General features: G+C 31.7%; 3 protein-coding genes and 1 non-coding gene across 9 annotated transcripts; 1 reads left to right on the forward strand and 3 right to left on the reverse strand.

Annotated features, from left to right (window-relative positions):
• Positions 1 to 4,122: 4,122 nt before the first annotated feature.
• LOC143083537 (caspase-3-like) lies at positions 4,123 to 11,436 on the reverse strand. 3 transcript variants are annotated; one of them, XM_076259782.1, is made up of 6 exons: positions 11,197 to 11,434; positions 10,294 to 10,362; positions 8,092 to 8,310; positions 6,467 to 6,669; positions 5,620 to 5,743; positions 4,123 to 4,500 (listed from the first exon to the last, which is right to left on the reverse strand). In XM_076259782.1, the coding sequence occupies exons 2-6, from the start codon at positions 10,298 to 10,300 to the stop codon at positions 4,280 to 4,282; spliced, it is 774 nt and encodes a 257-aa protein (XP_076115897.1). In that variant the 5' UTR covers positions 10,301 to 10,362; positions 11,197 to 11,434; the 3' UTR covers positions 4,123 to 4,279. The 3 variants fall into 3 exon arrangements, with proteins under 3 accessions (XP_076115897.1, XP_076115895.1, XP_076115896.1); XM_076259780.1 differs by having other exon boundaries at positions 8,092 to 8,381; positions 11,197 to 11,433; XM_076259781.1 differs by lacking the exon at positions 10,294 to 10,362 and having other exon boundaries at positions 8,092 to 8,381; positions 11,197 to 11,436.
• A 1,126-nt stretch (positions 11,437 to 12,562) lies between these two features.
• On the reverse strand, positions 12,563 to 12,681 carry LOC143084467 (5S ribosomal RNA). The gene has a single exon (XR_012981090.1). It is a non-coding gene; the product is annotated as a 5S ribosomal RNA (ribosomal RNA).
• A 4,841-nt stretch (positions 12,682 to 17,522) lies between these two features.
• Positions 17,523 to 34,016, reverse strand: LOC143083538 (neuroglian-like). 3 transcript variants are annotated; one of them, XM_076259783.1, is made up of 10 exons: positions 33,895 to 34,016; positions 28,549 to 28,604; positions 27,974 to 28,082; positions 26,359 to 26,735; positions 25,102 to 25,248; positions 22,376 to 22,478; positions 20,777 to 21,943; positions 19,923 to 20,081; positions 19,238 to 19,279; positions 17,523 to 18,550 (listed from the first exon to the last, which is right to left on the reverse strand). In XM_076259783.1, the coding sequence occupies exons 7-10, from the start codon at positions 20,949 to 20,951 to the stop codon at positions 17,766 to 17,768; spliced, it is 1,161 nt and encodes a 386-aa protein (XP_076115898.1). In that variant the 5' UTR covers positions 20,952 to 21,943; positions 22,376 to 22,478; positions 25,102 to 25,248; positions 26,359 to 26,735; positions 27,974 to 28,082; positions 28,549 to 28,604; positions 33,895 to 34,016; the 3' UTR covers positions 17,523 to 17,765. The 3 variants fall into 3 exon arrangements, with proteins under 3 accessions (XP_076115898.1, XP_076115899.1, XP_076115900.1); XM_076259784.1 differs by lacking the exon at positions 33,895 to 34,016 and adding an exon at positions 31,019 to 31,270; XM_076259785.1 differs by having other exon boundaries at positions 17,766 to 18,550; positions 33,895 to 34,010.
• Positions 34,017 to 35,697: 1,681 nt separating this feature from the next.
• LOC143083540 (uncharacterized) lies at positions 35,698 to 43,946 on the forward strand. Of its 2 annotated transcripts, none has more exons than XM_076259786.1 (7): positions 35,698 to 35,888; positions 38,044 to 38,236; positions 38,910 to 39,128; positions 39,620 to 39,747; positions 40,237 to 40,521; positions 41,369 to 41,428; positions 43,137 to 43,946. In XM_076259786.1, the coding sequence occupies exons 1-7, from the start codon at positions 35,825 to 35,827 to the stop codon at positions 43,766 to 43,768; spliced, it is 1,581 nt and encodes a 526-aa protein (XP_076115901.1). In that variant the 5' UTR covers positions 35,698 to 35,824; the 3' UTR covers positions 43,769 to 43,946. The 2 variants fall into 2 exon arrangements, with proteins under 2 accessions (XP_076115901.1, XP_076115902.1); XM_076259787.1 differs by having other exon boundaries at positions 39,635 to 39,747.
• Positions 43,947 to 51,307: the final 7,361 nt, after the last annotated feature.

The raw sequence follows: 51,307 nt of genomic DNA on the forward strand, positions 1-51,307 counted from the left end.
TGATTTTAAACATATACTAAAATTTAAATACGTCGGATATCTTTTTTTAAAGATAGTTCTTGTTATCCTTGTATTATGTATACAAATAAAGAGATATGGTGGGTCTCCCAATATTTTTCATCCACTGTGTAAAACGATATTCATATGGTTTCGCCTTATTCTACAGGTTGGTGGCCTTGGGCTGTTTTCTGCTCTTTGGTCGGGTTGTCGTCTCTTTGATACATTCCTTTTTCCATTATAAATTGAATTTTCAACTATAGACTTTACCGTACAGTGTGTTGTTGTGATATTTACACCTCTGAAAGAATGGTTGGTCTCACAACATATAGACAAAACGTAAACTTTTACGTCTAACACTTGCAAATTAAGTTTGCTTGTTCACAATCTAAAGGACTATAGGCCTTTTTATTACAAAATAATGAATTAAAACAAAACTGGTATACAGCAAAAAACAAACAACGACTGATTTATAGGCTACTGACTTGAGAAAGGCACATAAATAAGTTGGCGGGGTTAAACTCGTTTGAAGGCGCCAACCCTTATTCCCCTTACCTGGAACAGTGCAACATTAGAGCAAACTATCAAAATCAGTTAATAAAAGTCTTAGCTAATAAGATGGCAACAAATAGAAATAAATCTAGCAAAAATACAGCGTAGACGTGGACTGGTACTTATACATCCAAACAACAAAAGCATTTGTACAGATATGAGAGTTACTCAGTAGTTTAAATGACACCTAGTAATAAGCATACCAAGCTGACTGAAATGCCAAATGATCATTAAATGATATATATTCTGGTTGAACATATGTAAACTGCTGTACCTGTGTTATTTCGTGTACGATAAAATGAAAAAAGAAGAAGAGAAGGCAATAGAAAGATAGAAAACACAAGAAGTTCACTCATTTATTAAAACTAAACCTTGCTTTTCTGCTAGTAATCGATTATCCTCAAATATAAGTCCTCACTTTTTATGTATGTAATACATTATTGTGTCTTTTCGTACGAATTATATATTGCTAAAAATTGTATGTTACATTTTTGCCGTCATAGTGAAGCATATCTCGATGTTTACATATCATGGTGACATTGTGCAACTTCCAAAATGTCTATGTTGAAATTGTACGAGGGTAAACTGTAAAAAAGATCTCAACATAGACATTATGTCTATTTTAGGATCTGTCCTTTCTTTGCAACAAAAACAAATAGTTCTAGAAATTCCTAGATTGGTTAAAAAAGTTCAACTTTCCTCAAGTGACTATTAAAAATGACTTCATCGTATGTCTGCACGCAGTAAATGTGAAGATGTACTCCAGATTGCATTCTTTTTTTCCTTCTGCAAACTTTGTTTGTTAATAGTGTGTACGTGAAAAATAAAAATAAAGTCTTCACTGGGAACTCTAGAGCTAAAACCGACTTAAGGTTAGTAAGGGCGTAACTCTAAAGCTGTTTTTGTCGTATTTGCAAATAACATCTTAAGTCTCTGTCATTGTAGAAACATTGTGTTTACCAAGAAAGACTAAAAGATGCATCCGCATAGTGACTAGGCGGAACATAACAGGTATTTGGCAACTATTGAACAAAGAAAACACCATTTTCATATAGAAATGAATATCCTAAATACTAATGGGTCGTGGTAAAGGTTTAACAGCAAACTTATCATATAACCGTTGCATAATATTACAAATTGAAATGGCTGAAGTAAATGGTAAATCTACACACAAAACATTCGTACCTACAAACGCAAGCCCCATCCAATCTGTTTTAATCGCTTTAATCCCTTGTTAACCTTATCATTATGTAAATAGACTTCCCTCCTTGTGGATAGGTAGATAGATATATAAATTCGATTATTCTGTTACAACTACAGTAATTTAGATCGATAAAGATGCACCATGTGCGGCGGCAAATATTACAACACTATCACAAATAACTGGATATTACATCAACAAACCAACATTATTGGAAACAAAAAATGTTATTGTTACATGTATTTGCAAAATTTCATTCAGTTATCATTCGTTCAAGACCTCAGAACTAGCAGTCAAATTCTTCGAAAGAATTAAAAAAAATTATTGGGGAAAAAAAGCAACCGTCTACCATTTGTTGTCACGGAAAAATGACAGACACAAACTATTATTGCATATCTTTGCTTCAATAAAGAGAATTGTATCATGTAAAAACTTATTAGAAAAAAAGCTGGATTTTGGGGAATATTGTTTCCTTTCCAGACCGTATAGTAGAGCTTTATACTTTAGTGTACAAAGTGTCGGCAATTATTTCTGTGGCTCAGCTGTATGATGATAACAAAATGATGCCTTGCTCGCGACTCACTGCCGGAAGTAAAACTAGAGACTCTAAAGAGCCTGTGTCGCTCACCTTGGTAAATGTGCATATAAAACAAAGGACACAGATGGATTCATGACAAAATTGTGTTTTGCTGATGGTGATGTGTTTGTAGATTTTACTTTACTGAACATTCTTGGTACTTACAATTTTCTCTATCTATATTAAACTTGGCCCTTTAGGTTTAAAAATTTACAAAAATTTACCAAATTAGTGAAACTTGTTAAAAATTGACTATAATGGGCAATAACTCCTTAAGGGGTCAACTGACCATTTTGGTCATGTTGCCTTATTTGTAGATCTTATTTTGCTGAACATTATTGCTGTTTACAGTTTATCTCTATCTATAATAGTATTTAAGATAATAACCAAAAACGACAAAATTTCTTTAAAAATTACCAATTTGGGGACAGCAACCCAACAAGCAGTTGTCCAATTCATCTGAAAATTTCAGGGCAGATAGATATTGACTTGATAAACAATTTAATCTCGTGTCAGATTTGCTCTAAATGCTTTGGTTTCAGAATTATAAGCCAAAATCTACATTTTACCCCTATGTTCTATTTTTGGCCATCGCAGCCATCTTGGTTGGTTGGCGGGGTCACCGGACACATTTTTCAAACTAGATACCCTAGTGATGATTGTGGCCGAGTTTGGTTAAATTTGGTCAAGTAGTTTCAGAGAAGATTTTTTTGTAAAAGTTAACGACGACGGACAACGGACGCCAAGTGATGGAAAAAGCTCACTTGGCCCTTTTGGCCAGGTGAGCTAAAACGGTTTTACCATATTCAATGTAACTTAACTTAACGGATTTAATTTCAATTTCTGAAAGGTAACTTCATGTGAATGACTGCAAGTACAACAATATAGATACATGTATATGTCTGTGCATAACGGCACTACTGTTTTGTAACCTTACCGTCAAACGTGAATATAGAATTCCTTTGTAGATTTTTGATGGTGGATTGCTGTCACTTTGACTTAAATCTTATTTATCATCTTACTGTACAACTTGTACATACAATTTTTAGCTATTTTGTTTCTCTGATAGTTGTCTAATTGACGTTTACCCTATATGCCCTATAAAGTCTTTTATTGTAAAACATGATAATGCACGTCTTGTTGTGATTTCTGTCACTAGGTTGATGTTTTATATTGACGGAAACCCCACATCATTTTTCAGATGCATGTAAGCACATTCATGCCTTTTAAAGATTAATATGCTCATCACGGTGACTTATAGTTTAATTTATGTGCCATTTGGTCTCTTGTGGAGAAATGTCTAATTGGCAATCATACCTCATCATCTTTTTTTATATGAATCCCTTCTTTTATTCAAATAGCTTAGCTTGGAAAACTTTTTAAAACATAATTGTGTCTTTGATGACGTAGATTATAAAAGGCTTTGTTTGCATTCATGTACTATCATAAAATATGAATGCCTACTTGTCACTACCTTCTGTTTGAAATACTATTTTGCTAAAATAATACTGTATACCATTGTACTATTGAATAATTTATGACGTTTTAAATAAAATTATGTCATTTCTAGTTCCTTGTTCATGTAAAATTTCTAGTTCCTTGTTCATGTAAAATCCAATCAAGCCAAGCAGAGTTGTTTGGCTTGGTATCTTTTACAATGATACATGACTTGTCTCTTGCATATTTTAGGTTGCAACATATGGACATATTATGAGGTTCCTCGCGCATTCAACAGAAATGGTATTCTAGTCGTAATATAAGAGTCTTTAAAGTGACGAAGTAAAAAAAAAGTAGGCACCATATAACGTTTTCAATTAACAAAAATATATATTATGTATAAATAATACGAATACATAGCATTGCAAATAACTTGTCCGACTATATTTGTTTTCAGGAATCGTAAAGTCGATAAGAAAATGTACAGAATAGCAGTTAATTCATGATAGTCACACCTAAAACGTTCTCTTTTGTAGATACATTTTCCTAGTCAATGACGATGTTGTATATGCCACTTTTGAACCTGTCTCCTTAAGCTTTCTATTGATCTTGATCAGAAGACTCTGGATTTCAGTAACTGGTATCGGATTGATACCACGGTTTGTGTACCATGTGTTTTGATCTTCTTCTAATGTTTTCACTAATGAATTTAGGAATTTATTGTCCGATAAATAACCTGCAAGAAACACAAAATTAATAATAAAAACAAGCATGATGTTAATCATTATGAATTTTGATTGATTATTTGGTGTATGCTTTACAGAATAAAAATTATATTTTAAGGCAAAAATATATTCGTACGCTTTGATTTCACATGCAACTAACGGAACTTTGATATTAAATGTATCAAAGTTGATGAATTTGTTTAGAACAAAACTTACAACAGAGGGACGAAAGATACCAAAGGGACAGTCAACTTTCTTACCTTCGCTAACAGGCTAGAGCCCACTTTACTTCTTTATCAATGTCTACTGCCATCTTTGTTTTGCAAAGATAGATTTTCTAGTTATTAAGGATAGATAATTTTTATCACAGATTGCAAAATTTTCTATAACACCATTACCCGTGGGTCGTCTTTGACTTTTGTCCAAATTTTAGTATTGACCTTTACAAGGATGAGTTGTACTTATCACAGCAACGTCCATCGTAAAACACAAGCTCGAGTAAGGAGAGAGAAACCAACTTTCACCTAAATCAAAACCATTGCAATAACGTTAACTCTCTGCGGGGTCGAAGGCAAAACAATTCTCCTATCAAACATGCATTCATTTCTCGCACTCCATTACAATCTACGAAGCAAGAGTCTGCCTGTTGTTTAAATAATTGGTTTGTTCTTGTTTAGAATATGCAAGAATTGCAAAACGTTAAGATTGAGTGGTAGGTCAAATTGAATACTATCCATACTTCATTATCGCAATTGAAATATATTTTACCGCATATGAAGTATGAAAATATCGTAATAGGTTAACTAGCATACTACTTATTGACTTATTTTTGCAATCGGTCTTCGTACTTTCATTGGCCTTTTTAAGGCAGCAACCATTTGATTTTCTGGGGGGGGGGGGGGGGGGGGGGGGCTATGGTTTTTTTTTCTGGACAAAAACTGGAAACAAACTTTTTTTTCCAAAAAAACTTAGAGTCCCCCCCCCCCCCCCCCAGAAAATCAAATGGTTGCTGCCTAACTTTTCTGGATTCGAGCGTCACTGATGAGTCTTTTGTGACGATACGCGCGTCTGTCGTAAATACAAAATTTTATCCTGGTATCTGTGATGAGTTTATTCAGAACGAGACTCACATGGTTCGTCAGAAGTATACGTAAGGAAATCACTTTCCCGTGGTATTCTCTGCTGTTTTCTCTCTTTAACGTCATCGGGCATCCCGCTAGCGTCTGCTTGATTCGGATCCTTGGGTTCCATTGTCTATAAAATTGTTAAAGAAAACTGTAAAACGAATCAATGCAACACATACATAAATTATTATCAACAATGTATTGCTTTGCGTTTGTTTTTTAAATTGACCAGAGATATAAAGGGAGGGTCGAGATCTCACAAAACATTTTTTTTTTTAATCGAGGTTTTACGTTTGACTGTGTTGCATTTATAAATGTGGAGGCTTGTGTCTTAGAGCATCGCGCTCTCTCCGTTTTAAATGAAATTTTAACAGCCACTCGTTGATGAGTTCGTATGTAGCATGATTCAATGTTAAATGTCTGTGCCGTACTTCTTGTCTAGCCGTCTTTTTTCTAGTAGAAGTCTCACACAGTCAAAGTACTGTAGTCTGTTTCTTTTTTTTTTTCTCGGCCTGGTAATGCATGAAAAAGTGCCAGGTGATATTTAGCAACAAGCATTAATTAATTGGAGAATGACAAAAAAAGTGTGAGCAATTGTTTTTTTGCGCATTTTTTTTTTTTTATACCATTTGGCCAAACAATTACATGTCATGAATATCATGGACGAGTGTGTAAATGCCGATTTATAAAAAAAAAAGGAAAAATGGGTCCTGAGTTTTGATACTAAAATCTTCTTTTTGAATTCTAAATTGCAACAGTGATTTTTACATGTAGATAAGATATTTTTGCGAAAAAGTAACATCATATCCATTGCAGAATAAAAGATTTACAAGCCTATTATTCAATACTAAACCTGCACTATGAAGACCTTTGGTTTCAATGCCAATGCCGCACAGTTCTGAGGCTGAAACAACTCCGTGATCTTTGATAGTTCAGCATACTCTGTGTTTCCTGTATCTGTCTTGCACCTAATAATTCCAGTTGACCCATGACCAAGGATAACAAATAACAGACAGTAATAATAGTTGTACTCATTCTTGTCAATTTCTTTAGCAACTGTAAAATGTACAAAGCGTACTGTTATTGCTTTGTTATCTAATTTCATTGCTATTTATTAGGTTTTTGTTTGTTTGTGATTGGTTCCTTCAAATACACACCACTTTACTGGTTAATGGAACGTTGGTAACTTCAAAACATTTACAAATTAAAGTAAGTGCCTGTCCTAGGTCAGGAACCTGTAACTCAGTGGTTTTTGTTTGTTGCTGTTATATCATGTGTGTTAATTTTTGACAATTGTTCTGTTCATATATCAGGTCTATAGTTTTATCGTTTCAATTGTTTTAAATTTGTCATTTTCTACCTAACTATGAGGTATAGGTTTTGCTCAATGATGATGGTGACCTATAATAGCTGTTAATTTCTGTTTGATTTGGCCTATGGTGGACAATATTTTGGTGATATATTTTAGATAGACTCATCTAATTTTTCGAATGAATGCTTGTCCGGAAATTAAAAGATTACACCTTTTTAATAGGTTAGATCGATAACAAACTTCCGCACAATTTACTACAGTTATTGTAAGCAAGGTCTATGGTTGAACACAATGTCTACTTATCTAAATGTGTGTTTGTCATGTGTAAAAGTTGAAACAGATAGCAGATATAAAATAAAAAAAATATGCATTGTAGAAAAATAAAAACAAAATGCACTTGTACTTTAATATGCACCCACCATGCCATATAGCACCGTCCCTAGGTGCCTCTTGCAGTTCAGCTAGATATATTTAGCCTACTCACAGTATTCTTTTTTGTTACTTTTCAGAGGTGTGCCTGAGACAAAGGTTTTATATGTATACTAATATGTGATAACTGTTGTTTCTTATTTGTGTTTGTAACTTGTGTTGTTTATTATATTTGTAAAAGAATATTATATTACAATGATATAATATTATGCTCCTTGTGAGCCCATTTTATGGAAATAAAGCATCTTCTTCTTCTTCTTCTTGTACAAGATTTAGAAACTGAGAGTAATGAAAAATGCATTTTACATTAACCTACAATGTATTGATACTTTTTTTTATCCTGCGTTGAAATATTTACGCTTCAAAGTACAGTTATTTTACTTTCAAATCATCGGCTTTGTGTCACAGTGAAATCAACAGGACTTAACCACGGACGGAGATTAGGGACCTAAATTAAACTGGGATGCAAACAGTAATTTCAACAGAAGTGGAAAACCATGCGATTTTTAAAGTTTACTATACATGTATCGCATCATGTTATATATATGTCAACATGTATTTGTATAGTAGAAAGGTCAAGTGTATGATTAAATCATTTTTTTTATATATCGAACACAGTACCCTTTTTTTCTCTGGTAGATAGAAAAAAAGGTCTGACCTATTCTGATAATGCATGGAATGATAACTACTGGACGATAACGAAGCAACAACCAATCTTAATTCCCATATGTACTCACCGCTAGAACACAAGGTGTATAGATCATCTTTTGACAAATTTTTATGAATTTGTTTTCCGTCTTTTTCGAAAACTTCAAAACCATATTCATAACTTTCAAGAAGCTCCATTAGTTTGTTAAACTGGCCATTTAACTTTAAATTTTCTATGTCTGCGCATTGTTGATCAAAGTTCTGTACGAGAACTGCCAATCCTCTTTTCGTGCAATTTTCGTCGTAATCTGGAGACAAAAATGCAGATTCTGAAACTTCAATAGTCTTCTTCCCTGATCTTGTTTCTTTTATGTTGTGACTATAATATATATTAAATAAGATACAACTTATAATCAATGTAAAACAATGTATTCTAATATGATATACAATATTTCGATATGAAATTCTGATAATCTATAGTATTCATTTGTATATTTGTACATAAGGCTTTCATAAAATGATATGCTATTCAGTGGCACAATTCAACAACATATAGAGCAGAAACTAATATAGAAGGCAGAGTATTTATACGGTCAACAACACATAGAATGGAAACGTTCCCTATAAAACAGAGTACTGCATGTAGACCAACTTTTCTTCGCGGATACTTAATTTCGCGTTTTACCCTTTTAACGGTTCACTTTGCGGCTATTCAATTTCGCGATTTACTAATTTACTTGATGTATTCTTATAAAGTATGAGCCACGATTTACATATTCGCGACGATTATTCGCATATTCGCGTTTATTTTCTACTTGCGAAAGACACGAAAATAAGTAATTTGTTTTACAGTATAGATATCGTAATCAACACATAGAAGTATGAACGTCTAAAACTCAATGAATACAAATGATATACGTACGGTCAACAACACATTGAGTTTAAAGTATATCCTAAACTAAACGTATACGTACGATCAACAACACATTGCGTTGAAAATATATCCTAAACTAAACGTATACGTACGGTCAACAACACATTGCGTTGAAAATATATCCTAAACTAAACGTATACGTACGGTCAACAACACATTGAGTTTAAAATATATACTAAACTAAACGTATACGTACGTACAGTCAACAAAGAAATCTAAAAGTATATTTATACGTTCGTTCAACAACATAAAGAGTAGACTAAACATATAGATATGCATATACGTGTACGCAAAGTCATCAACTCTATTCATGATATAGTATAAGTGGAACCCAACATACAAGAGCAGATGCAGGGAGGCCAAACTATTCAAAAATGAAAATGTTGAATAATTTTAACTCGAAAAAGGCATTATATCTGTTACCAAATGTGAATAAGGAATCAGAGATATTCATTCATGAATGCTAAATGATCTCCAAAATGTCGTAACAGCAACAACTGAATTCCAAAACGTTATATATAAATAACAGGTAGGTACACTTACACAATATTGTTTAGTCGTGCCACGTGTTCAAACAATAATAATTATATTTTTTTTTGTATTTTCATCTATTTTATTTCGTTTTCTTTTGAGTTTCCCCCCCCCTTTTTTTTCCTTAAACTACAATAATATAGTTATAGCATACTCCTCTGAAACTGAAAAAAGCAACGTGCTCGTTGCTTGATTCCATTTGTTTTTAATGTATTATCTTATATAGTACTTAACTTTGTATTGGATACATTATTGTTTTCTTCAAACCAAATATTATTTAAAATATTCAGTTCTACGATGAAAATTGCGTGAAGTAATATACATCCTGAAGGAGTTCGCATAAACTACATTACATATTTTTTATTTTCATTAAATATCTTACAGCTTGCCTACAACAATGTATTTAGGCGTCAAAAATGTTGTTTATTTTTCTTTTTTGTATACTGAACAAACAAAGCCCTTAGGGTCGATGTACGTCCGGCACAAAACAATATATACTATTTATTTTTACTATATACATGTAGGTCCCCGACGGTACTCCCAGGGGCGGATCCAGTCGTTTAAAAAAAGGTGGTTGGTCCTTACTCCAGGATAAAGAGGGGGGTTCCAACTACATGTCCCCTTTCAAGAGCATTGATCGTCCGAAAAAAAGGGGTTCAAACCCCTGGAACCAACCCCTGGAACCCCCCCCCCCCCCTGAATCCGCGCCTGACTCCGCACAAAAAAAGATAAAATGCAAATCGATTTTACACCTTTTTTTTCTTTTAAATTCAACTCTTTAGCTTTGAAAATAAACACTAAGACCTTACATGTACGGTTCACATACTTAACATGCTGCTGGTCTTGTGCTGGATGCATTACTATACTTCTCAAATAATTTATTCATTAGATCAACCTAAAAAAATATATATAAAAAATAAACACAAAATAAATAATATTAAATACATGTAACATTACAAGTATACACAGGAACGAATGTTTTAGTCAATTAGCTTTAATGACACCGGATATATATTCCGGAAAGTGACGTTAAAAAAAGTATATGCATTTGTGTACCGTATATTAAATCACGAATACTAAGTAGATGAGGAAATCATAACATTAAAAATTTAATTGTGTAAAATATCATGTAAATTTACTGTCATGACTATCCACCACCCTCGTGTATTAACCCGACACAGTAAAAAAAGAAACCTCACTAACGCGAAGGCTTCATTACATGTATCGGAACGGCACAACTCCAGAATTCCGTATTGCTATACCAATAGATTTCAAATCCTAATTGTTGTCCTTCCAAAGGGATAACTCGTTGTATATATAATAATAGATGACCAACGTGTCTCATTTGTTCCTACTTTTTGAAGTTTCTAGCAATCATTTATTAATTCAAGATTATTCGTACTAATTAAGGTGTCGACTATAAAATATGAGTTATATTATTAAATTCATAAGGTAACATATCAATTTCAATTACTGTCATAAGTGTCAATACAAGTTTAAATAAACAATGAAGAACCAAATAAAACACAACACAATATATTGACGATTAGATGTGCATGGTGTGTGTCTGTTGTTTTGCTTCAAGAAATGTATTTCCGGGTTTTTGTTTCATTGAAGTTTCTTAATATTTATACATACACCTAACAATATTTATTTTTCTTTAGATCTATTTTCTCATTTTAAAACTGTTATCAAGTTACAAAATGTATTCAGTAAATTATTGTCTTACCTTTTATAGATTTTCATGACATACTTTTCGTCAATAAAGTCTTTAGCTGTTCACACGAAACAGTACGTACCCTTTTCCAGGTACACATTTAAATATTGAACTGATTTATACTTCTAAATACTTTTCCGATATCTTTGGTGCATAACGATCATGTCAAATTGTGCTAAATTTAGATAACTTTATTTTTAAATGACACATAATTATGTCAGCATATATTGTCAATATATTATGTTAGTTATTTATACTCGTTCTACAAAAACAATCAGTGCAAACACAAGTATTAAGTGTATATTTATTAATATGAATGAATTTTAAAAATGTGATACATACATGTATTATGTATCTATATATATATACGGCAATGCGCATTGCAAGTCACCTAATTATTTTAATATGTTGAAAAAGTAAAATTTGATATACCAACAACTATGCTGGCTTATCTAAGTATTTAATTTGTGTTTGTTTATTTCTATTACTGTATTCTTTTAAGGATTATCTGGAGTAATCGTCAGTTAAATCTTATTATATTATATAAGATTGTAATGATGTGAAGCATAATATTTATATGATATTGGTGGATTGTTTAAATGTATAGTGGCAACTATTTCATGCATATTCCGGAAGAGTTTAACTAAAAGTGAGTTTTGCAATGGAAGCCGATACAGATTTGTTTGCTAATGCAAAATGAGTTAAGTTGGTTAGAAGCATATAGTTTGCTTAAAGAATCAAAGAAAGTTGTTGAAAGGATACTTTAACATGCATAACGTTGCAACGATATCTTATCATACAGATATCATGCTACTGGGCTTACACAGGGCATCGGATTTAACAATCATTATCCTACCGAACTTCAACATTCCATTTTATATCAATTTTTTTTTATCATGATTCCCATAATGGCCATGGTCGGCATCGAGAATTGATGCTTGTTTAACGTCCAGTGGCAAATATACAATGCAAGTTCAGGACCAGAACAAAGTAACAGTGGATAAAATAAGTTTAGGTCCTGAAATAGAAATCGTTCGGGATGAAATAATGGGAACCTACACAGGAAAATAAGGATATAGATGTGTAGCAGAAACAATTCTGCTGGAGATTCGGGGATTCGGACCACAGCTTATTCTAGTTTGTGAACTGATTTGTACGGAGACGATGGATGCAAAATGTAAAAGCGCTTTATAATATCTAAGTAAATGAAACCAAAAACAGTGGTTTAATCAACAAAATACATTCTTTAAGCCAAACGTAAGTAGATTCGGAGCATTCAGTGACTACAAATAAATCGTACTAAGACGGCATGTAGCAGATTATGATGCACTAAACTAAAGGGTGGTTTAACTTTTTTTTTATCATAACTTCCTTTCTCTGTCTGCAACACCCGGTATTCCCAGGCGGTCACCCATCCAAGTACTAACCGGGCTCGACGTTGCTTAACTTCGGTGATCGTACGAGAACCGGTGTTTTCTACGTGATATGGTCGTAGACTTATTCTAGTTTGTGAACTGATTTGTACGGAGACGATGGATGCCAAATGTAAAAGCGCTTTAAAATATCTAAGTTAATGGAACCAAAAACAATGGAAACAGTTTATATTTTTATCATCAAAATACATCTTTTATCATGATAAGCCAAACATCAATAGTTATGGAGCATTCACTTAATACATATAAGCCGTACTTAGAAGGCACATAGCAGAATGATGTCCAAATCTAAAGGGCGGTTGAACTTGGACTAAATGTTCGTTATCAGCTAATACCCAATGTGAATCTAAAACTATTTGTATAAAATATATATGTGTTTCACAGAAGGTAACCATAGATTTTGCGACGATGCAAATATTATACTTTACAATATAAATAAATATCTTTAACCAATGTATTCAAATAGCAAAAGCTATGTAATTTAACTATATACTTAATAAGCTTCATGTAAATTATCTAACAATGAAATACATCAAATATGAAATTTGGAGTTTAACCAAAGGGAGCTAATAATAACATAACAATCCTAACTGCCACACATACATGTATTAGACAGAGACTGGCATAAAGAACATGCAACAGACAATCTACTGACACCTCAATGAGTTCTTAAAAGAGTCATCAAATTGCAGAGAGCGAGCAATCCTCTCTACACGAGAAATCGCGGATTTAACATCCTAATTCTGACCGGACGTAGCTGCGTAGCGGTGACATCCCATTACTCTGACAGCCCACTATTCCGACAGCCCATTACTCCGACAGGCAGCCCATTATTCCAACAGCCCATTACTCTGACAGCCCATTATTCCGACAGCCCATTATTCCGACAGCCCATTACCCCGACAGCCCATTATTGCGACAACCCATTACTCCGACAGCCCATTATTCCGACAATGCGTTTTTCTTATGTGTGTGGGTTAATTTTCTCTAAAAATACCAACTCCGTTCTCTATGATTTTTGTGTTTGTCCGTTTTGATTACAATTATTCTTTCCATGATACTTGTCTCAACATATTGGAGTTGATACACATGCTTATAGCAACTGCCCTGTCCTTACCCTCGTCCCACTTTCGTTTTACGTGTCTAGGTACTTTATTTATCTAAAGTTTATATTTAGTTGTGTGTGTGTCCACTATCAGTCTTGTTCTACTTCGCTATTTTTTGCATGTGTGTCTTGATCTACCTTCTTTCTCTAGATCTTCAGTTCCTCCTTTTCGCGTATCAGGGGAGTGAGATTTCCCAACTATTAACTACATAAATAAATATATCGGAATTGGATAACACTACCCGCCTTCTTTTGTCGCAACACTTTCTCTCCTTGTATCACTCATCTGAGTTTTATTTGAATTAATTTTGTCGCAGAAATAATGGACTAATGTAGCGTCAGTCAAAATGAGAAAAACAAAGAGAGAGAGAAATACATACCCAGATCCTTAAAAATAAGAAGATAAATACTAGGACAGAATGTGTGCTCATAATAGATGAGCAATTCCAATTATGAATACGGTATCATGTTTGGGAATGTGAATCCACGAAATACGGAGACAGTACACAGCACTTCCCATAGCGATCGATCAGACATAGTCTGGGAGATGAAACTCAATATATTTGAAGGGATACCGATTTAATATCCTGAGCTTATTTTAAAATCTAGAAAAATATGTCTCTTTATGGTTGGTGGAGATGCAGAAATGATGATTTACAACAAAACTTATTTCGAAAAACTAATATGACGGACATGAATATTTTGGCAACTTCTATCTAAATATTCAAAAGGAAAAGTGATATCGGGTCAGTGACTGTATATATATATATGCCATAGAAATATACAGTCATTTTGACTGCTAAAATAGAACGAGTGCAGTATAAAAGCCATTAACAAACTTGTAAAATATCTAACACAATGTGTGACATTCTTGTCCCACTTGTGTCTTTGTCAAATTGTCTAATTTTAAAAAATTAGAACATTACGTTGTATGTGTTTTGTTGGAAACTTGACACTTATTTTTCATTTAAAGATTTTTTTCAAGAAGAAAAACATATTTAGATATTATTGATTTTAAGAAAGGTAGTTCATACGTTAATTCAGAAATCTCTTCCACAACATTGAGAATTGAAAATGCTAGATACTAAAAAAATCGTATTGTACAGCTGATAAAGTTGAGGATGAGCGTCATTTTTCAATCGAATGCTCACTTCATAATAATTTGAGGGAGGAACTCTTTCATCATATTTCAAGCACATGTACGAACTTTAAAAAGTTAGATAAATATGATAAATCTTCGAGGTTAACACAAGAAAACTTTACTATTATGGGGGAAAATGATGATTACATTGTTAGTTCTTTTGAACTATGTAGTACATGTCTTGATACTGACTGTTATTTGATATCAATGTGTTAGTTGTTTTTTTCTATTTTGTATTGGCTCCGATTGTGACTGAGGCTTATAGTGCTATAAAGATAATTATATCATACTAGTATTGTAATGTCTTAATGTTGACCCAATCATTAGACCGCCGCTTCGAAAAAGTGGGGGTATACTGTTTTACCTCTGTCTGTCCCTCCGTCCAACCGTCCATCCGTCAGTTTGTTGTACCGTCCCACAAATATTTTCGTTTCATCTTTTTCATGAACTACAGTACAAGGATTTCTGAAAGGTTTATTGAAGTCGGCTATATCGTGTGATGCGTTTTAAAATTCATTACTCATTACATGACAGCTAAGTTGAAAATTTTAGTCACATTTTTCTCAGAAACTACGTAATACAATACAATGATTTCTGAAATTTGGTTTCAAGGTTTATATATTAAGTTAGTTATACTGTGTGATGCTTTTTCAGATTCACAACTCAAAAACCTTCCTGTCTACCGAAATGTTTGGGCGGGGTATCATCATGCAGTATCTCGTACCACCAATGGTTGTTTTTGATTTATATGCTCTTTAAAGATCCTTTAATTTTGAAAATGAAATATTCTTTTCTGTTATATTCTATATACAGATTTAAAATTGAGTATATAGAAAGTATTAGAACTACTTTAGCCTTATGTTATATATACGGAGTTTTTTCTAAAAATATGTTATTACATGTTCATTTGAAACTCTCCTCGAAAGGTGAACCTGTAACCCATACCTATATGTTAGATCGAATTCATCGTTTAGTACCTTTTAGTCGATAGAAAGAATAACATTGAGGTCATTTGTGCTTTTTCATTTTCTGTTTTTTTTTTTTATAGTTGAAAAGTTACTGTATCTTATATTTGAATAGTTTCAAACGTGGTTAAAGTTTATCCGTTTGATTAAAAAATGTATCATACAAAGCAACATTTGGTTAAAGATGTACACATTGTTTCCTGACATATATCATTGCTAAGAGACCCTGTCTGTTCATGTACCATATGTTCGCAGCCGTGCCCTGTTGGGCAATGATGTATTGTTCCCATGTATTTACTTTTATAAAACCAAAGGATAAGTAAATACGTAGCCACGTTCATTGTGAGGTGCAAGTAACGAGCGAATTTCTACATGTCGTAATTTAACTTTAAGAAAAATCTTCTACTTTGTTGCCGATTCTGTTAATTAGAATACCAATGGGAAATTTGTAACCAATGTTTTCTTCTAACAGGAGAATGGATTGATTCCAAACTTGGTAGAATATTAATGTTCCTTAAGGTAGCACAATACAAAGATTTGTTCACTCCCAATTAGACAACTTTAAACTGATGTAATTCATTTCATCCTTCTTTATATTTTATAAATGAGGTACCAAAAGAAAGAAGAAAGATTAATCTTTCATATTGTGATAATTTCATCATGACATAATTATTACATAATCAATTGTTATGTTATTGGTTGCTATATTGTGAAGTCCATACTTGAATGCATTTAGCGTCTTTGTTCTTCATAGCATCACCAAATATTTTATAGATTCTTGTACAACACAGCTTGACCTCCAAAACTATGTCTCAGATTTCCAAAAACATCAATAGAACAAATTTTATACCACATTGAATTTAGTGATCTCTTATGAATTGATGTTGCAAACTTCATTGAAGATTTATGAGAGAATGAAATACAATATGAAAAATCTGAGACACAGTTTTGGAGGTCAAACTGTGTTGTGCAAGAATCTATAAAATATTTTGGGATGCTATGAATAACAAAGAAGCTAAATTCATTCAAGTATGGACATCACAATATAGCAACTAATTACAAAACAATTAATTATGTAATAATTATGTCATAATGAAAGTATCACAATTTGAAAGATTAATCATTCTTCTTTCTTTTGGTACCTCATTTATAAATTTTAAAGAAGGATGAGTGGAATTACATCACTTTAAAGATGTCTGATTGGGGACGAAAAATCTGTGTATTGTGCTACCTTAATTTATTGGTTATTTCTTTAAACTTTACAAAAGTTTTCTGCTTTTGCTTAAATTACGAGTCAATATTAACCCAAATTTGATCTCAATCATTACTAGTGGTACCTGTTATGATTTTATTCTTTTTGTACATTATTTCCAAAACAAAAGTAGAATAAGGTGAGCAACACACGCTCTTGAAATCCTCTAGTTTCATACTCAAACATTTCTTTGAATTTTTAGTGAATTTAGGGATCAGTAGGACATTAATGCTTTATATTTCATTCAACAACGTTAGTCTGTTTTACCTCAGGCATAGAATACCTTAGCTGGATTTGGCAAGACTTTTAGGAATTTTGGTCCTCTATGCTCTTCAACTTCGTACTTTATTTGGCCTTCTTAACTTTTTTGGATTCGAGCGTCACTGATGAGCCTTTTGTAGACGAAACGCGCGTCTTGCGTATATACAAAATTTAGTCCTGGTATCTATGATGAGTTTATTTACCTTCTTTTTAAAGTTGTTATAACAGTAACACTTTTTTTTTCAACTTTCCCTTTTTTTGCATTTCTAATTTGGAATAGTTGGTAAACAACGTATCATATGCATGTAGGTCCTCTCTTATATATTAAACTTTCATTTTTTAATTTGTTTGAGTTCTTGGTATACAGTAGATAAATTCATTTTGATTGCATGTACCATTACAAAAATATGTCATTGTCAACCTTTTAAGAAGATTTTCTTTCGTTTTTTGTGCCTTGGTCTTTAATGTTTTTGCTATTTTCATCTAAGTGCGGATTAGAAAGAAACACGTCACTACGGAACTTTTCGATAAAGAGACGATTTAAAACTCTATCATTCCTGAAATTCGTCCCTCCTTCTAATGTTTCAGTCTCGTCCAATACGCATGCGTTTCTGTTATGTTCGACACTGTTCCGGTTATTGTACTGTATTTGCATAGACTTTCGGTCAGTATACTGTTCACACCAATCAGTACATTTTCTAATTGTACTTGTGACCTCTGTCCATTGAGTATCAAGCGATTGTGAAGTATCTTCTTTGTTGTCACGTTGGTCTCCAAGAAGTGCAGACAGGCTGAATGTGTGGTCAGTTATCTCGATTTTAGGTATAGCGTATAAGTGGTTATCAGACACCGCTTTGATCTGTGTATACGGATTTTCATACTCAGGAATGCTATAATCATCTTCTGAAGAATTGTCTGATGCCTGATCCGAGCTTTTAGTATCCTTTCTCATTTGCACAATTTCAAAATAGTCAGGTATCATTGCACTTTCATCGATTCTGGTGTACAAAGATACAGGTCGGCTCTCATGGTCAAATTCTTGTGCGCGTAAATCGTCTGTATTGTTGTTACTTTGTTGGATTTCGTAATTTTTACGTTTTGACATAGTATGCTTACGAAAATGAGTAAAAATAAAAACGAGAGTAACAGTTAATAAGACACTTATTCCAAGTACAGGAGATATAACCAGTATGTACCGTTCTGCAAAATCTGTTAAAATAAAAACATACAGTTACATATTTAAGAGAAAGAAATATATGGATTTTTTTCTATATTTTTCTGTACCAAAAAACAAAAACTCTATAATTTACTATAAAACGAGAGTGCAAATCAACGGTATAAAGAATTCAAAACAAAAGAATAAATAAAACTTGAAAAACAACTCCAAGAATAGCACCGAAACAAATCTTTAAAAGGTACAAAAAAGACAGCCGTTAAATCAATGTGAATAAAAAGTAAAATCACAAAAATACTGAACTTAGAGGAAGATCAATTGGGAAAGTCCATAATCACATGGCAAAATCAAATAACAAAACGCATCAAAAACGAATGGACAAAAACTGTCATATTTCTAAGTTATCACATCAGAAACATTTTATGGAGTACATGCATTGTTATTGGTAAACGTTTTGTAATTTGGATATACTTTGCTGTATATTATTAATCAAATACGAGACTTTGAGCCAAATTGTTGAATATGAATTTGACAGTTAATTTTCCATTCAATTAACCCCATACACTATCTGCACTACAATTTTGAATTGTTACAAGTAAACTAAATGCATACTACGATACATTATTTCTCTCATCATTAATTAAAAGAAAATAGATTTTTTTTACTAAAGAAATATAATTTAATTTAAATTAAATAATTATAAAAGTGGTTGTTATTATTACCTGGAATTTCGTTGCGTGACAGGTTTCTAGAATTATCTGTGTCTAAGAATAAAAAGCAAAATATAAATATACCTCCAGTATACATCATGTATATCGCAGCATTTTGTTAAAGTAAAATCAATCAAGGCGTCATACTCGATAATATATTATGATATCAGCAGTAGCATATATTCCGTGTTTTGTTTTGTTTTTACTAATTTTAAAAGGTATAACATCTGTCTTGTATTGCTCTATGCAGGAATTAATATGTATCATACACGTACTCCTTGCTAGATTTTATTTGGCTAGTACGATGAAGACTTTTAAATCTGTCACATGGCTTAGCAGGATACCTATACCTGTTCGTTAGTGTCACCGTAACGGGCAGAACAGTAACCATCAATAACTTGGTAATAACTTGGTTATGTTACCTGTTTATCGTATAATTGGTTTTGATTTAACTACATGTAATATATAGAAAGAAAATTCATCAGGCACTCCTTTATTATGTGCCGTTCGTTATTCGTCTTAGTTTGTTTATGTGCCTGTTTTTGGACCGGTCAAGTTTTGGTGTTTAAAAATGAACAACCATTGAGTATAACTAACGTTTCATGTTTCCGTTTTATGAAGCAAACCAACGAAAAAGGAATTGTGCCTTTTCTTGTCTTTTTATGGTGTATTAACTATTCGTGAAGTTATCACTTACGCAAAACATTCAAGTAAAAATCAGCGAAAATATATCCATATGAATTAGAAACATTACATTGGAGAACCATTCTATCCATCACATTCACATTAGAAATAACGGCTTTGTTGGGATAAGGTATTCTGATTTTTCCCAATTTCCACACAGGATGTTTTGATACTGCAAAAGACAGTTTGAAATCGGTGTTTTAATAATTTAGCTTACTGAAAAGTAAAATCACTAAAAAAACGAACTCCGAGGAAAATTCTAAAAGGAAAGTCCTTTGTCAAATGGCAAAGTCAAAAGCTCACACACATCAAACGAATGGATAACAACTATCATATTCCTGATACAGGCATTTCTAATGTAGAAAATGATGGATTAATCACAGTTTGATAGCTACTTAAACATCTAATTTGTATGACAGTCGCATACAATACCTTTATATTGGAAATGATGTGTGAACAAGTGACGAGTACGCGCTTGTTTCAAGAAACAAATACTTCGTTTGTAAAAATAAACATATATCTACTTGTTAACGTTTGATGGTTAGTATTTGGCATAAGCGTATTATCGAATATTTACTTAAATAACAAAACAATAGTGGACATAAACTGCATTTTTTCGCTGCGCATTCTGTAGATATCACTCACACTGTATGGTTCCTGTTGTGCGATATCAAGTGCATTTTCAATGCAGAGGTTTTGGACTACTATTTTACTAATGTTAATCTTTATTCCTTGTGATTAGAAAATTGTTTTTACAATATTCAACTGATTATATCAATCTTTGTATCGTTTCCCCTTCTAATGTGTACAGAACTTTCTCTTTTTTGGTTAGCCACATGACGTATGTTTTTGAATGTTTTTGCATACCTTTTAATGTTTCTCCGTTAATGAACCATTCAATGTCTAGTATTGGTAATCCGGTGGCATTGCAGTAAAAAGTAACCGAGTCACCGTTATTAGCTGTTATACTTTCTGGTTTTCTTTCCATCGACCAGTGTGGTTCAGCTATAAAGATAAGCATGCTCGTTGGTATAATGTACATATAAAATGCTTTTAATTTAAAAACAAACCAAAATAGCAAGTCAAAGATATGTGCCGTTTACATAATTTAGAGATTTTGAATTGCATTTTGGTGTTAAATGTACAAAAAGACGTTTTACTTATTTGTACACACTGTTTCGCTCTATTTTAGATGTTATATTGTATTTCTTAGTTTTATGTTTGTATATATCTTCATTATATATCCCCGAAATTTGAAAATCTTTAAGATGTTGATTATGTGATGTCAAATCTAATCAATGCCATAAACACTAACTTTCGATAAAAACTTAAAATTCATAGATTGAGCACAGTTATGCATAATTAAATTCCGTATTGTATTTTATTAATGTCCATAGTTATTTTCTGCAGTACAAAATTTAACATCGGACAGTTTTTGTCTCCATGCATAAAATCTGTTCATCCTACATGTCCTACTTAAAGGATGCTTTTGTTTCTGTTATTTAGGTAGCAGCTCATATCTTCTTTTGAATGGCGTGAATACACTATCATGAAGGGCCTTTAATGGCCATAGTTTTAAAGACAATATGATGACTATTATTTCCATCATGTTGTACTATGTGGATTCAGTTTCATTTTATACAGATATGATAAATTGTGATTAGCAAAACATTGACAAAGAATACATTAGAAATCCAGCAAAAACAAAATCAAAATACACGACAGAAAGAAACACCAATCCATTCTTAGCAAAAACATGCACCAGGTCTAAAATACCTTTAAATCAAGAAGCGTGAATGAAAAAAAAAGCATTTGCAGGTAATGCAATAATTTGAAAACTTGCATTTTATATCAACATTAATGATCTTTTCCAGATTTAGGTCAACTGAATTTTCTGCAGAACACTTATAAGAACCAATATGTTCTTCAATACGTAGTTCTGGTATGATGTGTTCTTGTCCTTCATGGAGAAACTCCCATCCGAAACTGTGCTTATGTTCATTTTGAAACTGCCAGGTTATTTTTGGAATTGGACTGAAAAAAAATTAATATAAAATATTTAGTAACAATTAATGTGAATAATCACACAATGTTTGTCTCCCTCATTTTTGATACATGTACTATCACCATTTTATAACCTCTTACTTTTATTCAGGACTAAATAGTACATTTAACCTAAATAGCATTGCTTCGTTTAATTATCAAATGTGGGGACATCTGACATCGGATTAAAGCTCCAAAATGTCAATTCTTGTTTATTGTCATTGTTACGAATGTGATGATCATCAACACTAGAGTCTAAGTAGGTTTGAGTGGTTTGTCCTATATATGCATTCTAAAATTCTGTCATTAATGAGATGGATAAAAAAAAATCATATATCTGAACTGTTATTAACTTAACATCGATATCTGATCCCTGTATATACACTTATAAATTAAATGTATACAGTACAAATGTAAACTTACTTTCCACCAAATATACATTTCAAAATAAGTTTTCGTCCCTGTAAACCAACAACTGAGCTTCCTGAGAACCACATTAAATGAGGAGATATACGATCACTTCCGCCTATGGAATGATACACATGTAAGTTTTTAGTAAGATATTGGTTTATATCATATACATGTCTATCATCAAAAGATTAAATTCAAATTCTACAGTTAAAAAACAAGACGTTTTGTAGATAAATTGATTCCATCACTGCAACAAGTGTGGAACGATATATCTCAAATCGAGCAAATTAAATTATAATACTTAACGCGTCAGTTTTGCTGAGGTCTTTATAAAATTACAATTTAACTGTTGAGTGTGGAGAAATATCATAATACACGAATTATAGCTCTGAAATCTGTTTCTCTAATGATTGTATCCGTCCTCTTTAAAAATTTACAGAGAGGTGTGTTCTTTATATGTGTCGTCATCAGGCCTAATCGCCTTTTTTCAGTACTTCACAATAGGAAACTCAGATGAAATCGAGAAAGTTCAACGTCATTATCAAATTTCAATTAATTATTTGCAGAGAATATATATTTTATTTGGTGAAATAAGAGAGCATACAGAATTTAACCAAATTTAGTTTATCTCATAGATTTTAATGAAATTAACCCAAATATGAAGTCTTATGAATATTTCACGAAGATTGATAAAATCTGGGCCTTAAATATGACGACTCAGCATAAATTCACAGTTTACAGTATGCATAGTTTATTTAAAGGCCTGAAAGCAAAATAAATTCATAATATATGCATATTTGTAAGTTAGATTGTTTAGAAGTGCTTATATTTACTCTTCGCAGTCATTGAAACTCATAGATACACCCTGAATATTATTAGTGGGGTGTTCTTGTGCTGTCGATAACACAAAAGTAAGCCGTAACACATAAATCTGCTTTTTGTTGTCACCGCGGCATAAAAAAAACAAGCTAGAAATATAAAAATATCTCAACAAAACTAACAACAGTGTGTTCTATCCTGAATATGTACTAAATATTCCATAATGAAAGAAACAGCAGAGAACAATATAGGAAATTTGAGGCCCCAGGGGGAAAACAGAGAAAATTGCCTACCCCCTGGACCATAAAACAAATAATTTAACTTGCAGATGCAATGATTTTATGACTTTAAAAGTCTTTATATAGAAACCAATAATTGTGCTTGGAAATTATGCAAAAATCAGATGTTAAAAATCATCTCTATAACATTTTAAGTGAATTTTTACATCAGACTGGTAACTGCATAAATACAACAATTGCAAATATGGCTTTGTTTTCACACTTTTAAGTCATATATTAGCTAAATGGTGTCAGATATATGGTTACAGATGATAATGTTGTGACAAGAATTCTATACTGACTATTTGCGGCAGAAAATGTGAACTTTTATTGACAAATAGGTATACAGTAAGATGTGGACTGGAGACAGGGGCAGGATTGGATAATTTATATAATCTTAAATGTTTGAATGATTGACTGCTAAACAATACATTGACAGTATTCTAAAATGCTTTCAATATGTTATCAGAACAGTTTTAAACCAGTTTTAGGCATTTTATGTCAGAACACCTGCAAAAAGGGTAAGCTGGCAATAATTAAAGTCTTGTTTTCAAAATCTCTAAAAAACATGAAACGGGGGAGGGGGTATACAATGTACAATAAAAGTAAACTTAGAGTATATACAATGATTTCTTTAAGGCTATAATGAGTGAGTATTTATGTGAGAAAAGGTGTTTTTAGAGAGTTTTCTATTTAAATAATTGTTTGTATAGGTTGCACTTTGTAAATACAGCTGTTTCTCGAACCACGCCTCTTTAGGGGAGATTTAGAATATTCATAGATGATTAATTTTGTTAACATAATGGTTCCCAGTTCTGATCTGTAGGTTGCATCTCATAGAGACATGACTTAGGAATGTTACCAGTAAATAAACAAGTCATTTGAATATTGCTTATATAGAAATCTGTGGTAACCCTACAGTCAAGGTAGGAGTAGTTAAGACATGTAGTGTTAGTTTAAACTCTTAGAAGTTCGGGGCATATAAACATTGAAAATATGCCGCACAGCCTTATATTTTGACCTTTGAAAAAATCGTAGTGCATATGAACTTTCCATTCTAGGGTATGATTTTTTCAAAACTTCATAGCAAAAGTGGTACAGTTTTAGCCGTAAAGGGAGTTCCTATGGGAAAATGCATTGTCAATATTTACAGAAATGCAACCTTTACTAGTAATGAAAAGTATTTGTCTCACACCGCTCAACAAATGTAAAAAAAAGCACAAAAATAAGAGAAACATATGCATTACACGACACGCTGATTATTCATTTTGAAAACTATGAGCTGTTGGTTAGGACACATAAAACATGTAAATATAAAACTTGATAATTCCTCAGAATAATGGGATGATAACAGTTTATCGACGATATCAAGTTTAACATATTTGCTAGACGCGTATTCGTTTATACAAGCATCATCAGTGATAGTGAAATCCTTGGAAGGATACATTAACCAGTAATATTTGTTCTTTCAAGGTTTTTTATATTGTCTCTGGTGTTTTCTTTTTTTCTTTATTTTTCAAACTTTATCTGTTGCTCTTTTGTAAATTAAAAAATATACAACAAAGAAATCATTTAAACCTTGTGAGCTATATATTCAATTGCTATATAACATGCATTTAACATGCAATATTTAGCTCTTACACGAAAAATTTACACAACTTCTTGGTGGCTGAACAACAGTTCCGTAAGAAAATACTTGTTCGTTGGTAATTGGATTCGTCGCTATACAAATGTAGGATTTTCCTTTATGATAATCATTTTCTTTGACACTTGTAATGAAAAGATTACCTAGTAAACAAATAAATGAAAAATAAATTAAAAATACATTATAGGTTACAAAGTATGCTAGTGACATTATACGGTATATATGGGGTCGGTAAATTCCATATGGGGTGAGAGCGAAGCTCGAATCCCCATATGGAATTTACTAACCCCATATATACCGTATTACGTCACTAGCACACTATGTAAGGAATTTATCTTACCGACTATCTAAACGTTTGAAATTAAGACTAGTGGCCTATCAAAATGAGGAAGTCTTCAATACTGTTAGCATTAAGAAACTAATTTCATTGATCCTACAAAAACTTGTAAGGTTTAAATGTGTTTTATGAATCTAATTCCATCTTAATCATCAATTTTTTCGTCTGTTGAAACCTTTTAAGATTTTTCTCAGTACAGTTTTGTTTTATAAAGGGACGTAACACCACTACTAACCGTGTATGAAATAAGCCCCGCCTCCCTTCTTACCTAATATGGAATATAAAGGGACGTAACACCTCTACTAACCGTGTATAAAATAAGCCCCGCCTCCCTACTAACCTAATATCTAATATACACGGTTTGCACGCGGAAGCTTTTAACCAATCATATTCCTAGAAATGTATAGGAGGTAAGATAAGTAAGTATATTTGTTTTTTACTAATTCCCAAGCTCGGTATATTCTTATATTTACTCCAAGTCTAAAAGCTCTTATTGCCCCAATGACCAAGAGGTTTGGGTAGACAAACTACAATAGTATTACTAATCTAAACAAACTAAAGTTGGGAGTGAACCCTATTTTTACAAGTGTGCTGGAATCTTCTTAATTGAGTACGATTTTTTGTCTTCATTACAACGGAAGGGGATTCTTTTTTTTTTATACTCCAGCTTCCTCTACCTAAAAAACTGTCTACCAAAAAAAAAGCCAGCAAACTGAACACAACCAACTAAACTGACAGCCTAAACAAAATTTATACTTGGGACTTATTTATTTTGTTTTAATTAAAATATGTGTCTATTATTATGCACTCATTATTTTTTCTTGTATTGTATCTACAGTTTTTCAAAAATAGACCATTGCTATACTATAATTGACAAGACACATAGTACGGTCATGTATATAGCTAACATAACAACCTAAAAAATCTGTTGATCCAGCACTTGTAAAATTGATAGCATCCACCGAACCATTTATGGTGCCCTTCAATCCCCAGAGTATCTTTGCTGTTGGTATACTATATGGTGCATTGCAAGGAATTCTCAACGAAAATCCTGGTTCGACATATATCTTCTTAATATCCTTCCTCCTACTAAACTGTTTCAATTTAGCTTGCTTTAAGTTGACAAAATCGGACATTGATTTACCAAATTCGTTCGTTGCACTACACTGATAAATAGCATCGTCCACACTTTTTGTGTACTTTATCAAAATAGTACCAGACTCATTCATTGTAACCATTCTATCATTATATTTGCCTATATTGAACATTACTCCATTTTTTGTCCATTCAAAACTGTATTAAATATGATAAAATAGATACATACAACACATACAACATATGAAACGCACATGAGAAATTAATAAAAAGCATGAAATGAATTTCTGGCCTTTTAACATTTTTTTATTCGAGCGTCACTGATGAGTTTTTTGTAGACGAAACACGCGTCTGGCGCAAATACTAATGTTGAATCCTGGTAGTTTAGTTTAAAAATATTTTATTGTTCCAAAAAGAGACAAATGGATTAGACACAAGTTTTTCAACTTAGTAACTCTGCAATATACAATGATATATACATAAAAATACACATGAATGAACATTACATAAATCTGACTTTTACCAATTATTATTTTAGCATGAAGATATAAAAATAAAATTACATATAAATTTTAAGAATCGAATCAATGGATATTTACCACTTAGTATAACCAATCGAATGCGCCTATTTTCAGTAGAAATAAATGCAAACACACCGAACTGTGTAAATAAAATATGTCAGTGTACATGACAAGTGACTTTAGTCATGTGTGTGTGAATTTGTTTTAATGTAAATTACATACTCATAGTTTATAGTTACGGATTAACAGAAAAACGGAATAAATCTACACGTAAATCTTGGTATGTCTAATGAGTTTATTTACAACCACTTGGTCGGTGCCACTGCTGATGGAGTTTTACTTCCCCGAGGGTATCACCAGCAGTAGTCAGCATTTCTGTGTTGTCAATAATTATCATTGATATGGTCATAATTATAAGTTAAATGTTTGCAAAACTTTGAACTATTGAAATACTGAGGTTTGTCTACCTCAGGAATAGATAACCTTAGATGTTTTTGGTAAAACTTTTGAGAATTTTAGGTTCTCAATGCTCTTCAATTTCGTACTTTATTTAAACGTCACTGATGAGTCTTTCATAGACAAAACGCGCGTCAGACGCAAAAACTAAATTTCAATCCTGGTATTTATGATGGGTTTATTCAGAGTAACATAAAAATGTATTACACACTTTAAAATACACGCTACGCTGGGTATTCAGTATGCACCACATTCTTGGTGTTATTTGTTCACAGACAGAAAACATTATTTCCGTCATTCTTTATAACGTGTAAATTGTAAAAATATATCCCGATTTTATGCTTTCCTTTAAAATCACTTAAGAAGGAAGGACATTTGTGTATGTGTTTCAATAACTCATAATTAATTAATCATGTTAGTTATACGAGATATTTAACGATGTATAGCTTAGTTGTTTACATTGGTTTTGGAAAGCCATCAGCAATACAGGATAGTTCCACTTGGTCCCCAACCTTGTAATAGATGTATCGCGGTGGATATATATGGATTCTTGGTGGGCTTTCAATTTCTGCAAATTGTATTAAATAGAGATAATGAAAGGTACTTAGAGTATTGACAATTATTTAAAATAAAGATGAATTAATGTATTAAAGTTTGTAGTTGTAAAAAATCGGATTTATAGAAATGGTAAATAAAACATAAACTATTAGAAAACCATGTTTGACTGACACTCAAACAGTTGTCTAAATGCCCGTTTTTTTGCTGTGTTGATATCCACTAAACAAGTGAACTTCTGCCTCTTCTATTGAAAAAGTGAACTATCTTAACGTCATTTATATTTAAACACATGTGCAATTTAGAAATAACAGTTTTCTTCAAACTGTGTCTTTAAATTGCAATAACACAGATAAAGGACAACATTGATGTGTTTCCGTTTTCAAGACGTATGTTATATTTTTACTGACCATGTTCTTATTACAATGTTAAATAAATAATTCATGTCTTCGATTAAGATTTTCCAAAAAAAGACTCACCTAAGGTTTTGTTGACTATTAAAGTCTGGTTTGACTGGCAACGCTCCTCCCAAAACCTATGAACAGATAAAACAAACTAGTTATTTAAGCAAAGTTCTTACCATTTTTTTGGTCGTTGGATATGTGTTTGTGAGTCTTTTCTTTTCTGTCTAGTAGTAAACTTTTTGCTTGTTTTATACAGTTTTGATTGTCCAGTATATTTTATCGCACAATCTTGAAATGCATTTCTAATGCCCGCGTCACACTGTCCCGATTTTTACGCCGATGGCAACACGATTATGGAAATTTTCAAAATCGGAACTGATCGTATCCAGATCGAGCTATTCGTAGTGCCATCTTTAACCATCGTAGAACCATCGGCCACTTTTTCTAGCCTTCGGGGACAACTTCGGGAAGGGTTCTAAATTTTTTAACATGTTAAAAAATCCCCGAAGGTGCGTCCGATGTTGAGGGTTCGTATTGAGTTCGTATCACCATCCTTACCATCGTAATGTCACCGGGAATGCATCTTTGAACATCGTATTGCATTTGTGTTTCCATCGTTTCCATCGGGCAGTTTTGACATTACGATGTCTACACGAATGAATCACGAAGCTACCCGGAGGTCTTACGATGGCAACACGACTTCGTGCAGACCTCATAATCCCGTCGTGTTGCCATCGAATAAAAGTACAAAGGTGACAAGATGGAACTTCGACGGCAATAAATCCAGCTAAATTTAAGTTAATTTTCGTGCTAAAATACATTTAAAGTGCCATGCGCGATATGCACTGGTCAGTCTAATACGACAGTTAAGAAAGACGCTCACAAAACATGGAGCTCATATCATATGATTTTATGAGAACAAGAAAGGCGATAGCGTTGTTTCTATTAATTCAAATGGAACAAGAAGAGCAGCTATTACAGGCTGAGGATTTACTTTTACAAGTAGAATATTATTTTTTGTCAATTTTTCAGATCAAGTAACATAATGAAAATCATAAACGCGCCTCGTACACCAACACTGCAGGTACACAGTATATAGGGAAACCAACTTTTTCTTCATTATTCTGATTTTTTATGTATCGTCTGAGTTGTTGTCACACGAATGTTTACTCCATAACCATTTTGTTTTCTATATGTCATATTTTTGCCGCATTTGTTGCTTTCCCTACATCCTTCCCTTTGTCTATATTATTATGATATTCTCCTGGAAAGAGCTCTTTTTGAATAAAAGGGATCAACGAACCCATTACCTTACCTTTAAGATATATCAGTAAACATGGGCATAATTATGAATGATTATTCAGACTAGTCCACACATTTAACAGTTCAATCAATGCAATGCCGAGCGTGGCATCCCCTCGTATGTCATATACAAATATGGACACTATATTTGTATATGACACATGCAAAAAATAGTAAATTGAATATGCATATTTGATACATAAACTATTTTTTTAGAAATCAACAAAAACATTCAGTAACTGGAAATACCTTTAATATTGTCTTTGGAACCAGCAGGTAAAAAAATGAGCAACCAATTTCTTGGGTATTATGCTATTTCAAGGAGAAAAAACAAGTCCATCTGCATGACCTTGACCTTTGGCCTTGAACGTAAAAAATGTCAGATCATTACAAGGAGGAACAATATACCACATGTGGTTAAAATCTTTTGAAGAATATTGGTTTTAGATTACAACTGCCACTGTGACCTTGACCTTTGAACTTTAAAGTCAATAGCGCTTAAGCTGTACACGACGTCTTTTAGAATCGTATGGCCATCGCGCCATCATCGTAATCCATCGTGTAGCCTTCGTAATCCATCGTGTAGCCTTCGTGATCCATCGTGTAGGCTTCGGCTGCGATATGAAGCTTAAATACCCGTCTTCGGTTAACCTTCGTATGTCCATCTTTTGCTATCGTATATAATTTCGGCACCATCGTATAAACTTCGTTATTCTTCGTACTTGCTTCGGTCACTTTTTGGTATTTTAACGAGATCGGGACTAACTTCGTACGAACTTACAATTTTCGCATTCGGGTGTCCATCGTATATAAAAATCGGGACAGTGTGACGCGGGCATAAAGTAAACCATTAATTTTATTTCTCAGCGATTTTTCCGAATCGGGCACCCGGATGCGAATTTAAGCTGGCCCCTAAACAACTTAATGATCCCTTTCAAAAACATATGTTACAGTCATAACCTAACTGGATAACAAATAAAACCATGTCATATGACTTCAAACATACCACGAACATGTCGACACATAAGATCTTTATAACACATTTAGGACTTAAGTAAATTTTTAGGTTCTGCGCTTTGTGTTTCTAAGGGTTGATGATGTATACACCATGGATGATTATCTTAATTTTCCTATCAACCTTTATGTGTTGGCCTATTTGTAAAATAGTCCTATTGCATTTTCGTACATAGTTTTATCTTTAACTTTAAAATGTTTTATTTTAAAACACTAAATAAAGACGTACCATACGACTTCAAGTAGAGTCCTTACCGGAACGAGCCCTTTGATTCCTTTTCCTTCACCTGTTTCAAATGTTTTTGTATCATAATATTTACATGTTATGTATCTTCAATGCCTGATTATGACACTTCTATGGACGTCTCTTTATTAAACTTATGACATTATATTATTTATGAATTATAATTCATTAGATATGTCTCCACATATTGGTAGGCCCTTTTCCTTGTTTCTGATATATGTTGCATGTCTTTATTGATGTGGATTCATTTATTTTCGTTGGGACCACTTTTCGTTGATTGAGGAAAGCTTTCTCTTTTGTGGATAAAAGGGTTTTGTGGTTGTTACAACGTATGCATACAAACATTTAGCGGACTTGTTATTTGTTTAATCTATTCATTTGATTCACTTGAACCAACGAATTCGTCGAGCATTTGGTATTCCACGAGTTACCAAAGTTAATTTTAGATCCTCAATGCTCTACAACTTTGTACTTGTTTGGTTATATAACTATTTTGATACGAGCGTCACTGATGAGTCTTATGTAGATGAAACGCGCGTCTGGCACACTAAATCATAATCCTGTTACCTTTGATAACTATTTACAAAAGAGGGTCGAAGTTTCCTTTTGGAGCCTGGTCTTTTAGATGCTGGATATATACTATTATTATAACATGATATTTCCTTATTCCATAAAAGCGTTAATGAAATATTTTCGAAGAATTATAAATCATGCATGACATATGAATTATTAACCTTGAATACTCTTGTCAATTTTTCTGCACTTGCCATATTACATGTTATAACTTTCAATGCATAGGATTTCCGTTGAATTTAGTTTAGTTAACTTTGACCTACATGTTGATATTGTATTCATGTAAAATAAATAACGTACAATTATTACGAGGTTTTCTTTTATAATATGTTATGAAGATTTTATTCCCTTGCCGTAAAAGTGATATCAATTGAAATAAGAGGTCTTGATTTTCTCTATAAGTATACAATACTATAAAAGTACTTGGTTAACTGCGATGACAAGTGTGTGTTAAGAGAGTTCAGAGTGTATCAATTATCAGTGTATGTGAACTGTTTAATAAACTGTAATGAAACATCAAACATTGAGTTTCATATTGTATAATTGGATAAATCAGACGTATTTTCATCTGAATGATACATATGCACTATAAGCAAACCAATTAAGACGTTGAGTAATGTCGAGGCCTATTTTAAACCACATAATCTAATTCGGACATAGGACAGCTATAAAGATGATTTTTTGCCCTTTTTTGTGATAAAAGATAAACTACACCATCTTCAAATGGAATTAATAAAAACATATCAAAATTATTTTGTTTGTTTCTACTGTCAATGTTTATGCTGGACACGCTTAAACACAGGAGTATAATCGGTCTTACATAACTACAATCTTCTCTATCTATAAATACAAACGCAAATCGGGAACACGACAAAGTTTAGATGGCTCAAAAGCAAAAAACGATGCACTTTTATGTCACATGCATCCAAAAAGCTTCTCTAGATAATCCTTCACCTTGGAACACTCAAACCTAAACATTTGTGGAGCAAGAACACCTGCGATAACCACCAGTTTTGGTGGGGGTCGTGTTGCGAAGTCTTTAGTTTTCTATGTCTTGTATGTTGTGTCTTGTGTACTATTATTTATCTGTGTTTTTTTTTCATTTTTAGCCATGGCGTTGTCAGATCATTTTCGATCTAAGAGTTTGACTACCCCCCTTGTAAATCTCGCCTCTCTTTATAAATCGAACAAGGGTTTGTGGTCTTAATATCATATGGCTATATTTATAAATTAACTGTTCAGAAAATTTTGAATTTTTGAATTACTAAGGCTTTTCTACCTCAGGAATAGATTACCTGAGCTGTATTTGGCAAAACTTTTAGAAATTTTGGTCCTCAATGCTCTTCAACTTCGTACTTTATTTGGCCTTTTTAACTTTTTGGGATTCAAGCGTCACTGATGAGTATTTTGTAGACGAAACACGCGTCTGGCGTATATACAAAATTAAGTCCTGGTATCTATGATGAGTTGATTTACTACCACTGGGTCGATGCCACTGCTGGTGGAGATTTATTTCCCCGAGGGTATCACCAGCCCAGTAGTCAGCACTTGTGCTGACATGAATTATCATTGATATGGTTATATTTATAAATTTACTGTTCACAAAATTTTGAATTTTTGAATTATTAAGGCTTTTCTACCTCAAAAACAGATTACCTAAGCTGTATTTGGCAAAACCTTTAGGAATTTTGGTCCTCAATGCTCTCCAACTTCGTACTTTATTTGGCCTTTTTAATTTTTTTTGGATTCAAGCGTCACTGGTGAGTCTTTTGGAGACGAAACGCGCGTCTGCCGTATATACAAAATTCAGTCCTGGTATCTATGATGAGTTTAATTACATACCACACGGTTCATGAGAAATCGACTTGAGACTGGATTTCCATAAATATGGATACAATTTAACAAGACTAATTTATGTTGTCGACGTATCCCGTCTCGGCTATTTTATTCAGATATTAACATGGGTAAAATTAAGTTGTTTTGTATTATATTATTCGTTGTCTACATCGATTCACTAGTCCAATTTGTAATTTCTGAATGTCCCTGGTAATAAGTTATGCCCTTTTCAGTTAAAAGTATTTTTCAAATTACCTTAAAAATAAGACCAATCCTAAGTAAATAAACAAATATATTGTAAAAATCATATGCATGTAGGGGTATTTTTCCTATGTATAAAGGAAATTTTGCATCTTTTTTTCCAAACAATTCTAAAACTGGACAAAATCGTCTAATTACTTCTAACGAAAAAATATATCAATTGCTTTATTAGGTTAGTGAAAGATTCATACCTTGAATTTTTAGAGCAGTTCTGCTCAATCGAATCCTGACTGGCAGTAAGACGACACAAACACATATAAAATAGGAAATTCCAAAACATATTAGCTAGAGAGCCAGTTGGAACAATTAGCATTGATGCATAACTAACTATATGTGAACTAGTTCATTTGTTTATTTCCGCACAATTTCCGTAGTATTTTGATGGGAAATAATCGTTTAATAACTATGGTAATAACAAAACAAATAAGTTGTGTAACATTCAATTGAAAATAATGAAGGTCTAGCAATTTTTAAGACATTTTTTTCGCATTTTGATAGTTTTATGTTTTATCTATATACATATTTTGCTATGAATTGGCATGATTCACGTAATTGTGATGACAAAAACACACGAAAAGTGTCTGTGATTAGCTTTGGTCATTGTTGAAGGCCCTACTGTGACCTATAGCTGCTTATTTCTGTGTCAATTGGCCTCTTGCTTGTTACATGAGTATTTATTCTAAGTTGTCCACACTTTTATTATCCTTATGAATTTTACTTATATGCACACGTATACCAGTAAAGATAACTATCATCAAAGTTGTCATTATAGAGTAAATCGTACTGTTACTGAAATGAAAAAAAAAAGAAATAGAAAAGGATAAAAGTGCAAATCAACAAACGATTTTTACTTTCATGAAGAATGATCATTGTTTAATTGACACTCCGCCAACCTTTTTTTTCATTTTAGCCATGGCGTTGTCAGTTTATTTTCGATTTATGAGTTTGACTGTCCCTCTGGTGTCTTTCGTCCCTCTTTTATTGATTTACAATTCAGATCATCGCAACGTTTGGTAAAATATGACTTCTTGGTTAAATTGCTAGTGAATTCAGCATCTGTTATAAAAAAAATGCAGCCTTTGGTCTCACATTTCGAAATGCTACAGTGTTGTTGTGAGTCGTCAAAATCAAAAATGTCTTTAAGGAAAACTGAACATGGCTGTATATGTGAAATATTGCTATTGTCACTAGTATGATGATCTGAATGACCTATGTTTGAGAAATTAGTCATGACTGGTGATGAGGGGTCACCTGTAGTATCAGACGACACCCTGTCCATGGTGACGTCTGTTTCGGACCTTTTTATACTGGGCGACGAACGAGCCAGTATCCTGTTTGATCTTCGTAATTTCATGCTATTGTAATTTTGCTACTGGGCGGAGGATGTGCTCGGGGACAAAATGTATAGCTTCAATTTCTGTCGTAAATGATTTGTGAACTGCTATTTGTCTTTGCATCGTTTTAATTTATGGCTGTACTGTTGTAGTTGTTTTCAATTTAATATTCATGATATATGACAGTCGCATACCTTTCAATCATATTGACTACGATGTGTAAAAAAACAAAAACAGACATAATATGCAAACATGTCAACAGTAAGGATGCAGCAGTAAACATTTTGTTATAAACTTCATCCCTATATAAACAATTCATACATTTCAACAAAGAAAAAATAATAGCATAAACAAAAGACAAGATTACAAAAATTCACCATAGAATAATAAAGCAATGACAGATCTATATCACAACTCTAACAAAGTAGAGCAAGATACGAAAATAATTTAAAAAAGTACCATCGAGTAAATATAGATTTCCAAGTGGTTTGTACGACTACAAACGATTGTTATAGTGAGATAATAAAATGTTTATGCTCACATCATCTTATGACTTGAAAAATAGTTTTAAACAAAATGTGTATCACAATGATCGTCACGTGTGAGATTTTTTCAGATAATTATATTTATTTATTTTTTGTTTCCCTGTTTACAGGAAAACTGTAATCCAATGTAGAGTTAATAATCAACTTTTAAATCTTTTAATAACTGTTTCTGAACTAGGGATGTTCAGATCTTAAGATTATCACGAGTGTGGTTTCTTTATTGAAGGATATTTGCGTATGACATGGCATCGTTAACAGCATTCCTGCCGTATGTTTTTCTTAACATTCAATTACAATTACAAGCAGGTCAGTAATATTCATAATACTAATATTTAATGTAAAATATATGATTTTCATTTGTGTAATATAATTGCAACTTACAAGAGGAATTTATCAACTGATATTTTGAAAAAGTAAACGTGCAATTAAATAATAAACTGTTTATTTATTATTTGGAAAAGGTAGCTTAAATAAATACCTTGCATACGGAATAGCTTTCTTCTTTCAGTGTGATTTCAAATTGTATGTTTTTGTTTGTGCTTTTGTTTTGTCAGTTTTTCTTGTTTCCTATACTTTAGTGTTGCCTAGTTATTGTTAGGGTTGTTTTTTTTTGTCTTTTTTTTATTTTATTTATGCGTGTTTCTTAATAGGAATAATCCGTGTTTGAATTATCTACATTTGATAATATCAATTTAATTAAAATCCCTGTAGTTTTTTATGAATATTTAAAATCTGGCATTTTGAAAACATCGAAAAACACAAAGAACATGTAGAATGTTCTCAAAATGGACGCTGTATATAGTATTTTAGATACTAAGATTATAAACACGTGGTATACATTGAACTTCTGAATTCCGTTACAAAAAAGCACATAAATTCATAAATTCTATATGTGTTCTATATCATTTTCCTTTAAAAACAATGTTTTAGTTATTATCTACATGTATCTAATATCATGAATATGATATACAAATGATGTTGAGATCAGACTTTGATAATGTATACATTAATGTCAACCGGGTGGTAGTTTCTTTTATTTAAGATAAAGGTTGATTAGGTGAGACAGCAATTTGTATTGTTTACTGATAACAAAGAAAAATACTAAGTATCTTGACAACGTCGCTCCTCCTTCTAGTATGTGTACAATGTACAGATTTTATATCTCGCAGGATTTTCTTCGTATGAAATTATATTTTAAAAGGCGGAAATTTGATTTCGAAATTGATAACAAAATATAATCAAAACAATTTGATCAACTTATCACGGACAAAGACTTTTCATTAACACCGTTTATCTTCTTGACATAAATAAGAAAACACTTCGGAAACTTTGTGTTTAGTTTCTAAATATGTTTTTCAAGAATAATCAAAATAAACAAACTTTACTAAGAAACAAGCCCTCAAACTTTGGATCACATTAATAGTTGGTCTTAAAAAGATACAGTTATCTTCATAATAAACAGGTAAGGAAGTGTCAGATAAGTGTAGACATAAAATACCTAGCTTGACTTAGAACATATACTCATCTAAGACCAAACATCTATCACAACACAAGACAAATAGACGGACACACTGACCAGAAAATAATGTCACGAGGTGCATATTGATAGCGTAAATCAAAAAGTAGGCACATAGGAACTAGATGGAATCATAGAAAACTACTTAAAAATATTTTCAGGCAGACGGAAATATCAAGCAGGTTGATTTTTGACGGCAAACTCTTATTTGAGTTGAATACAGAAAAAACTTTAAGTCTAAAACACTCATGCTTTGTTGGACTTGATGACTCATTAAAGTTATGTTATATCTTTAGAATACTAATCCCAATTGTTCAACGAGTTTAATCTGTACAAACAGCACAATTCCAATAATAAAAAGAAAAATATAGAAACAAATAAAAAGAAACATGAGAAAAGAAAAAAATATGAACAATTTATTGTACTCTAGATAATTGAAGGCAGAAGTGTTTTTTGTTGTTGTAAATATCTGTTAATTATAAGTGCACAAAGGATATATATTAGTTTATTGTTTAGTTCTATTCTGTGAAGCAATGCGATAATTTTAACATGACTTTTCTTTTAATATATAAATATAAATAGTATACATTAAGCATCATTAATCAGTAACACAACATACACAAAAAGATAGAAAACATAATTGCTGGGCATTCCATATTTTTTTCTCTCAATTATTTCGTTTCAAAAAAAGAGTTATTATAAAAAGAAGATGTGGTATCATTGCCAATGAGACAACTGTCCACAATAGACAAAAAATGACACAGAAATTAACAACTATAGGTCACCGTACGGCTTCAACAATGAACAAACCCCATACCGCATAGTCAGCTATAAAAGGTCCCGATATGATAATGTAAAACAGTTCAATCGAGAAAACACTATAATCGTCTATTTATGTTAAAAATTCACGATAAATATTCGTTTGATAATATTTTATATTAACAGTATGGGGACAACACTTATTAGTTGCATATGGCAATGATTTCTTGGGCAAAAGCGGAGGAATATTACTGATAGATGTTAACAATAGCAATGCAGTCCCTATTTCAAGGAATATTGAAAGAGCGTGGTTTATGGCATATCACCACAACACTAGTTATATGTACTGGACAGAAATAGGCAACAATAGCATATATAGGTAAATATGAAGACATTTATTAGTTCATGAATGTATCGAATGGTATTAGTACTCAATCAACAACAATAATAATAACTGACAAACAAGTCCAATCTTATTCAGTACGTACTTTCTTTAAGCAACACGACTGTCGGTCGTCTTTGTCGATATTTATAATTGGCCGTTTCAGAATCTAAAGCATCATGGGTAATTTCATTGTTCGTACCCCAAAGTGAAAATAGCGCCACGTCATTGGTTAAATTTCCATTGTTTATGACATTTTTAACCAATCAGGACGTTGTGGTGTACACTTTTGAAAATATTACCCAGGATGCATTAGATTCTGAAACGGCAAATTGTCTAGATTCTTTTAAGTCTGTTAATCTTAACATTTTTTATTCTTTCTATAATAATTTCTGCCTATTCTTCAATAAACATCCTAAAGTAGGATTGACCGATTTCTTTACTACCGTTAGTTTTCTTTTGGTACTCATGCTTCCTCTTCATGGTCAATAATACTGAGGTGGATGTTTAGCACTACAGGTTTAAATAAAATATTTGTTTTGATCTAACCCAATGTTTTTTTGTTTTGTTTTTCAAATTGAAAACCCATACTTGAACCTTTTGAGGATATAACAACCATTAACGAATACGACGATTATTTCAATGAACATTCATCTATTATTTTTTTTAGGATCCGTTATCCAAATAATGAAAGCAATCTTGTTGAAACAGTGGTCAGATCAGCAAATCCAACAGGAATTGCAGTAGATCAAATAGCAAATCACCTATATTGGACAGAATCATTAGCAAACAATATATTCAGATGTAACTTAGACGGGTCAGAGGTCACCGTTGTTTTCAATAGTAGTCTCGAATACCCGCATGCTATTGCTATACACTCTAGAACAAGGTATTTTTAACCTGTATGATTTGTTATGAATAACGTGGTTTTCCTTTATAGAACCTTCACAACTTGCACGTTATAGATCTGACACATCTTAAAGAAAGCAGGATACATATATACATGTCCCATGATATACATTTTGTCACTGTAGCTAAAAAACGAATTTCTTCCGTAAATTTTGTTTTCGGTTTTTGAGTCATGTACTTTCGGTCACATGGTTTCCCTATTGCATCTTAATAAATTTAAGATAATTTGACAAATTTATTGAAATTTTAAAAACTTTTGTAAAAGGTCATTGTATAACAGTTCCAATTTCATTTATTCCTCACAGATGCAATGCAATGGTATCCCGGAATTGATTTTGCGATTGATCATTGAGGACAATTTCTTCTTTGCAGTCACGCGTCTTTTACATCCTACAAACTAGTGTTGTCATATTGTGTCTCTGGACACTTTCTATGGTATTTAGAATAAGCACATATGTTTTTGTATTGTAGAATGATGTATTTCAGTTATACCGACAACAATCAGAACGCTATTGGAAGATGTAAGTTAGATGGAAGCGCAAGACAAACGTTGATTACTGAAAGTATGGGCATAGGCAAAGTGTATGATATTGCAATAGGTATGTATGCTCCGTGTTGAAAGTCGTTCTTTTACCTATAATGGTTTTACTTTGACAAAATATAATTTGGATGGAGAGTTGTCTCAATGGCACTCATACTCCAATCTAAGTCAAATGACATTAATACTGGACTTCAAAGAAAATTTAAAACAGAAAGTTCCCTCACAAATAGTACAATCAAAAGCTGAAAAATATCAAACAAATGAAAATAACTGTCATATTCCTGACTTGGCACATGCATTTCCCTACGCGTAAAAAATATGGATTAAACCTGGTTTCATAGCTAGCTAAAATCTTCAACCTGTACCACAGCCGCTAAAACATCCATATAATTGCGATAAAAATTGTATTGTTCTCTGCGTAAACATATTATTCTTGGCGTCTAAATTGAACTTTTTAGGCATGCACATTCGGATAGTTATTTGTTTCGTTGCATATATAGCTTCTAAACTGTATCTTGAACTCTACTTACATTTTATGCTGTTTTAGATGATGCTCAAGAATGTACACTTTACTGGACAGACAGTCACCTCGGGTCAATAAAGAGTTCCAGCTGTAATGGGAGCAATATAAACCTCATTTTCAGTAACAATCTGTCTTTCCCTTATCCTTTTCGTGCCCCATACAGCTTAGACGTAGATAACAACTTTATTTACTTTACTGACCGAGCTAGTCGGCACGTATTTAAAGTCAGCAAAGAACCACAATCTCAACCTGTAGCGCTGTATTCAGATGAAAATGAAAAGTACGGTTTGATTGTGTTTCACAACAAAGGTAACAATTTATTAAAATCAGGAAATAAAATAAAAATCTATACTTAAACATACTTTTAGTCCTTGAATAAATTATAAAGTTGACTCTGTGTCATCTAAAAACTAAAATTACCAATTTCCGAGGAAAGTCCAAAACAGAAAGCCCCTAATCAAATAACAAAATCGAAAGCTCAAACACATAAAACTAATGTCGTACTCATGACGTGGTACAGGCATTATCTAGAAAATGGCGGATTAAACCTGGTGTTATAGCTAGCTAAACATGCTAAAGATGGCAAGATAATTTTTAGCTTGAATACATCTAATACTTTCTTCTTTAAACATAATGTGTATGTTCATGAATTATTTATTCTTATATAACTACTATTATTTGTTCACTGAAAATATTTTTAACACTGAGTGTAGTTTTCAGATTTTCAAGTATATTTCTTTTTAAATAATTAATTTCATATTTTCATAAATTTGCTTACACACTTAAATGAAATATATTATTTTTCTCTCAAAATTGTTAAGAATAAGTGTAACTTGAAGATATTCAATGCATTGTTCGTTATAAATATATTTTCATTATTATATTCAGGCACCTACTTGAAATGTGTTATTTTTTCTTCATTCAAGTGTTGAGCATGAGTGTACTCTTGTAATAAACAGTACACAATTGTCGAAAAAAGTTATGACTCAAATAATATATAAGAATATCTTGATTTCAATCAAGAAGACATAGATACACAAATGGTAAATAGTAAAACACACACACACAATCATAATTGAAGTTTAGTTCCTTTTCATTGTTATGTATTGATCGTCTAAACCGATTATGTTAATAAATGTTTTATGTACAACTTCAGTTCCTAGAATTAAACAGAATATACACGCACTACCAACAATAGATGAAGATGAAGGCACAAGTAAGAATTTATTGTCACCAAATAATTCAGCATAGAATAATATTTACAACACAAAATATTATATCGTGGTCATCAGTGTGATCAATACGGAATTAAAAGCAATAGATAGGATACTGGTTATATAATACATCTGTATTTCTTTATATTATTATGGTGTCTTAAGGCAATTTTTAAATAAACTAACTCAGGTCTTTAGGCAACAAACGTACAAAGACAACGACCATAAAGTACTTTCATTTGCAAGTGGATCCTTTATATTTTCCACTGAAAAAACTTATTCTCCATACTTAAAATAATATATTTTTATTAATGTTCAACATCTTCATAACTAGTATTAATAATTATAATAATAATATCAAATAAAATAATCAAAATAATAATATTTATAATTATAAATGATAAACTTAATGATAATAACTATAATTATGATTATTCAACTTCGTACTTTTTTTGGCCTTTTTGACTTTTTTGGATTCGAGCTTATAAAAATATTAGTCCTGGTATCTATGATGAGTTTATTGAAATAATCTCTTTTTTAAAATGTTCAACATCTTCATAACTTTTAATAATAATAAAAAAATGATAATGAGTATAATGATTATAATAATAATAATAATAATAATAATAATAATAATAATAATCATAATCATTATGATAAATATAATAATAATAATAATAATAATAATAATAATAATAATAATAATAATAATAATAATAATAATAATAATAATAATAATAATAATAATAATAATAATAATAATAATCATTATGATAATAATGATAATAATATTAATTATTATACAAATATAAATAATACTAATGCTAATCATAATAATTATTATTTTCAAACCTTTAATAACAATAAAAAATAATAATATTAAAAATTATAGTAATAATAATAATAAAAAATTACAATTATGATAAAAGAAATAACAATATTAATAATAATAATGAAAAACAATAATATTAACAATAATTATAGTATTACTAAAAAAATAACATAATAATTATTATAATAATAATTAAAATAATAATAACAAAAATTATGAAAATAATGATAATAATTTTAAAAAAATTGAAGTAATTATTTTAGTTTAAACTAAGATTTTGACGTTGATGACGTCATGAATTTGAAAATTTATTGCACTAGTGCAATATTGGAATTTATTGCACTCTAACTTTAGGTTACTTTCTGTGGGAAATATTATATTGCTATACAATAATAAAAAATTCTTATTAATATGAACAATAATAAAAGAAATAAAGCAATAATGATAATAATAATAATAATATTATTGATAATTAACAAAAAATATAAACTTAAACTATGCTAAAAATATGTAATTTTTTGTCAATTATTTGTATAATTTAGCGTATTACAGGAAGACCGATTGGATAGACAGTATGAAGTGTTCTGATCTTTATATATCATCTACCAATCCCACACTTAATCTAAATATCACAGTGAGGAATAACTCAATCCGCAAAATAATATGAAAGACTTGTCTTATATCAAATGTTCTAAGACCATGAAAACAGGTTATGTTTCGGTTAAAACATACATGTACACACAATGACAATAAGGCAACCCAATATCTACGCTACATTATTGATTTTCATTGGGTTATTTTAATTATAGTTCTCATAATCCGTTTTGAAACGAATAACCACAAGATTGCAGTAGTCATTTAACATTTCTTATTTGTAGGTTTGTCAGGGGAAGGAAATATCTTGGGATATGGTCTTGGATCAGTAATTTTCTTTACTGTAACACTTGGGCCAAGTTTAGTGATGCTGAGCTTATGCACTGGAAACAGGTTATACCGAAGACTAAGGGAAAATCGTCTGAAGCAAAATCCTCAACACAACAATACAAGAATGAGCTGCATTGAGGCTGATTATGATACAATTGCCGATGACAAATGCAATGTCACAAAAGTATCGTTTCTCGATGATAAGTGCAAAACGATAAACAAATCTGTCGTAGAGAAAAGGGACAGCAACCATGTCCCAGCACTAGTTACATTTGTAAATGCAATTAAGTATGAGAACACAGTCAACTCAAATCCATATATATCAATGACAACAAGTTCTACTGTGCCTACATACGAGAATACTCCAACCAAGGACACGTACATGCCAATGATTTCCCGTACTGACACACACAAGTACGATACAGTCACTGATGCAATAGTACATTGTTCCCAATCAGAACGTCCATTTACAGAAAAAGACTTAAACAAGTACGATGCAGTCACTGATACAACTGTGTGTTATGCAGAGGCAGAACGTTTGTGCACAGAAAAGATTTCCGAAAACAAGAATTATTATAACTGTTGACATGAATAAATTGGAATAATATTGATTGTATCGTTTGGGAATTAATCTTTGATTTTAAATAATATGCTGTTGATCAAAATTAATTATTAGTTCCTGTACCAAGCCAAGAGTATGACACTTATTTTCCATTTTATTCGTTGATTAGACATGATCAAGTCAATTATAACCATTTGCCAACTCTTGGTATATTTTTATCTCAGACTTCACTTACAATAATAGGTATTTGTTATTTTTTTAGTTACATAACAAAAGTTTGATGTGTCTAAGCAATAATGAAATTATGTAGGCCTGATTGCTTCCCGGTACTGCCAAATCTATTGATGAATGAATTAAATACAGGTCTTTAAAAAATATCTATCGGTTGAATCGACATTTGTTTTCAACTTGCTTCTTTGAATGATAGTGTTTGATTTTGTCGGTTTCCATGGACTTTCCGTTTGTAGTGCAGTTTTTTTCTCCCTTTTCACTTTTTATTTATGCTTTTGATTAAATGTATAGAATGAAAGTAATGGAAGATCGATATACGACATTATCTTACCTCCTATACATTTCGAGGATTATTATTGGTTAAAAGCAACTGCATGGATATGGTTTATATTCCTTATTTCGTTAGTATTCCAGACTTTTTTCAAAACACGGTTAGTAGTTGTGTTACGTCCCTTTATAAAAACAAGCGATCCTGGGGCAAAATCTTAAAAGATTCAAAAACGAAAAATTGATGATGTACGATTAAAATAAATTCATAAAACACTTTTAAAGCTAAAACGTTGCTATTGTGAGTATTGCTTTTGTATAGAAAGGAAGTAGGTTCTTAATGTTAACGGTATTGAAGATTTGATCACTTTAATATGCAATTAGACTGAACAACGCATGTAAAGATAGTCGGTAAGATAAATTCCCTACCATCCCCTATGAAATTTACTGACCCCATATATATCGTATTTGGTCACATTATGTAACTAATAATTTTCAGAGACGGAGTCCTGTTTCAACTAGAATATTCTTGACTTGATACAATTATTCAAATTTTAAGTTATAAACTAGAGATACACAATCGATAAACTAGATCTGGTATAATTGCCAATGAGGCAGAATTCCTCCAGAGAACAACTTACGTATAAGTTAACCAAATTAGACCACCATACGGCCTTCAACAATGAGTAAAAACTAAAACCGCAAAGTCCGCTATACAAGGCCTCGAAATGAAACTTTTTATATATGATATATGATAAACTGATACATTTCAGATAACTCACAGGCTCCTGATATCGAAAATCAACATACAGTAATATTTTTGTTGAGAGACTGACAAGATCGTACATGTAGGACATTGGAATGTTGAACAATGCAGAAGACAAACCTAAAAGGAATGAACAAACACAACAAAATAAACAAAAATATCTAAGACACATAATTGTCTTTTCTTGTTAATCACTTTGAACTAGCTTACATTAACTGTGAACACTCTCAGATCTGTACTTTGTGTCTCTTGTGTTTTTGTAAACATGTTCTTAAGTAGTGTGGTGGTAAAATGTTTATAGAACATATTCTGTAACATTTTTTTAAATCAACTACATGAAGAGGTTCCAGTGCAGAATCTGATTTCAGTTATTTGATTAAACCTAAAATAAAAAACGAACCAACAAGACTACATACAATTCTACTAAAATGCTTAACAAATAGTTATGTATAGTAACATGATTTAAGTTATCGTCTGACATGCTTTTTGCACGATTTTAATGAAAGAACTATTGTTAGTCTTTGATTATTTTTAAGTGTATGAACAAATAATTAGTTTAAATACAGAATTTTTAAATTGTACAACTTTATAACGCCACGGCAAATAACAAAGACGAAAAAATTACAAACAATAATGTGGAAACAATGCACTGAAAACAAAACATAGAGAGCACAACTTGGTTATTCCTTAACCATGTTTCCAGCCAAGGCAATATGATGCAATCTCATAACTTTCCTATCGTCATACGTTATGTGCCTTTCCGAAACATGGAATTGTTGTCAGGGGTTGTTAGTGATTGCCGTCTGCCATAACTATGCATTTTTTTTTAAATTGTTTTCATATGACTGTAAATTGTTTCCCAAATGAGACATGGACTTTAGTCACAGTTGAAAGACTTGTAGTGAGCTGTAATTAGTAAATTCTTGTTAATAGTTTGTTGTCACATCAGAAAAAAATGCCAGATCTCCTCATATTTATAATTTGCGTCTTTAATTGTTCATATCCCGATTCTAGACAAAAAATATTAAATGAATAATATTTCAAAGATTTTCTGGACATTGAACTAAAGTTTAAGTATCCAGATATCACACTTACGTTTTGTATATTAGATAATGTTTTTAATTAGTAATGTAATAATCACTCTAGCAAATATATTTAATATCCTTTCATTTATGCATAGATACTGATAACATATGCTTTACTTTGTAAAACTCATCTTACCTGTACAATGTGTTACTAGTATAAGTAAAACACAAAGTATGGAGATATCTTATTTATTGTTATATTTAACATGAAAGAGAAACAAAAACATGAGCTCTAGTTGCTTGTTCATTAATCCAAACCGTTATTGTGTGGAGTTGTTTGAAATTTGCGTTCAATTGATAAATCATAACGTTTAATTAGTTAATGTCGCTAAAAATGTCGGTAATCATTTTTTAAACAATATTTAACGGAATATATACTGTGGCCTCATTATTATTCGAGGAATAACAACTTTAGTGGATTTCGTGAGAACAGGTTAACCACGAAATTAAATGGTCAAGGAATGACAAATTTTAAATAGGCTTTTTTGGGGACTTCGACAAACGACCAAATTTGATATCCACGAATATTCAAGTTTCTCGTTATCCACGAAAATTGGTTCGAAAATAAATGAATCCACAGTATATAGTTTTTAGAAAATATTTTTTTTTAAATTATGTTTCTTCCTGGAAACACCAATGACAATGCTATGATAATATCCTGCTTAACCTACTTATACATTGACAATGCTATGATAATATCCTGTTTAACCTACTTATACAATGACAATGCAATGATAATATCCTGCTTAACCTACAAATATACTGAAAGGAAATATGTTTGTTAGAACCATATTGTGGCAATGGCTAAACTAGCACTCTTCACGTGTGTTATCATGTTTATCAATATGTTTAGTAAGTATATACTCGTTAAATACAATTATATTAATTTTCCTTATCAACAACGCTCTGTTGAAACAATACATTTGAATTATTATCATTTAATATATACTATAGAAATTGGTGCTTTTGGGGAAAATAAGTATACCTTTCCTATGTCATCATATGGATTTATTTAAAAATACTGGTTAGATCAGTCACTATTAGCGAAAGACATATGGTCATTAAATTAATGAAAAAAAGTTGAACTGAATTGTATGCCAAAACGTCATATTGCTACTTTTAATTAGTAGACTCAATAATACATTTAACAATACCTACCTAATAAAACGTATGTGCTGTAATAGTGGAACTTTGACATTACAATATTGAAACATATTAAATTTCTTATTCCTAAAAAGTCTAAGAATGTAAGCCTGACTTTTTGTTCTTCGTGCTGATATTATCAAAAGTGTTCATAGTTTCAAGATTCATTTTCTTTATCTTGTCTCATACTTTATCATTAACTGACAACGTTAAAGATGACATTACAAAACATATTTAAGGAATGACTGTAATATTTTTTTCTGTCCATGAAGAAATAACATAAAAAATTTGGTGCACACTGAATAACGCGCGTAGCGGGTTATTTAACAGTGTGCACCACATTTTTTATGTTATTTCGAATAGACAGAAAAAATATTACAGCCAATTTTTTTATGATTTAATTCTCAATTCCATTTGAAACCGTAGAAAAGCATGAAAAACGTTGATGACGTCACGGTCATATGACTTATTATGTCTATGGGCTGATAACAAAATAACGTACGCCAATCAGAAGACGCGTTACATCCAAAATTGAATTATTAAACAATATTTATGACTGTGTTGATTTACCTTAATTGGATTAAAACAATTGGCAACCCTTCAAGGTTTTTTTTTCGATTATTAAGGTTCTAGTGTACTTCTTCTGTTTGGCGGTCCAACATTTGTTGGGGTTGATTGTTCACCATGCTTAATAATTCACTAGTTTGTTTAGAAAAATAGACAAATAAGAAAACATGGACTTAATAAAGCTGCTTCGGTTACTCAATAAACGTAATGTTTCACAGTTTTGTAGTCAAATATGTAGTTATCTAGAACAATTTTAATTTGAGAGTCTGATGTTTTTCTTTCAGTTTTGGCGAAACAGGATTTACTTTCCTTAAAAACAAAATGGATGACTTATTTAGGTATATATTTAATACCATTGTTTGTTATGTTTTATTTATTTACATGAATGTCATCGGTACAAAGGAGATTTCAAAATGAGCATGCAATCTTATAGTAGTTAAAAATGTTCTATAATCGTAGTTTTATATGCCCCTTTTTAATAACTTGTATTATTCCCTGTCAATTGAATCAACAGCTTTGATGATAAAGTGGTATAAGAAGTTGATATCCAGTCATGATTGAGCTTTAACTTGGCAAACGTAATTGAAAGGCGGTGTTTACGTTAATCATTTGCAGCACTTGATTTTAGGGCGGTATACTTAGAATCCAAGTATAAATTCATTTCTGTTTTGACAGAAATATAGTTTTATTTTAATATGACTTCAGGGAAGGGGACCTCATTGATAGTTGCATCCTTTGGTGTAAAAGATAGATAGATAACACTTTGAAAGATTAAAAAGCCTTATTACTCTTAAACCAGAATAACTACGGATTACTTTTTCCATCAAAACCACAATTTTGAAAAAAATATATATATGAACAGATTTTTGGAAGTTGATTCGTTGACAGACTCCTATCAAGATATAACATTATGACGCCAAACAACTGTTCTGTGCAGATCATTTGATTAAAGAATTTAAATTGAAAAGAAATATCTTTGAGGTCATGCATATCGAATACAAAGTAACACAATTGAGTTTCGAGATGATAATTTGTATCATGTAAAATATTTCGATAATTTTAATCGTTATTATACATATCGTCATCAAATATTGAAAATATGCATCCTGCTTACAATTATTGAAGCTTTATTCTAATCTATTATTTTCATTTAAGGTTGTTTCGGAGTAAACGAATTGACAGATTTGACAAAAGTACAATTGACAAGAATAACCAACAACCAACCTAAAACATGTTCAAGACATTGTATGAAATGGAATTTCTTCGCTTTGCTGGTAAAGGTTTTTGACATAATAATACTGACCATTTATTTTCGTGTAGTATTATTAAATAATGCACGTCCATACAATTTCCGTTAAACCTTAATTTGTATGCAGGACTGCATGAAATGTTTGTTTTCTATCTAAACGTTCATTTTTGTTTCCTGTTTTCGAAACAATGCGTATTAGATGAAAAAAATCGATAATTTTTAAAGTATTTGGCGCATTGTTGAAGTCAGTATGTTGATGTATAATTAACATCCGTGTGCGTTAGAATGAAATTGATAGTTGTCACATTGTCAATTATGTAATATTTTCTTTGTTGTATATATGTTCCATGTTTAGGATCACAAATGTTTCTGTTTCGATGAAGTAATGTTAAAGAACTTGAGAGAAAATATGTTGAACAGATGTCATAGAAAATGTCCAGACTACACAGACAACATGTACTGTGGATCTCTTGATATGCAATATGCCAATGTTTACAAGCGAGAACCAGGTAAACGTTGTAAAAAAAACCGTTCCAGGCATTAAAAGTACCCTTTGCTGCTGATCGTAATATATCGTTCTTAAATGAAATTTATTTGTGATAAGGGTTGACAACGGTAGATTAATATGCAATACCAAATAATTTTAGATATGAAACGGTCAAATACGGTCGTGTGGTCACTTTTAAGTTGTATCCACTGTAGACAATTAAGTACCGTTAAGCACATTTGCTTTAAAACAAACTACGATCTGTTTCCTCCATGTTCAGACTGGTGATCATTTAAAATGACAGTTATCACACATTTTCCCGTAAATACACGATTAAGATGATTGCATTTGTTTTGAAATGTTCAGTTACCAAACAAAGAAGACATCAACATTGTGATTTTTTTTTATTTAGATAGGTGCTATAGTACAAAGGAATTGTTACTAACCATTTTAGTCTTCAATACACAACAGTATAGGATTGTTTTCTGTTGAGTTTGAAATTATATTCATATTTCGGTAAATCATAAAATATCATAACACATAGAATTTGTCTATATTGATAATGTTTGGATTACGAAATAGTTTGATATAAGTGCATGCTGGTAATGACCCATCAATCTAAGGTTTTGTGAAGAACACATTCATTATAGGCTTTTATAAAAAAAAAAAGATTCACGAAATTAAGTTTTCACAAAAAGAAACATTCTAAAATTCCTGAAAATTGGTTCTCACGAAAATAACGAATCTAAATCTAAACATACAGTAACAAGACTTCCAAAATTGTTTTTAAAAAGTATGTCTATCAAGAGGATTGTAATCAAAATAGGTTGATACACTCTTATGAATTTACTTGTGTCTCAATTATTTCCGAATACGTTCTTTAAAAGACAAATGCAAGCAATATCAATACTAAACACACTTTTATAATATTGCATGTTGAAGGTTTACCTGCTGATGTCCAAGAACTGAACTTCGACTGTTTGATTGTCAATAGACAAGAAGGTCAGATGAGCATTAAACAGATACTATGTGACAAGACTGTTTCGTTTATATGTAGTGGACATAGTATGTATTGGCTTATACTTTTCAATAAAAAGAAATTAGTTGCAATCGTACTCGTTTGACTTAATTTGAACTGCTTTTTTATCCTATTTTTAAAGGCACTGGAATGTGTATTCTGTCATACAATTTACAGGTAACTATCGTCCTGAACATGCATGAAATATTTGCCACTGGACGTTAAGCAAACAACAATCAATCAATCAATCATTGTACGGACCCATTTGATTATGTTGATTTTATTTAAAGTTGTTTTCATAGTGAATCCTTCATTTTTTAGCATCAACCTATGTTTTGGAATTTGCTCAAATGTGTCGCCTTTAAACACTTGATGATGATGCTTTTTTTACAACTTTAAATACATTGAATTAACTGTTCCCCTCTTTGTACATGTAGTATGATTCTGTTTTTGGCCAAATATATTGCCAAAAATTTCAACGTCTCATTACAGTTAGCAAACCTATTGACGACAAATTGACTTTCATGATGGCAAAGCATTATTGTGAAAACTTTCAAAGTAAATTAATGAACCTGAACGATATTGTACCTCCAAAATCAGGGGACAACGTCTCATATTGGGTTGGAACATTCAGACAACGTATCTACCGTCACGGTATGTAAATATATTTTGAAATTCTAATTCACTGTTAACTAAAAAAGATGAATTTATCAAATTACTTAGAGTTTAGTGAATGTTGCCAACAAATTG

Source organism: Mytilus galloprovincialis, chromosome 7, assembly GCF_965363235.1.
Source record: "Mytilus galloprovincialis chromosome 7, xbMytGall1.hap1.1, whole genome shotgun sequence".
In the NCBI taxonomy this organism is placed as follows: Eukaryota; Metazoa; Mollusca; class Bivalvia; order Mytilida; family Mytilidae; genus Mytilus; species Mytilus galloprovincialis.

Excerpts from the sequence above, each read along its gene's own strand:
- LOC143083537 (XM_076259780.1), bottom strand. The coding sequence starts at position 10,325 with ATGCATCCAGCACAAGACCAGCAGCATGTTAA. Across the intron at positions 6,670-8,091 it reads ATACACCTTGTGTTCTAGCG|TTGCTAAAGAAATTGACAAG; the intron begins GTGAGTACATAT and ends TACATTTTACAG. Across the intron at positions 4,501-5,619 it reads GTATACTTCTGACGAACCAT|GTTATTTATCGGACAATAAA; the intron begins GTGAGTCTCGTT and ends TGTTTCTTGCAG.
- LOC143083538 (XM_076259783.1), bottom strand. The coding sequence starts at position 20,951 with ATGTACATTATACCAACGAGCATGCTTATCTTTATAGCTGAACCACAC. Across the intron at positions 19,280-19,922 it reads TTTTTACTTGAATGTTTTGC|ACACAGATAATTCTAGAAAC; the intron begins GTAAGTGATAAC and ends TTTTATTCTTAG. Across the intron at positions 18,551-19,237 it reads GTCACGCAACGAAATTCCAG|ATTTTGCAGAACGGTACATA; the intron begins GTAATAATAACA and ends TTATTTTAACAG.
- LOC143083540 (XM_076259786.1), top strand. The coding sequence starts at position 35,825 with ATGGCATCGTTAACAGCATTCCTGCCGTATGTTTTTCTTAACATTCAA. Across the intron at positions 39,129-39,619 it reads GCTATACACTCTAGAACAAG|AATGATGTATTTCAGTTATA; the intron begins GTATTTTTAACC and ends TTTGTATTGTAG. Across the intron at positions 39,748-40,236 it reads AGTGTATGATATTGCAATAG|ATGATGCTCAAGAATGTACA; the intron begins GTATGTATGCTC and ends ATGCTGTTTTAG.